Raw genomic sequence first — 60,948 nt, forward strand, 5'->3', positions numbered from 1 at the left:
AAATTTTGTGGGTCTTACACATCTGAAAAAAAGAAAGAACAATGTGGCACATCGTGGGAGGTTTAACGACACTTTATGGATCAAAGATGGCATGCAGGTATGTTAACGACAATTCAAGTTTTGTTTATGACAAATGTTTTGTTGTTAAACCTTGAAAACTGCTAAGGCCATAACTGTTGATCATGGTGTCAAATTGACTTGATTTTTGATACTTTGGAAAGCTAATCACAAATTGGAAAAATGAACCTCTTCAACTTATCTTTTGGCCGAAAACCTTGAAAAAGAGGTTTTGAAGATCCAAAAATCAGATTGAAATAAGTATTGATAGAAGAATGAAGATTTTTTGGTAATCTCGATCCAAAATTGGGTGTATATACTTGCATACTGATAATACACAATTATGTATTATGTACCATATTTCTATATCTACGTATCACCTAACTATTGAAGGTATCATGCCCATGCCAAACATAACATTAATAGCATCATAACACACCAAACATGCACACAATATCAAAAACAATTGTTCAAGTAACCAGTGGCTTCCCACAACGTAACGTGTGTAGCCCACGGTCAAACAGAAAGCAGACTTAAATAGAATATTGACACACCCGAGTGATAGGCTGACTGATGATAATGATGACGTAACGGTTAGACACAAAGCCTTTGTAGATCTCGAACATGAACCACTTTTCGACAATAGATGTCATGACTTCAACCATGATATCTCACATCATTTCCTGTGTGATGACCATGAAAAAATGTGAGAGCTTGTTCTAAATATAATCATTGTGCAATATATTGTAACAAGTTCATTAAGGGTATGCTTGAATCAAGCATACCTCGCCCCAAATGGAAAGAAATGAATGTGGGGACGGTGATTTTGACAAACGTTGGATGCTGTGGACGCTTGAAACGGCGTCCGCCCCATCCTTAAAAATGTATTCTTTTTGCAGCACCTCTCCCCTTATTACAAAAAGATTAGGACGCGGGGGACACGTTAAAAAAAATGGTGGTAGGGGTCTCTCTCTCTCTCTCTCTCTCTCTCTCTCTCTCTCTCTCTCTCTCTCTCTCTCTCTTGGCAGCCAGGGTTCCGAGCCACCGGCCGACGGGATGTGGCATCCATTGGTCCAAGTAGTACTGGAATGCCCTGGAGAAGTCGCTCCCCTACTTTACGATGAGTGCATGTACTGCGGTGTCGAACAGAGAGGTTTATTTTACTTATGCACGTGTAAATACTGTGTTTTTGTCAAAAAAGCATACCACATGTTTTTTCACTAACCCATGTGCATGGGTGTAGTGGGATTTGAACTTGCGTCAAACCCCTAAGAGGCAACAAACCTCTCTACAACACCACTTTACTTTTTCATTGCAAATTTGCCTAATGTAATTTAAATATACTCTTATTCGGTTATTTCCCCCAACGGGAATCAAGTTTTTGGATTTTTTAGTTTCCGAATATTACACATCTATGAAATCCGTTAATTAGTTTTCGGATCTCGATTGGGTTATACAATATTTGGATGCCAGTATGATCCAAATTGAATTTTAATTGGGTTTCGCATCCATCTGGGATCTGAATCCATTTATTGTACCCGAATCCAAATCCTGGATCCATATGATCTTGTTCGGTTCTAAAATCCATTTGGACCAAATCCATTCAATTATCATAGTTATTTTGGAGGAATTTCACTTTTATTTCTTTCGATAATTTTCATAAATTTTTCAGGTTTTACATATACTAAATGAAAAAAAACCTAAAATATCAAGCATGTGATCAAGTTTAATGTTGATTGAAATAAAAAAATACAAAAATACCTAAATGCTAATTAAAAAAAATATAAAAAACCTTATAACCTAATGAAAGATTCATGGCTAGTGTTATTTAAAAAATAAAAAATAAATCAAACCCCTAAATCCTAAACAAACATCATTCACATATGTGTGTTAATTAGAAAAAAATAACCTAAAATTTTAAGTTTCTAACTAAAATCAAGTGTGAAAAAAGTCTTGTTAAGATGATAGCATTATATGTGACATCATAAACAAACTCATGCATTCCTCATATGTTAATCATAAAATATATTATCTTGATGAATCACATGCACATGATGCCGACCAGGTATAAATATATAGCATTCGTGTTGTGCACCCAGCATAATAAAAATGCAACACAACATTCACGTTATCTTGTTCACACCGTAGATCACGGGACTTAGTGGTATGTGCCTAAGGGTACCTGCAGCACGCACACTTCTTATCTCTACTCCTACCTCCCTCAGGTTCAGCTTGGCTACACTATATATATATATATATATATATATATATATATATATATATATATATATATATATATATATATATATATATATATATATATATATATATATATACTTCATATTCACAAACAATCTATCCTTCACTCCTAGGATCTCCTTACTCCTTTCAAAATTTGGTACTTACCCAGGGTCTTTTGCCTATTTTTATTAACATTGCATTTTTGTAATGCACTTAAGTTTTTGCCTCATTATTTGGATACTTAGTGTTAAGCATTGTATTTGCTTAACATGCATAGTAAAACACATTTAAACTCATAGGCAAGCACACAACACCCTTAGATAACCACCACTAAGTGGTGTATGCATATTTTTCAATTCAATCAATATAGGCAATCATAAAAGCTCTAGATATTCAAAACTAAGTGGTGTGTGCACATTTTTTGATTCAATCAATATAAACAACCATAGAAGCCGTAGATATCCACAACTAAATTATGTGTGCATATAAATGAGTTTAAATATAATTATAATTAAGTGGTGTGTACACACAAAATCATTAAAAAAATCTTAAAATATGATTATTTTTAAAAAAACCTATTTTGCATTAGGTCAACCATAGTGAAATGTCTCAATGAAAAGAAGCAAAAAAATGAATAAACACACAAAATCTCTAAAAAACTCTTAAAATCTGATTATTTTTAAAGATCTTCAAATTGATTAGGGTCAGCCACAATGAAATATCTCACAATCATGAGCATTTATATGGAGAGCAAATAGCATGAACAAACACACAAAATCCCTTAAAAAACCCTAATGGGATCGACATAACTGAACCCAGCCAATTGAACCCAAAGTTGGGTTCGAGTGGGCCAAACCCAGCCGAGGCTAGGTTCCACAGTGGTGGAAACGAGGCTGAATCCAACCTTCGATAGAGGCAAAAATGAAGGAAGAAGAACAAGAAGAAGAAAAAGAAAGAGAAGAAAGAGAGATCTTCGAGAAGGGGGTCAGGGTCTGGCGACGTCAGCCGAGCAGGGAGTAGGGATGGCAGTGGATCGGGGGACAACAGGGCCCCGCCCTGCCTCACCCCGTTTGGACCAAGGATGAAGGGCATGAAACAGGAATGGAGGCAGGGATGAAGGTTAAAATCTATCCCTGTGCGGGGATGCACTTACGCTTTCCCCCACCCCGCCCCGTCGTTGTCACAATCCCCGCCTTGCCCCACCCCTGCCCCATCTCCAATCCTTCAAGGGATGACTATAGACAGAGGGAAAATGGGGCCCCGCCCCCGTTTCCCCATTTTGGACCGGGGATGAAGGACTTGCAACGGGGATAGAGGCGGGGTGGAGGTTAAAATCCATCCCTGTGCGGGGATGGAGGTTCAGATTTTGAGACGGGGTGGGGGTGGAGACCTTGTCCCCCGCCCCGGTCCACTGCCATCCCTAGCAGGGAGGAGAGAGGCTGAGGTCCGACAGCGTCAGCCAAACAAGGAGTAGGAAGGCCGAAGAGAGAGAGAGAGAGAGAGAACGAAAAAAATTAAGGGTCCATTGAACCTTAATTATAGAGTCAATAATAGCGACATTTGTATCACCATGATAGAGTAATTTATAGCAGCAACATAAATATCGTCTTTAAAGCATCGCCACTATTGACCCTAATCCTTGTATATATATTTAAAGGTTGCATATGTCATCGTTAAATATTGCCATCAAAAGTGTTTTAACGGCAAGATTTAATGGCCACATATGTCGTTGTTAAAGATAATCTATAACAACGACATTTATTAATCATCGTTAGAGGTATATCTTTAACTATGATATATAAAGTCACCACTATTATGGCGATTTAACTCCAACAGTAACAACGACTTTTTGTGTCACCGTTAATGAGTCGTCGCTATTGACCCTCATCCTTATAGTGTTAACCAAACCCACATTGTAATTATTCTCAAGGAAGAAGGTGCTTATACTCTTTTCAAATTTAGGCTCATTAAATTGTGTAATTTTTTTTTTAACAAAATAATGGTAAGCCACATGACCCTCATTCTCCAACGTATTATCTCCCAAAACCAATGTGCCTTATATATGTGTTATAAGGCAGTCAAAAAGCTTTCATAGTGATGGAATCATGTTTATATGTGTTCTAATGTTGTCAAAACACTTTTATAGTGATTCAATCATGCATATATGTGTTATAAGACAGTCAAAAACTTTCATAGTGATGAAATCATGCTTATATGTATTCTAATGTTGTAAAAAACTCTCATAGTGCTTCAATCAAGTGTATATGTGTTCTAAGGTGGTCAAAAAACTCTCATAGTGATTCAAGTATGAATATATGTGTTATAAGGCAGTCAAAAAACTTTCATAGTGATGAAATCATGCTTGTATGTATTCTAATGTTGTCAAAAAACTCTCATAGTGATTTAATCATGCATATATGTGTTCTAAAGCTTTTATAGTGATTCAAGCATGCATATATGTGTTCTAAGGCAGTCAAAAAACTTTCATAATGATGAAATCATGTCAATATGTGTTCTAAGGTTGTCAAAAAACTTTCATAGTGATTCTATCATGCATATATATGTTATAAGGCAGTCAAAAAACTTTCATAATGATGAAATCATGTTCATATGTGATAAAATCATGCTCATATACTAGCTTAAAGTCTAATGACATGAAACAAATGACATAAAACTTTCATACCTGACGGGCATCTGCAGACGAAGTTTCCCTATCCCAGAAAAAGTTGCACAACTCATTATGGATAACGTCAGAAATGGCTTAATGTAAATAGTTACGCATTGTGTCCTTAACAAGCTGGCAGACACCATCCCAAGAATTAGCAGGGTTAATCGAACGTTGGGAGTTGATGCAGGTAGGAGAACTCTGAGAGCCCTGGCTGGAGGAGGCAATGACTGGTGTGGTGTTCATATTACTCCCAAACCCGAAAACATGACCCTTTTTTGGTTTACTGGTTGCAGTCACCCAAGTTGCAGGATCAAAAGGCGGATGATGAGTGGAGTCATCGCCATATCGCTCTACCATCTACTGCTCGTATGACTCCTACAAAGTAATTATTACAGTATGGATTAATAATTAAGAATTACAATATTTATGGTAACTTGTCTATTACAATGTTTATTAATATAATAAATATATACCATTATCGCTCTCGCCTTCTCTGATACGAACTATCATGTGTTCTTACGTTTATGTGTTTCAACAAACACATCCTTGTAAGGCACAATGCCTCCTTTTCTGCTTTCTACAAGGTTAAATGATAAAAAAATCAATTACAAAGTATGCAATAAATTTGACAATATATATATATATATTGATATTGATGAGTTACCATTTTCTTCAGGTGGCTTCTAAAAGTCTTAGATCCATATGTGTGTAGATGGGCATCGGGCATCTTCGCTCAGTGTTGTACAACCTTTACTGAGCAGTTTTGAAGTTCATGGCCCGTCCACTTGTCGCACATGGCATCCCAAAAATCTGACTTGATAGTAGGAAGGTCATGGCCCTTCCACTGCAGTGGATTATCTATCCCAGCAGATGCCTATATTGTTGCAGTCTTCATATTGTGCAGCATGTCTGCAAATCGACTGACAGTCACCTTCTGCCACACCCGCCTCGCGTCTTGCTCCTTATTCACAGTCGCGAAATGATTCGAAGCCTACAAATAATTTCAGAAAGTTAGTACACATGACTATAATAAAAAATTAAATATAAAACACATTAGCTATGATAAACGATTGTATACCATGAATGAGGACCACAATCTGTCCAACACATCCTTTGGGTACTCTTTCTATTAAACGATCGATCCTGAAAGATGTTGAACTAGTGACTGCTTAATTTCTCGTATTACTTATTGTGGCTCAAACCTCGCGTTGCACATGAATTAGTACACATTAACTATAGATATACACTATTTATAAGATAAGTATTGGATAAGTGAAAATGTAATACTTACAGTCGACTATCGATATACACTATTTGAATCAATCATCGTGTGTCAAACTGAGAAGACCCTGCATCCGGCGTTGTCTCGTGAAGTGTATGAATAGCTGGTTTAGGTGGGTCATGTGCAGGAGAAACATCATCTATAAAAAAATGAGTTAGAAATTCACAAAGTACATATTTAAACTTATCAAGTATACAATTAGTAAAATGATATACTTATCAAAGCAACCCGTGAAGATGAAGGCTGAGACTGGCTACCAATGGGTGCTTGACCACTGTGACCTCCACGAACCATATTCTAACAAATACAAATTTTATTTGGATCAGTTACACAACTCTATATCTTTATGGATACATAATCAAATTGAAAATAACTTCATGCAATACATTCAAACATTGTAATACATTCAAATCATTGCAATACATTCAAATCATTCACATCAAACATTGCAATACATTCAAAGGATTGCAATACATTTCAATACATTCAAATCATTCACATCAAACATTACAATACATTCAAACATAAGGTATATATTATAAGATGTATGTCATCGTCCTTACCAACTCTTTCACGACTATGGTGGACCTACAAGCATAAACAATGACTGTGATCACGACCAATTAAGTAACTTATTATTGTTTACACGAAAAGAATGTATGTCATCATCCTTACCAACTCTTTCAACCATGCCACAAACTTATTTTCATGTTCTTTTTGTACTTCTGAATCAGTGAGATGTGGAAGTTTTTTCGCAACTCCAGATCAAATTGTTTGCACTTAACAAATATTTATGTTACCAAACCATGTACGCACGTATAGAACTTAGTATTACATATTGAGTATACTTACTTGATGTAGAGGTTGATCGCTGAGCAATTAGAAAGGATATAGATTTGTGTTGCGTCTTGCTCTCGATCTTTTAAGAGTCTTGACCGGCAACTACCAAAGGCATGCCCAAGTGGTTGAAATATCAACATTTTGTCAGCTATAATAAATTGTTCTCCATCATCATTATGAGGTGGGCAAGTGTAATGTGTTGGAATGTGAGGTTCAAAGTACATAGATGAAAAATTTGAAATCTCTTCTAAAGTGTACGCCTCACAAATAGAACCTTTCACTTTTGCTTTATTTTGAACCTTTTTTTTAGGTCAAACATGCATTTGTCAACAATATACATCTCGTAATACAATAAATTCCTAATAGCATTGAAGAGAAAAATATGAAAAAAAAATATGTCTTTCAAATGGGTACATCCACCGATATTGCACAGGACTACCAACCCTAAGTTCATATGGCAAATGTATGATCACATGTTCCATGACATCGAAAAATGCGGGAAGAAATATCTTCTCTAGCTGACAAATAGTAGTGACGATAGAATCCTCAAGATTCTTTACCTCAGTTACTATAACTTCTGATGTGCACAATGTTCTAAAAATCTACTCAATTCGGATAATACCCTTCATATAGGTTTGTCTAACATATCATGGAATGCAAGGAGAATCAATCATTGCATAATGACATGACAATCATGGCTCTTCAACCCATATAATTGTCCATTGTATATCTTCACAGACCGAGCAATGTTAGAGATGTATCCATCTAGAAATCTCAACTGTCTCAACCATTGACATACCTGCTTTACTTGATCTGGTCCAAGCACGTACATTGTCTTTGGTTTCAGTACTTTACCATTATACTCTTTGAGTTCCAATTCTGGTCTTTTACATACTACTTTTAAATCCATACGGGCCTTCGAATTATCTTTCATTTTTCTTTTGATATTCATTACCGTATTGAACACATTATTAAACACATTTTTCTCTACATGCATCACATCCAAATTATGTCATATCAATAAGTTTGGCTAATATGGTAATTCTCAAAATATAGATTTCTTTGTCCAATTGGGATCTTTATCAAATCCAAGGAAGAGCGTCAGACTATGGGCATCTGTCAGTTCATATAAAAAGTATCACAATCGTCCTAAAATCTCTATGCCAGACAACCTTGTAGGTGGACCTTCCATTTCAGTTGTGCCTACTTGAAACACATTCTTTTGTCACCAGAACGAATGGTCGTTGGGTAGAAATTGATGGTGATAATCAAACCAACACGGCTTCCTTCCATGCATTAATCTAAAAGATTTTGTATCTTCTATGCAATACGGACATGCCAACCTCCCATGTGTGCTCCAACCAGATAATATACCATATGCAGGGAAGTCACTTATTGTCTATAGAACAACAACCTTCATATTGAAGTTTTATTTTTTGTGGGCATCGTACGTGAGAACACCGTCATCCCACAGTATTTTTAGTTCATCAATTAATGGCCTTAAATATACATCAAGATTTTAGCCCAAAGAGGTCGGACTAGGGATCAATAGAAACAAGAAAAGATTTAGATGCTTCATACACAAGCTTGGAGGAAGGTTGTATGGGGTGACAAATACTGGCCAACACGAGTATGCAGTTGATCTACCCCAAATGTATTAAATCCATCTGTACATAAATCAAGCCTAACATTTCTCACTTCCATTACGAAGGTTTGATAAGTATGATCAAAGTGCTTCCAAGCTTCCGCGTCAACAGGATGTGTGATCTTGTCTTCATCATGTCAAACTTTATTTGCATGTCATCTTATGTGTTTAGCTGTTCTCGAAGACATATACAATCGTTGCAATCTAGGGGTGAGAAGGAAGTAGCAGAGCAACTTGTATGACACTTCTTTTGACCTCATGCTACCATTGCCTCTTGTCATTGGCTTGAACCAAGGATGCTCACATGACGAGCATGATCTCTATTTTCTTGATTTTTGAAATACAACATGCAATGATTTGGACAAGCATCTATCTTTTGATACCTCATACCTAAAGCGTTGACCATAACCTTCGCACGATAGAAATTTTATGGTAATTTCTCATCTTTGGGCAACATACTCTTCATAATACAGCACAAACAATCAAAATATGATTGACTCAAATTATACTCGGACTTCAAATTCAGTAGTTGAAGAACTGCAGACAAGATAGTGTAACCCTCGCAACCATTCCAAAGTGGCTCGTCAGCATCTCTAAGTAAATCATAAAATCTACTAGCTGCATCGTGTGTTGCTTCTTCCTTTACCCCAGTTGGTACATCACTAGAACCTATAGCAGAACCTAGTTCTGGTCCTGCGGCATCAAATATGAAATCCACATATGGATTATTGTGTACCACATCTACCCGTGCATCAAAATTATTCTAAAATTCTTCACTATGAAGCATCCAATTCTGATAATCACTCACAAAACCCTTTCTGTATAAGTGATGTCTAACGCCATGAGGTTCTACAAATCCATTGTTCTTATACATCGTGCAGGGGTATCTGATCCAACCTGTTGAATCCGTTGTACTGACACTTGCCATTACAAATTCAATAAAACTGTCAACACCATCCATATATTCAAGCGATACCTCATTGTCAACTATCCTACGATACATCCATTCACGTTTTTGCAGCCATTTTGTTCTATGATGTTACGAATATTATCCTAAACAATTAAAAGAGAATCATAAGAATGCTATAATGAAGAAAATATCTAATTTATCATGCATTTGTGGTGGATCTAATGATTTGATATGTATATCACACACACATATATATATATATATATATGATGTTATTCAATCACAAGAACTATGATGCATGCATTGATAACTTAATATTTTCATGTGCAAAACCATTCATTTAAAGCATGTTTGAAGCATTGATAACTTATCATTCATTTTCATGTGTCAACTCATTCATAACACGATATATTCATTTGAAGCATATTTTCATGATACAATTTCACATGGAAAGCATAATCAAATTGAAAATAACTGCATGCAAGCATGGATAAAATTATTCATATCAAAACAATGTCAAACATGTACCTGCAGCAAACACACTTCAATATCCCACTAACTACTACCATGACTAGCATGGCATCCGAACTCCAAAAATAAGAGCACTTCTGTTTTCATACATTAAAATCATCCTCAGCATAATCGTCGAACTCCGTCAAAGTAGTCTTAGATATCCACAACTACCTGAGTGTGTGAACAAAAAAAATTGCATCAAAAAAATTAAATAACCGGTGATACGCTTGCATCACTTACTCACCATGGGTATTTACCCGATTTGCATGCTATTGCTTTTGCATTTTTTTCTTATTTCTTTTTGCATTGTATTTTTAGTTGCATGCTATGCTTAGCACTAAGCATCGCGCAATTAGCTCAGCTACGCACCTGCAATACACATTTATATATGATAGTGGTAGCAACTCATCAAGAGGCGGCAGGGGCTCCACCACCTCCTGGTAGAGAGAGAGAGAGAGAGAGGCGGTATACCTGCAGACTCACCCGTGAAGGAGATCTTGTCGCGGGTCGGCTGCGGAGCGAGGCAGAGGCTGGGGTTACATCGAACGAGCAACGTGAGAAAGGGCGAGAGAAAGGGCAGAGGCGAGAGAGGGGCAGGGGTATCGGCCCCTACCAAAAATAAAAGAGGGGCATCAGCCCCTGCCGGAAATAAAAAGAGGGGCAATGGCCAATGGCCCCTATCGGACCAAGAACAAAAAAAAAAGGGAGGGGGGGGGGGGAGGGGGTCCTGACCCCTTCCACCGGCCCGCTGGGTGACAGAGGGCAGAACAAGAGAGAGAGAGAGAGAGAAAGAGAGAGAGAGAGAGAGAGAGAGAGAGAGAGAGAGAGAGAGAGATGATGGAAAAGAAGAAGGGAAGGGAGGAGACATACCTGGGGGAAGAGGTCATCGACGTTGGCAGATGAGCAAGAGGCATGGGTAGAAGCGTGCTGAGTGCGGTAGGGTTGCACGGGGCACTGAGGGAAGCTCGCGTGAGAGCAAGAAGGAGTTGGCATGGTAGTACACGCGGAGAGCGCATAATATGGAGATGCCCGCGCGTTGAGGTGTGTGGTGAAGGTTGTGCAGCACGCGTGGAGGCACGAGATTACAGCACTTACAGGGATGGTCGTGCGTGAAGCACATGGTATCACAGCGGGCATGGCGGGCGACGGGCGACATGCGCGGGGTGAGCGGTATGGTAGCAGGATGGCTGTGCGTTGAGATGCGCAGCGTTGGAATGGAGGGAGCGCAGGGGCGTGCGGACAAGGGACACACAGGCTCGGTGGTGAGGCGTAGCTATGCAGAGGATATGGTGGGCGGTGAGGCAAGTGATGCAGAGTGAGCAATGCCTTAAGGCATGTAGGATGATGCAGACGGTGGGAGAAGTGAGGGCGAGCAATGGGGTGAGAGAAAGGGTGGGGGTGTATGATGAATAAAACAGAAAGGGAAAAGAAATGAGGCTCGCATTAGGGTTTTGTGGGAAATGTAACGATGGAAAAATTTCATCGCAAATGCCATCGGCAATTTACGATGGAGTAACAATGGAAAAATGGTGTTGCACATCCATTGCAAAGTTGTGACAGAGTGTGAGGCAGAATTTTTTCGTCGCTACTCCATTGTAAATTTGTGACGGCGTTTGGGATAAAAAAATTTCGACGCTAATTTCGTAACTAATTCCAAATTTAGGGATGGATAGTTTTTTCTCGCTAATCCATCACATCTTTATGATGGATCATTTCCATCATAAATTTTTGTTGCTAAATAACATTTTTCTTGTAGTGAGCTTACAAATCGATATTAACAAACAAAACAATATCTTGTAAATCGATAGTATGTTACTATAACGCGATTTGTGCTATACTATTCTAATATTTTCTATACAAAGGCAAATTGTTGTGGCCGATATAGACGTCATTGTATAAATTGCATAAATCGTCAACCGAAATCCAAGTCTCACAAAGCATATCGATTTTTGACAACGAGCGGGATGTGCAACGATATTTCTTTTATAAATGAATGACACATATTTTTGTAACAAAGGCAAATTATTATGGTGATTTATGATTTATGATTTATATATTTAAAGCAGCAACGATTTATGTATTTAATGCAGTAGCGATTTATGATTTATAAAGTTACCAAGATTTGTACTCAAGTTTGCTAAATCGTACAACGATGTTTACTGTTGAAGCCCAAATATTACAACGATATGTACTTATGAAGGGTGTAATTTCTACATCGGTTTGTACGTTTGAAGCAGCGATTTGTACGTTTAAAGTAGGAATGATTTATACATTTGATGCAATAGCGATTTATACTTATTGACAATAGCGATTCATGTGATAGCTATTTAATTTTTATGGAAATCGCTTTGAAGCGATTTCCATAGAAATCGCTAAATGTGCAACAATTTGAACACGCAAATGGCCACCTTATGTCGCTACAATGTAAATTCCTCACGCACATGTTTCAATTACATACTACAAATATCTAACAAATCGATACTAGAAAGCACTTAATATTTTATAAATTGGTACACATATCGCATAATATATTACTGTACCTAACCCTATACCCTAAACCCTAAACCCTTAATATCTTACTAAACCCTAAACCCTAAACCCTAAACCCTTAACCTTGAACCCTAAACCCTAACCCCTAAATCCTAACCATAAACCCTTTAACTCTAAACCTTAACCCATAAACCTAAACCTAAACCCTAACCATAAACCATAAACCTAAACCCTAACCCTAACCCTAAACCCTAAACTCTGAAACCCTAACCCTAAGCCCTAAACCTCAACTGTAAACCCTAAACCCTAAACCTAAGACCTAAGACCTAAAACCTAAAACCTAAACCTAAACCTAAACCCTAAAACCTTAAAACCCTAAAACCATAAAACGTAAATAGGAATTTCTATATTGATTTGTATGTTGATTCTGTATATAAATTTATAAGCTACTAAACATGTTTTATTATCCTATATTATTGATGATTGCATTTCTATATTGGTCTGACTTTCAGGGTTTTTTGTAGGATGATATACCTGAATTCCGCACAAAACTATACAAAAAATTGATGGATTTTCTAATTGCGGAATATAAAAAAACTGAGACTGCAAGATTACCTATAAAGCAACAAAGGAAGCGAGGCCCCAAGGAGTAAGAGGAAGTCGTTTTAAACGTCTAACTGTTCTCAAGGATAACGTGAAGAGGGTTATGTTCTACTATTGAGAGAGAGAGAGAGATAGTCATTTTTTGTTCAACATTCAATTTGTCGAATATGACAAATTTTTTTGTGTACAGACATTTATAATAGATTTTATAGACTGTGTATACAAATTTTGTAAGGCTGTATACAAAATTCACATTGATCCAAAAACCAAAATTACGCACCTAGCATGCGTGTGTTGAATATGCAAATCGCCACCTAAAGCGCACAAATTGCAACAATGTAAATTCTGCAGGCACACGTTTCAAAATCATAATACAAATATCTTACAAATCGACACTAGTAAACACATAACATCTTACAAATCGATATAATATTGCATAATATATTACAAATCAATTCTTAATATCGATTTGTATGCTTATTCTTAATATCGATTTTTAAGCTATTAATAGGAATTTTCCTCTCGATTTTTATGATATTTTATCATTGATTTGCAGATATTGCTTCCAAACATGATGTCTACTATAAATTTATAGGATATTATATTGATTTAAGATACTGCTTTAATTCTTAATATTGATTTGTATGTTGATTCTTAATATCAATTTCTAAGCTATCAATAAGAATTTTCATATCGATTTGTAAGATAAGTTATTGATTTACAGATTTATAAGATATTAAACAGATTTAAGATATTGCTATCAATAAACATCATGTCGATTTGTTGCTTCTTTCTCTTTTTTGCCTTTTATCAGTCATTGTGTAAATCACGATAGGATAAATCATTTCTATAGATTTTTTATGAAATATTATTTTGTTTATTAATATCGATTTGTAAGCTATTATGTTGAATTGTCGTATCAATTTATAATATATTATGCTCAATTGATGTATATCGATTTGTAAGATGTTATGTGTTTTCTAGTATCATTTTTTATGATATTTGTAGTATATTTTCTATTGTAGAATTACAACAAAGAATTATAACAGTACAATAAAGAATTATCGATTTATAACAAAGAATTCTAGAATTATAATAAAGAATTATCGATTTACAACAAAGAATTATAAAATTACAACAAAGAATTATAGAATGCTAAACATTACAATGATTTACACTAATGAAAGTTAAATGCTATAACTATTTTGTAGCTGAAGAATCCACACGTGATTCCTGTGTTGCGTTGCTCACTTTTGAATTGAACTGAGCCTGTCATGAAACAGAATAATATCAGATACTATATTAAGTTAAGCAAGAAATGCAAACATCCTCCCAAAATTGTTACATACCAAAAGACTTGTCAAACTCATGTCATCGTTCTACTCAAACAGGTCGGGAGGATTGTAGGTTCCAACGTTGTAGTGCACGTCTGTAGGGTATTGTTGCATGTTGAAAATTACACAAGTTAGATATTAATAAGTTTCACGTAATACAATTTATATGAGAATCAATATACTGTATTACATAATTGTTCATGCGAAGGGCATGGTTGCTTAAGGGTTGGTTGTTTCTTAGACATTTTCTTGCCAACTAATTCTAGTGCACCATTTGTCCTCCGATGACTGCGATCAGAGACAGGTTTTCTTTTGATACCCTTTGCTAAGTGAATATTTTCATCATAATCTACAATGTTTACTCCTGACTTGTCGAAGATGATGTTTACGCTTCGGCGTAACATCTCATAAGGGTCAGGGGAAGCATGATTTTCACTTATGTTGTTTGATCTCATTTTTTTAGATTGGTCTTCATGAGCTGCAATAGACTCATGGTGAATTAACTGTATTTTTTAAAGTAATTTCCTTGACACTTTTCTCATACATACATAGGCTTCTTCGCTTTTCGATGTCAAATCTGCAACAAGCATAAGTGACCTACATAGTTGTTGGTAACAGGAGACTATGTGGCACTTCTTATCAACACCAGATAGACTGACATTATCTATATCCAGCAGCACAATCTTTGCTTGTCTCGTCCATCTTCGCATTAAATATGACTCAGGTATTTCTTGTATCTTCTCTTGATTAAGTGTCTATAATGCATGATGACATAAAATACCTTTGAATTCGAGCATTTTGCACGTACATTCAACTGTTTTGTTATCAACATTATACATAACATAAGATTCTTGCTTTTTTGGATGCTCTTCGCCCTCCCATACAACATGGTATTTGTGCATATTCTCAGTTTTCATACGTCCTTCTATATTTCAATTCATGACCTGTATAACCTCCTTCTTAGTCCATTCAAATACAGTTAGTGTATACAGATCTGCAGGGCACGTCAATATTTTTATTCCCAAAGTTACAAGGGGACTACAGTTAGTATTGAAGCATTTCACACCTTGTTCAAGCTCATTCTGTCTAAGACCGTTTATAAATAATTAATATTGTTCCATGAACCGAAACATTGTTAAACATGAATATAAGGTTTTTTTCAGTGTGTTATGCATGGATTCAGCTCTTTGTGTATTTATCATACGTACATAAAAGTATTGTCTTCCATATGTCAATGCCCACTTCACTTTGTCTGCATATAAATGTTATAACCACACACAGTCTTCAAGGTTGTACATCTGAATCATTTGCTTTCAATCAAACATAAAGGTGACATCGTCTATGCTCTCAAGTACACATTTTCTAAACTTTTTATCAAACCCTGTCTTCTGATTAAAAATGTGTCCTATGTTCTTTGTTGCATTTTGAAATATATGCCACAAACATAGGCGATGATGTACATATGGTCATACATGAGACACTGCAACCGTAATTGCTTGATCACCATCTGTAAGTACAACTCCAGGGGTGCTTCTCATTCATTGCCTGTGTAAATACTCTGAACAACCACTCAAATGTTTCTTTGGTCTGGTCATATAAAAAAGCGCCGCCTAATATGCAACTCCGTGAGTGATGGTTCACTCCGACAAACTGCGCAAATGACCATTGTTTGGTATTAATCTTCACTGTCATATAAAAAACAAGCACATTATTGAAGCATTCATAATCTACTCTTGACTTTGAATCTGCCCAAAACATATTCACAGCATACCTATCTTCATTCAGTTGCATTGCACTAAAGAAACCAGGGTCATTGCTTGAATTCTTCTGTAGGTAATCAACCAAAGAATATATTCTTTCATTCTTCATGTTGTCTAACCTCTTCCTTCTCAAGTGGTTTCATAGATCCATAGGTGTGAATGGTACATTCTCGCGACCACCATCTATGTGCACACATAAATTGTATGTCTTCCTTGGTGCAATGTCGGTGCTATCAGCTATTTCAGCAATTATAGCATGCACTTCAGTTACTTTACGATGTGACCTTAACATAGGAGTCATAAATGAAGCGGTTAATTCGTGGTTATAATCATTGATTAAAGTATGAACTACATATTTCTCATTCGAAAGTCTTCTTAACACCATTATCGCTGGACAACCACATCTTGAATCTGGCTTGCTCCTTATTGGATTTTCACTTGACTTCTTCCAACCTTCCTTAAAACAAACATTTGCCTTTCTCACCGTGACACCCTATGCATTTTTTGCCAAGAATACCTTCTAACACTGAAGTCAAGTTTTAAGGCATAATCATTGTAAAATTTTTATGCAACTTCCTTATTGTTAAACTGCATTCCCTCTACGGGAACAGAGTTAAGTGTACTATCATGTAGACTTGAGGTGCATGCACCTTTGTCAAGTGCACTGTCATGATCATCCACCTCATTATCGAATTGCATTTCGTCTGCTAGAATATTCAAGTCAAGAGTGAATCCAATGCATGCACCCTTCTTATCATGTGCATCATTAGTGCACATATTTACTTCTTTAAGTGCGTCAATAGTACGGATGTTCATTGCTCTATGACTTCCCAATGATTGAGATACATCATCTTCACTACAACTAGTTGATAAGCTCAACACTGTCATGAGCAAAATATCAATTTGGTTTAGCCAGCGCATACGTTTACTATGATTTATTCAAGATGCATATAACAACGGCTATCGATTAGTTAAGCAAGTCAAAGAAATGATTGAATGAATCACAGTATCAAAGCAACAACATAATAGCTTACAAATCGATAATAACAAACAAAACCATATCTCACAATTCGACACTAGAAAACACATAATATCTTATAAATTGATATACGATAATTCAGCATAATATATTTCAAATCGGTATACGGTAATTCAGAATAATATCTTATAAATCGTTATACGGTAATTTCGCATAATATATTACAAATCGATATTAACAACCAAAACAATATCTCACAAATCGACACTAGAAAATGCATAATATCCTACAAATTGATAGACGGCAATTCAGCATAATATATTACAAATCGATATTAATAAATAAAGCAATACCTCACAAATCGACACTAGAAAATACATAATATCTTATAAATTGATATACGATAATTCAGCATAATATATTATAAATCTATATTAAAAAACAAAACAGTATCTCACAAATCGACACTAGAAAATACATAATATCTTACAAATCGATATACAGCAATTCAACATAATATATTATAAATCGATATAAACCAACAAAACAATATGCCATAAATCGACACTAGAAAACATATAATATCTTACAAATCGATATACGGCAATTGAGCATAATATATTACAAATCGATATTAACAAACAAAACAATATCTCACAAATCGATATACATGTTACTACAACCGTGATTTGCGTTACATTACATATACTGAGTGAATGGACGATACCAGATGGGGTAGAGACCCTTGCTCGCATATGTAACCAAGCATTCTTGTCAACAGATCTCACCGCCTTACAAATATCTTCAAGTTTTTAACCGTCAAAATGATAAAATCTACCTGCAATAACAAAACAATGCCTTAATGACGCTCACGATGATATATGTTCTTCAACAATAGCATGATGACATGGAAAGGTACTCACGATGCTTTAACGGCACTTGTTGGAATGTTTGTGCATTATTGCTTTTTTTCATACTACCTAACGAAAATGAAGAAGAAGAGAAGATTGTAAAAAAAGATGGCCGATAAATCCCCCTATGACGCCCACCAATGATCGAACCAGTCGTTTGATTTATAGTTATCTTCATGAGGTAGGAACGAACTCGGGAATGTTTTCTATCTTACACAATACAGGAACGAGAAGACCGCCATGTATTGTAACACAAGCTAAAAACAAAGGTGGAACGTGCAAATCTATTTATGGGGAGTGAGAGGACATTTTCGTCCAATGCATATCTATCTTAGGAAAAGATATTTCCATCAAAAGCATATCTAACTTTTTTATATGTTATTTTATTATAAAGTCATCGTAGGCAACATTGACATATGAATTATTGTGGGTCTCAAGATATTTCTCCATACGCACTGCACCGAAACACACAAATTTGTGTTTCGGGAAGAACACACAACACCCTCTCATTTCCTTGGGACACGTAACTGCTTGGGGACTGAATCCAGTGGCAGAGCCAGGGGTGGGCATGGGTGGGCAGTCGCCCACCCCAAAATTTGAAACCGAAAAAAAAAATACTGTGCCTCCAGCTATATTTCGTAAAGAAACAAAGAATCTGATTTTAACTTTTGTATGCTAATGCCTACCGCTATGTGTGTTTTAATTTGTCTGGTGTGTGACAAACATAAAATAAGTGTATGTTTACTTTTAATCCAGCAATAACGCATGCTTGGAATTGAAAAATTGTTAGTGTTGGACCTGACCTATTCTGGATATTATCGTTTGTGGTGTGTTGTCATTTAGATGTAATTTGTTTAAGGTGGCGAGCACTCGCCCAGGACAGCGATCAGCAAGTGGTGCTGACACGTTTATGTCTTCCCGTGGCAGCGGTATCACATACACCCTAAGCTTCCACCTAATCTGGACCAGCGTCTGTCACTCCCCGAGTTTGAATCTGCATTCAACCGGGTTCTGGATTCTGCGTTTTAAGCTTTAGAAACTGTTTTTGGAAAGCAACTGTTTATTTGAGCTGAATGTATGCAAGACTGCTCTCAAATGATTTGAGTATATTGTGATAAATATTGTTGATTTTTTTTACATTGATAATCAATCGATTTCAATATAATTCAAAGGCTTATTTAAGTTTTATCTCTTCACGAACCACTGTGCCTCCAACGAAATTTTTTTGGCTCCGCCATTGATCCGAATAAATGGATCGTCCTTCAAGACCATAGTATTGTCCCCGAGACCCGAAGTATGCCCACCCAACGAAAAACTCCTAGCTCCGCCACTGACTGAATCAAGACAAGGTATCCGGCGTTGATATGGAAGAAAAAGGAGGTGAAGGAAAGAGAGAGACAGTGTCACCGATGCTGCCACCATTCAACTCCTTACGTATGGCCTCTCGTCTCTTTCCCGTGGCTCCCCATTCAAGACAGAGGGTGGGAGGAGAGAGAAAGGCTGTCACTGTGTTGAACTTATCCTCAAATGTGCGTGGCCTTCATAAATGGAAGCGTGAGAGTGGTCCGCTTCTCTTTCAATATGGGAAAAGGGTTTCTTAGAGAGAGAAAGTGACACATTATGTATGATTTTTTATTCCTTATTTAGTAAATTTCTGTTTTGGTGGCTGAATAATCTTCCTTACACCTTTGTACTTTTTTACATATAAGAGAGGAAGGAGGGTGCTAGAGACATCACTCGTCTTGGAGCAACTTTTCTTCTCGTATGATATGTTTCTTCTGAAAAATTGTGGGTCCTAAGTTCTTTCAGTGTTTCACCATCGTAGGGGAAGAGATTTAAAGCAGAAAATAGTGGGACTTGCACTTCTTAGTTTTCAATATGATAGTAGGTATAGCACTTGGTTGGTCTTCTTCTCATGTTTCATGACCACAAAAGGAAGAAGAATGGAAGAAATTTTGTGTGGATTCTGTTCTTTAAGGTATCTTAATCTTTTGGAAGAAGTGAGGCAAGCTGGGTCAGAGTTTTTCTTTCTTTTCTTTGCACTTTTTTTATGATAAATCTTGAAGAACAGACATTCTCTTGGATAGTGGTCTGTTCTAGGGTTTGAGGGACCACGGGATCTTTTTTCTTTTCCTTATTTCTTATTTCATTTTGTTTTTCATTTTTTACTGGTTGATGGTGCATGGTTGAAGAAGGTGAAAAGGCTTCACACAGTGTCTGGCTTTCTACATCTCTAGAGTGAAAAGTGAAACAAGTCGTTTCTTTGCTGTTCTTTTCTTCTTAAAGGTAGGAGGGAGGGCAAAGAGGGTCATATTCTTGGAGGGGTAGCGCTTTCAGGGAGGGGAGGAGAAGATTTTTAATGGCAGCGTGATATTAGGGTTTCTTTTATACTTGGAGCGAGTCAGCATCCGTTTGGACCGGCATTAACAAAAAGGATGGCCGATCCACAGAAAGTGGAGGGAGATAATAGTAATAACAATGATAGCAACAGTCAAGTGGAGATGGATCACAAAGGGGAGGACAAGAGTGTCAACGCCCCAAAAGAAGAAATGGTGAGTGAATGGGAGGATTGTGACCCCATAGACACAGATCAATTGCTTGGTGTTGATGCTTCAGCACTATTCCATGATGTCCTCCCTTGTCTTGCCGAATTCTCCCCCATGCAGTCATCATCCTCACAATCATCATCAGCATCTTCATCTGCCTGTAGTTCCTCCTGTTCATCTTCTTCATGGGTTGTCAAAGGAGAGAAAGAAGAGAATGATGCCACTAGATCAAATTCCTACCCCGACGATTCGTTGACGCAGTCGCCAGCGGCCACCGGCAGTGCGGCCGCTGCATGTTCATCATCAATCGTGGTCCAGCCGCAGGAAGAAGGGATGGATGTTTTTGATGGATTTGGAGAGATGGACATATTGGACACTGTTGATCTTTGGGACCCTTCCATGTTCCCACCTGATGCCCAGGCCAACAGCCGGCAGGAAGAGGAGAATTGCTTTGTGGGGAGCCCAACCATTCAAGACAGTCAGCAAGAGGGACAGGAGAATAGCATCTGTCCATCTGAGGAATTAGCCCAAGTGTTTTTTGAGTGGTTGAAATCAAACCGAGAGTCCATCTCTCCTCAAGATTTGAGGAGCATCAAGTTGAAGAAGTCCACCATAGAGAGTGCTGTTAGGCGATTAGGGGGAGGGAAGAAGGGGATGTTACAATTGCTAAAATTGATTCTGACATGGGTGCAAAACCACCATCTTCAAAAGAAACACAAACCATCTTTTCCTTCTTGTGATGACATCTCTAACTTGCCTTATTATCATCATCAACAACAAGGATCTCCTTTTCCTAACAACAATTCATGGTTTGTGCCTCCTCCCTACCATCCATCACCTGTTTATGATCCTTCAGTGGCCTCCTTCCATTCAGTTATGGGGTACCCTGGGTTGGAGATGGGTTATGGGTTGCCCAATGAATGCCTCCAACCATACCCACTTTCATCTATACCACCTCCTTGTGATAATCTTGTTGAGGCAGCATCATTTCCTCACTCCAATCAATTCTATCCTCATGATTCCATGATGAACTTCCCTCCTGGATCTAACAACAGCAATTACAATTCAATGGTTCAACAACCAGATTGCATGTTGAAATCGGCAACGAAGGAAGCGAGGAAGAAGCGAATGGCGCGCCAGCGGCGCTTCTTGTTCCACCATAGACATAACAATGACGCAGAGAAGGCAGGAGTGATGGACAGTGATGGCAGCAATGGCATCGGCAATAACCAATCCGATTGGATGGTCTGGACACCGTCTTCCGCAAATCCTTTATCTGAAGGTCCAGCATTGCACCGGCAGGCAACTTTGGATAGGCGTCAGGTGAAATATGATCTCCAGGTTCCCTTGCGCTAGGTTTTTAGTTTAAGGGGTTGATTAAGGCTTTAATATATCTGATCATGATGTATATTACAATCATAATTAAAGCATCCCATTGTTAATTCTATGCCATGGTTATGCTTCTGTTGCTATGATGAACCTCCATATTATAGGGAAGTTTTAATACTTATGATCTACCTTTGATTCGTGTACCGTTTTTGGTTTTTCCCCTACGAAATGGGCTTCATTATTTACAATTAAACCGATAGAAGTACTTAAACGGTTAACCTTGTTTCAAAGCACCCTGCTATAATTTCTACCCATCGTTGTTGTTTCTGGGGCAAAGCATTGTATGAGTTCATTTGATAAACTGTATACCCTCACATTTTTAAGAGAAAAATAGATAACCATGATGGTGAGTTTGTAAGAAATGACTAGGAACGTACTGTTTGTAGCTTAATACCTTGGTGGGGATGTCTCAAACCCTAGCTTCCCCTGCCAAATGAACAATGTGAGTCACTAGCCCAGATCTTAATGGTTGCAGGGATGGAAGACAGAGAAGAACTTGAGGTTTCTTCTTCAAAAGGTGTTGAAGCAAAGTGATGTGAGCAGCTTGGGAAGGATTGTACTCCCCAAAGTAGGCAACTCTCTCCTTATCTTTCTTCTCTTATACACGCATCTTATTATCTCGAAAAAAATAGTATTCGAGAATTGATGCAATGTTTGACCAGAAGGAGGCCGAGACGCATCTTCCTGAGCTTGAATTTAGGGATGGGATTTCCATAGCCATGGAGGATATCGGGACTTCACGTGTGTGGAATATGCGTTACAGGTATAAACATGATTATTGGTTACATAGGATCATGGGTTTAGTTTTTCCTAATCTTGGTTTAAGTTATAACCACCATGATCATTGGTTATGATCAAGGTTCAGATTGTTATTACTTTTTGTTATAATCTTTCTTTGTTTGATTGATGGGGATGAGCATGACCGTGTAGGTTTTGGCCCAACAACAAGAGTAGGATGTATCTCCTCGAGAATACAGGTATAGTGATGCGTGACGTGACACGTGCATGCTCTACGCGTGTCATCAGGCTTCTGATATTTTATCAGATTCCTGTTGAATGTTAGTGTTTATGGATTTGTTTAATCTGTTCTCCCTTTTTCTTTTTTGGGGTTCAGGTGATTTCGTGAGGTCCAACGGGTTGCAGGAGGGTGATTTCATTGTCATTTATTCTGATGTTAAATGCGGCAAATACGTAATTTCTCTCTCTCATATGTGGTGTGCACGCATCACGAGGCATTACATTTATGCATAGGATGTATTTTGTATGATGACATACTCTCTCTCTCTGCATAGAATGTCTTGCATGTTGACATGCTTTCTCTCTCTCATGCAGGCATTCATGCTTTGAGTGACATTTATTTATGCATGGCATAGGATGTGTATTGCATGTTGAGACTCTCTCTCTCTCTCTTTCTGAGTTGGTGGGTTAACTATGTGTGTTGGTGATACATGAGCAGTTGATAAGAGGAGTGAAGGTGTCACGCCAAGGTGGGAACAAGGTGCAGACCAAGGTTCAGAAAGCTCAGCCACATAAGCATCTTAAGTCCACTGCAGAAGTCTCCTCTATTTCAAACATGGACTGTTTGTCGTAGATATACATAACGATGGTTTTGGGGATTTTTTTTTATGGTTTTGTAGCTTTAGGTGTGTAGAAAGGGAATTCTTTTTTCTTTTCCTTTTTAGAGATTTTCTTCAAGGTTTTTGTGTTTTCCTCTTGCTTCTCTTTTGGGGTTGTTGTAGGTATTATTAGGGGATGGATGTGAGATAATGGGTTTTGTAGGTCTCTTTAACCTATTTGTTGTGCATGAAGACACTGTCTAAAAATGGCTGCCTTCATATTTGAAGTGGATGCATGCAGATATTGGTGGTCATTCTTTTTTATATATGATATAGTAATTCAATTGTTGGTGTTTGTCTAAAATGTCTAAATACCATTTTTTTGGAGTGTTTTCAAAACTTTTGTTTTCTTGTGCTCTCTCTCTCTCTCTCTCTCTCTCTCTCTCTCTCTCTCTCTCTCTCTCTCTCTATATATATATATATATATATATATATATATATATATATATATGTGTGTGTGTGTGTGTGTGTGTGGGTGTGTGTGTGCTCAAATCTTTGACATTTTTGTGTTTCATTGTAAAGTTATGCAGATTGGGAGCTAAGTCTTGTTTTCAATATTGCAATTCAAGAAGTCATGCCGTTTATGTTCATTAAAGAACCCCACTAGTTAGCCACTTGAAAAAGTGTTTAATGCAACAGAGGATTGTATAATGAAGTGGTTTGTCTTTCAACAATCTCTTAAAAATTAAAATGTATTTTATGTGGCCAGGCGATTGATCGACTAGGATTTGGTTCTTTGAAGTCGTGCTCTTTCATCATTCTGCCCTTGGGATCTCAATTATTGAATGTTGTTTAGTCTGACTCCTATATGGATCAGGTGCAATCACATTGCACAATTTGAGTGTGCCGCTGCACCTGACTTACCTCTCATCTCAGGGGAATAGCTGGTCAGTGTGCGGCCCAACAAAAGGTAGAGGGCAGATCAGGTGCAGCGGCACACTATTGCACCTTATACTCTGTCATGGTAGAGTGTGTGGGAATTGACCTTTGGAGCATTGCTTTGATTAAAAACATGCTTTTAAAAAGCATAAAATTTTGGTGTTTTTTTAAAAGCCAATTATCTTTGCCAGAAAATCTTGTGAGAAAGGCCCCGAAAGCAAGGTGACCGTTAAGCTCGTATAGGCTCATTAACTATAGTTCATATATTTTACATATATTTTGTCATAGAATATGGATGGTTGAAGGTTCAAATCCTCCTGCTTAAAATTTTAATGAGTCACTTTGAGCTTACCTCATTGGGTTTTAGACTCTGAATTTCAGTGGGTTTTAGAGTGTAAATTTTAGTATTTTAAATTTATCAAAATGTATTTTTTGTTCATAGAACGAGCTTGTTTAACTCAAGTCTCACCATGAGCTCAAGCTCGGCTCAATTCGCCACAAGAAAGACTTGAGCTTGAATACCTTCTATTCGGTTCATTTACCAATTGTTTACTCTTCTATTTGGGTTACAGTATTTCTTTACTCGTTCAAACTCATACCTGAAAAAACTCTTAATTCAAAGCATACATAATTTAATTTTTGTTGTCTAATTATTTATCTTTTGAACTTTATTCTTTTCAGGTATCCAAATAATGCCTTCACTCTGTTAGGATGACAGGGGACAAAACTTGGTTGGACAAAAACCAACCCATGTTAGGCTGTTTGGGTCACCAAAATCCTGATTTTTTAGGTTTTTGGTCGCAAAGTTGGTTGGTCGGAAAATGGCTGGTCAGCCAAAAATGGCCGGTCATGTCAAAAAATAAAAAACATTAAAAAATGAATAGTTGGCCAGCCACCAACTGAGAAATGGCTGGCCTGGGGTTGCCCGCCATTCACTTTATTTTTTCTAATTATCCGAATAAATGCCTTTTGTACTTGTTTTAGTTTTCATTTTAGTTATCCAAATACTTATCTTCTTGATTTTTGTTACTCTAATCATGCTTAACTTGTTCAATTTCCTTTAAGGTTCTAATAATGATTGGTAACATAATCATGCAGTGTAACTGATCAAGGTTAGCTAGAACAAAACAAAATACTTAATGAAAAATGGATGGCTAAGAGAGAGAGAGAGAGACTTAAATAAGGTGAATTGGGTATATTTTCATTCTAATTATTAAGAATGATTAAACTTGACTATCTGGAAAATTGTTATTAATATATTTAATAACAGATGTGGTGGTCATGTATTTGGATATTTGAAAACGGAGTTAGGTATATATTCAAATTCTGGGATTCATTGTGTATGCATTTTAATTACAAAAGATATGTGGGTATGTTTTTCAAAATAATGTTTTTCTTGTTCCAAACAAAGCTGGAGTTTGGCAAACACCTACTATTCTATGTACTCAAGGCATTACCACTTAGGCACTAGGGAGAGATGTTTCTATTGTGCTAAAAGATGTACTCATCGTCCCGTGAACGGTTTCATGTGACGACATTCTTCAGAAAAACTAATAATAATAAAAATAATACCATGAAAACTAGTGCTTGTACATGAAAGAATTTTGAAAATTTTGTCATGATGGTCATGGATCAGATCATTGGATATAATCCCTTGAGTGAAGTGTGAGTGGGGATGTAAACATGTTAGGTTAGGTTCGGTTTGGATGTAGTTAGTGAATTCAACTGAATGGGATCCTGGCTAATCGGATTCAAATTTGGATGAAAAAGAGTAGGATCAGATTTGGATTCGATATAAAGTGACTGATCACAAACCTATGATATCCATTCGATTTCGATTTGATTTGGACTCGAATGCTTGATGTTGAACCCAAATTGAATGTGGATCTGATTGTTAATTAGATACTTTTTGCTTTATGAAATCTGGTTAAACATATTCGCGATTGGTTAAGGCCATGTGGTTGATTCAAACTTGATTGTGTAAAGAGTGGATCAGGTAATTAAATTGGTGAGTTACATTATTAATAATAGACCACCGACAACCACCATGGTGGTTACCAATGTGATCAGTGGGGTCTTGTGTCAAGATGAAGCCCCAAGATCGAATCTCGTTGGTACATGTCCGTTGTCAGTGCTTTATCACTATTGGCGAGACAAAACATGGTGCATTTTCTAGTGGGCAAGGGAGACCTAAGGCCTCGTTTCTTTCATCCCATGTAAAGGAAAGGCTTTACATGGGAATGATTCCATGTGAAAACTTTCATGAAGGAAGGTATGAATGGATATACAGATGAAAAGTGGTAGGCGGTGGAAAAAACTGTGGCCTACTTGTTCTAGCATGACACTTTTTTACCATGATGATTTGATGTTTGTTTGATTCATGACGGAAAAGGATTACATCAGGTTTCCAGCTTAGCACTTTTCATGTAAGTTGCAAGATACAAACCAATACATTGAGTAAGCAAGGTGGTTTTTCTAAGAAATTGAAAATAAGGATTAGCTATAGAGATGAAGTGTGATACTATAGAACTTATCCAAGTCAAACATGAGAAGCATATAAAATATAGGGAAGATCTCATTTTGGGGTCAATCTTTTGCCTCTAATTTAAAAAATGGGGCTCACTTTTCTGAATTTTCATATATGACCTTTGTTTAAAATATTTTCCCTTTTCCTTTTTATGAGTATTTTTAAATGTTAAAGTTCAATACAGAAAATAAAAACAAAATTGTGTCCTTCAAGATGATGGATGTTGAACTTGGAGTCTTTATTTGACAGGTTTTAAGAAACTTGTATCCTATTTTTGAAATTTCAGAAAATTATAACTCATTTTTTTAATTAGGAGCAAAAAGTTGGCCTCTAAATGGGAATTTTCCTAAAAGTTATCCTTGCCCTCTTTATATGGGATGTGATTTCAAGTTGAATTTAGTTTATCTCATATCCCTTGATGTGGCTCTACAAACTCAGTATCATGTCGACAGTGTGGAGCTTGGGTTGGAGAAGAAAAAGTACCCTGAACTCGATGTTTCATGTTGAAATGTACATTTTGATATTTGATGGATATATAAAAAACTTGAAGACCACGTTGGGAGGTGGGGGGCTTCAACCTTGTTAATATGTTCGTTGGGATTATATAGAACGATATTCACTAAAAGAGATGGAAGCAACCATAACACACAAAATTGAAGGAGGAGGTTTCAGTGGATTATGCTCATAGAGAGCTAGATCTTTTGAAGAGCAATTGCGATCGTATCATATAGGACAATGTAGCCTATCACGATCATGTAACTCTCTCTCTCTCTCTCTCTCTCTCTCTCTCTCTCTCTCTCTCTCTCTCTCTCTCTGAGTTGGTCGGCTAACTATATCTGTCGGTCATACATGAGCATTTGATAAGATGGTGAAGGTGCCACACCAAGGTGGGAACAAAGTGCAGGCCAAGGTTCAGAAAGCTCAGCCACATAAGCATCTCCAACTTTTTAAACATGATCGGCTCACTGTAGATATACATGCTGAACGTTTTGGGGGTTTTCTTTTCTGGTTTTGTAACTTTAGGTGTAGAAGTTGTTGGATCGTTTTTCGGATCACACAATTTCACAATCATAATCATGATATAAAACATTATAGAAATCATAATATGTAGCCGAATACAAATCATGATTTTCAGCAGATCGAAACATAAACAGGGAGCAGGCATGTTGGGTTCCGCATAACACCAAAATCCAGATAGCAGCATATGAACAAGCAGATACACAGAATACAATAAAAACAACAAAAGCATGTTAATATTGTGTAAAAGGTTAAGGCGTACGAAAGTACTCCCCTTAGAGAAGATTCGTCCCCACGTACAGTGCAAACAGGATCCGGCGTCCTTCCCCCAGGATACAATAGCCTCGACGATCAGAACCGGTGCACTCCGACGGATCGTCCTTCGAAAACAACATCTACGAACCGAAGTTGCAGAACAACCCCTTTCGAGATAACTCAGGAGAGAGAGAGAGAGCAACAGGGAAATGAAAAATCGCAGAGCTCTTCTTGTGTCTCAGATCTGTTGTAACCCCAGCCCTAACCACGCTTTTATAACCCACGAACGGTTACAAAGCGTGGAAGGAACCCATTATGGAATCCGAGGAGACGTGACCCGTTAACGGAAATCGAAGAGTCGAGATCCGTTAAAAGAATTCGAAGAGTCATAACAGGCACGGACTACGAGGAGTTGTGACCCGTTATCATTTCCCATAACCCGTTGAACAATCCAAATATTCACAGAAGCTTTGGGCAAAAAGATACTTTGGTCTTGATTGGATATGGCCCTAAAGGGCCAATTACCCGAACCCAATTACCAGCCCGGCTTGACACGGTGCGGCACGACGGGCGTGCACACGTGTGTGTGGTAGTCATCTCACCATCTTGTTCTCAAGAACAAGTGTAAGAGTTTACATGTTGCTTATAAAGCTCACAACAAACTCAAACATAATCAATATGGGACTATTTCACGTCATCAAAACCACTTTTTCCAAAACAGCCTAGTTTCATATTTGAATTCTCTCTCCCCTCACTTCTTACACCTAACAGAAGCAGGTTCCTTTCCTCTTCTTTTTGAGAATTTTTCGTTCGTGGTTTTCACTTTTTTTTCTTTGCTTCTCTTTTAGGGTTGTTGTGGGTGTTATTTTGGGCTGGATGATGGATAATGAGTTTTGTGGGTCGTGCAGGACGTTCTTAAATCTATTTGTTGTACATGAAGAAACTGTCTAGAAATTGCCGCCTTCATACTTGAAGTGGGTGCATGCATGTGTTGGTGGCCATCCGTTTTACATATGATATAGTGCCCATTATTCAATTGTTGGTGTTTGTCAAAAGGTCTAAATACCATTTTTTGGTGTGTTCAAAACCTTTGCCAAAGACCAACCCATGTTAGGTTGTTTGGGTCACCAAAAACCTAGGTTTTTAGGTTTTTGGTCACAAAGTTGGCTGGCCAGAAAATGGCTGGTCAGCAATTTCTCGGCCGATGGCTGGCCTAAAAATGGCTGGTCCGGTCAAAAAATAAAAAAAAACATAAAAAACAAGAAAAGAATAGCTGGTCGATCTTTTTTTAGCTAGCCAGTGGTTGGGATATGGCTGACCTGGGGTTGCCCGCCATTTACTTTCATATTTTTTCTTGTTATCCAAATGAATATCTTTTGGACTTGTTTTAGTTTTCCTTTTAGTTATCCAAATACTTATTTTCTAGATTTTTTTTACTCTAATCATACTTTACATATTTGGTTTCCTTTAAGGCTCTAATAATGGTAAGTGACCGGGGTTTGCCTAACCCTAGTTAGATCGTTTATCAGAACAAAACAAAAACGATTCTTAGTTCTTATTTATACAAAATGATGGTTGTGTGTGTGTGTGTGTGTGTGTGTGTGTGTGTGTGTGTGTGTGAGAGAGAGAGAGAGAGAGCCTTAAATAAGGTGAATTGGGTATATTTTTATTTTAGTTTTTAAGAATTATTAAACTTGACTATAAGGAAAAACCGTGAATAATCTATTTAATAACATATGTGGTGGACATGCATTCGAATAATTGAAAAAAGAGTTATGTATACATTCAAAATTTGAGATTCATTGTGTATGCATTTGAATTATAAAAGATGTGTGGGTATGCTTTCCAAAATAATGTTTTCCTTGTTTCAAATGTAGCTGGAGTTTGGCAGAAACCTATTGTTCAATCAACTATACGATGTAATCATGGCATTCCCACTTAAGAACTACGGAGATGTTTTTATTATGCAAAAAGATGTACTCACTAACTGTAAATGATTTTATGCAATATCACTCTTCATAAATAGTAATAATACTACTAATACTAATCATAATAATTAATACCATGAAAGTTGGCACTTGCACTTGAAAGAATTTTGAAAATTTTGTCATAATGACCATCTACCAAATGTCTGGTCTATTGCTTTCATTGGATAGAAGCCCATGAGTGAAGTGTCAGTCATGTTGCAGAATAGATATGAGTAAGTGGGTGGAGACCTAAACAGGTTAGGTTCAGTTTGGATGTAGTTACTAAATCAAACCGAATGGGATCCTAGCTAATTTGGTTCTAATTTAGATGGAAAAAAAAGTAGGATAGAATTTGGATCCAACAAAAAGTACCTTTGATATCCATTTGATTTCGATTTTGATTTGATTAAGCCTCAGATTCCTGATGTCGAACCCAAACAGATTGAAATGTACATTTTGATATTTGATGGATAAATAAAAAACTTGAAGAAAACGTTAGAAGGTGGGTGACTTCAATCTTGTTAATATGTTCTGATTATATTGAATGATATTAGCTAAAAGAGATGGGTGCCACCATATCACACAAAATCGAAGAATGAGGTTTGAGTGGATTATGCTCACGGAGAGCTAGATCTTTAGAAGAGCAATTATGGTCGTATCATATACGACATTATAATCTATCACGATCACACATCCCACTTCATGGAGGTGTGTGTGGGCCCACTCCCACATATCATGCAACTCCCAAGTGAGATGTTGATGCAAATCCGTTGTTGGATTGGTAAAGAACTCTATGATCAATAAAACTACTTTTACACTATGCTAAGGGACGCTATGGATCTAATTAAAAGTACACAAAAATTAAAGAAAACACTCACTCATTCATTCATGTATTTGCAAATAAAACCTTCTACACTCAATAATTATATGCAAAGGCAAAACCCTAATCTAATTTGGATCTCAAATGGATCCAATGCCTAACTATAAAACAAAAGTAAATCCAATATTCAATTGAAATATAATAAAAATCCTAAAAGAAATAAAGGGACCCAAAGAGATCCTTAACCTGGCTGACCATGCTCCGCTCTTGCATCATTCTCCCTGGGTTGGAGAAGACTCAGCCTTGAGTTTGGTCTTGCTTTTTCTTCTTTCAATCATGTTCAAATTTTAATCAGTAATAAACGAAAGTGACTCCTTGAAGATGTAGATCTGTCACATGTTGATCAGGTGGGGCTGGTAGTGGCAAGATCCACTTCTGACAATAACCCAATAGAAGAAGCACATGAATGTGGATCTGTCACATATAGATCAGGTGGGGCTGGTAGTGACAAGATCCACTTCTGATAAGAACTAAATTGGAGAAGTACATGGACCTTGTTGTTTCTTGGTGGATATAGAAATTCTCAAATAGATCCACATGATATTTGGGTCAAACAAGCAAAATCTATTTGTAAATACTTTTTGAATCGAATTATATTTAAGTGGATCCAAATATTTTATTACTAGGTCCAAGTTTTTAATGCTTTTTAGAGTAGGACCAAGGTCAAATAGAAAGGTGAGGCTTTGAATGTGGGTTAGTTTTAGAGATAGTTTGGATTTATGGTAACAGATCCAATAGGCTTTAACCACTCCTTTCTCCATTAAAGTTGGTTCGCAGTGCAGTCTTGATTGTGAGTTGTGAGGGTCGATCACTGTGTTGAGATTGTAGGTTCATATAACACTGTTAGTTTTGTCATGTCACCAGCAAGCCACGTCCAATGGAATGTGTTCAGTTCTATTTTCATAAAGCTCAATTGAAACAGTTATCTGCTCTGGTGCTCGCATATTGAATCGGTAATGTTTAGTCAATATTTAGTGAAGTTTGTTGATGGTTCTCATTCTTCTCCTGCTCAATTTATAAAAGATGGAGATCAATCTAAGTTGAATTTAGATTATATGATCTAAAAAAGAACTTACAATCTTGAATTAAGCTAGATTATATGATCTGACCACCTATTACTCGTGATGCTTGGATTTCTCTAGAGAAATCATATGCCTCTCATTCGAGCTTTAGAATCCTCCAATTAAAAATGATTTACAAGACATCAAGAAGGATGATAAATCTATAGCAGATTATTTAAAGAATGCAAAGTTTTTAGTTGATTCTCTTGTCATTGTGGGTGAACCAATAGAAGACATTGATTTGGCTAAGCATGTGTTGAATGGATTATCCAATTATATTACTAGAGTTTTGTTACAATTGTAACAACTCTTAAGAAACTTTATGCATTTGATGAGATTCATGACATGCTCTTAAACTAAGAGAAACAACTACATATGATGAACCTCAAAACTGCTTCTCAAGAGGAAGCTTCTTATACCACCTTCTTCATTCAAAGAAGAAGGGTACGTGAAGGATATAAGGCAAGAGGCATGGTCAAAATAATGCTTTTCAAAATAATCAGAATAGTGGTAGTTGGAATTTTAGACTAAATCAAAAAGATCAAGTTCAAGGGTTGAATTGACAATCAAGTCACTTGTAAGGAAAAATCACAATATGAGGTAGTGTTATGACATCACTAGAGCATTTTTCTACCATGATTGTGAACTTCAGACAATATCCCAAGTGATACCCTGATACATGAGCCACCCACCATATAACAGTTGAAGGACAGGGCATGAACAACAAGAATGAGTACTAGGGATCCAAAACTATCATGGTTGGTAATGGTTCAAATCTCCCTATCACCCATACAAGTAATATGCTCTTACCCGGTTTTGAAAAAGTTTTTTCTTTGAAAGAGATTTTAGAAGTTCCAGCTGTAAAGAAAAATCTGTTATTTGTTGCAAATTTTGCAAGAAATAATTGTTGCTATTTTGAGCTTCACTCTCATGAGTTTTATGTTTAGGATATGCAGACCAAAGCGGTGCTACAAAAAGGTTTGATTAAAAATGGATTGTATTTATGGATGTTAATCAAAGGAGGAAGTTGATGGTGATGAATCGTGCATACAAACATGATTCAACTAGTGGAGAGACGTGGAATTGCAAACGTGATCACCCAAGTTAAAAAGTTTTTGATTTTTTGAAAGGGACTAAGTTAAAGTTGTTTGGAGACAAAGTTTTATTTGATTTTTGCTCACGTTGTGTTTTAAGTAAGATGCACTGGTTACCTTTTGATGCTTCAAATTTAGTTAGTAATTTTCCTCTTGAAATTGTGCATGCTGAATTAAGAGGCCCAGACCCAACAATTTCTAAAGAAGGATATAGGTATTATTTTCTTCTTATTGATTTTTTTATAGTTTTCTATGAAAGATTTGGGGCTTTGTATGATTTTTTGGGTGATGAAGTTGTGTCTACAGAAGAAGGAATAATCTTATTGCAAAAAAAGTATATATATATATATATATGATTTCCTTATTAAAACAAGAATGGAGGAATCAAAGTCTTGTGTGACTCCTGCAGCTCCTAATGTAACGCTTTTAAAATTTATTGGCGATATTCTTGAAGATGCAACTTTTAACATAAGTATTGTTGGTGCTCTATAGTATGTGACATTCACTCGCTAGATGTTGCTTATGTTGTTAACAAGGCATGCTATTTCATGCATCAACCAACTTCAAAACATTAGACACATGTTAAAAGACATTTGTGATATTAAAAAAGCACTATAAATCTTGGTTTTAATATCATAAAATCATATTTCGTGTTATCTTCATTATTTGATACAAATTGGGTTGGCTATCCTAGTGACAAAAGATCAACTGGAGGTTATCTCACATTTTTAGGCCCGAACATTTTATCATGGAGTTCTACCTGAATACATGGCTCTTTCTAGAGTTGTGTATGAGTTGTTTTAGATTAACCAATTGCTGAAGGAGTTCGGAATTGTTCATGTTCAAACTCCTCTTTTGTGATGCAATAATATCAAAGCAACATATTTAGCACCAAATCTTGTTTTTCATGCAAGAACCAAGCACATTGAAATAGATTATCATTTTGTTCGTGAAAATATAAAAAATCATGTAATTGAAATGAGGTTTAGTACATTAGATGGGCAAGAGGTGATATTTTGGCAAAACCTCTTCCAAGATCAAGGTTTAGAAGACTTCAAAACAAGCTCAATCTCAAAGTTGTGGAGATTGGCTTGCAATAGCTTATTAAGATATCTAATTTTGTGTATCATTCAGGATTTGTTTTTATGATTGAGAAAAGTTCAGAATCAAATGACAATTTGACGGTATTCTGAAGAGAGTTCTAACAACCATCAGTAATCAATGAACTTTTGGATGTTTGTAAAGGAACTTTTAATGAATGGTATAGGGTTTGAAGTACTTGCTAATGGTGTTTGTCCCCGACTATGACAAACATCGAACGGTGACACTTCTTCGTGCAGTTTTTTATTGGGGTTCAAACCCGCTCGTCCACCTTCTTCCTCATCTTTTTGTTGCTTGAGAATGACGGGGAGATGCAATCCTCGTTCGAATCAAGGTGTAAGCTTATGCTTCAGCTTCACTTTGAGTGAAAGAGAGAAAGGGCAAAGTATCTCAGAGAAGACAATGATTTGTAACTCCCGCCCGCTTGTTTCTCTCCATTAGCTTATGTACGTGGTGGGGTTTCTGATTGATAAAGGTATAACCCAAACTCCAAACGTACAAGTGTGTTGGTGTTCTGACCCGAATCTATGTGAGCCAGACTCAGTTCATGGATATGATTACGGCTGGTGAACAGGCCAGGCAGGGGCGAATTCAGGGGGAGAGAGGAGGAGGCCCTTTGAAAGTTTTGAAAATAAATAAAAAATAATAATATAAAAATATATAAAAAAAAGACAAGGTTTTGATTTTTTTTTGCGCCTTTTTAAGCTTTTAAAAATGTTTTGCCTGCCCTTTAAGCAAATTTTTGAAAAAAATTTGCCCACCCCTTTAAGCTTTTAAAAAAAAATTGGCCCCTTTAAGTAAAATTGTGAACATTTTTTGCCTAAAAATTTGTTGCTCCCGATCAAGCTTTGGAAAAATGCATGGCCCCCTTTAAGCAAAATCCAGAATCTACCATTGATGCCATGCGACCTGTGGCCCAACTTGAATAGGTCGGGTTTGACCCTAGTTTTTAGAAGAAGGCTCAACCCAAACCTGTCTTAAACCCGACCTGGAAAAAAAATACGGGCCAAGTCGGGTCACCCTGCGGGCTACCTAGGGACTTAATACATATATATATAGAAAGAGAGAGAACTAAACATGTTAGGCTCCATTTTCTCGTTCTACTCTACAGTTTGAAGTGTTTTGTGAAAGATTTGAACAGTTAGATGTGTTCACCATGCTCAATTTAGTGGGAATAGACTCTTTTATCATATTTTTTTGATGAATAATGTATTTTTATGAGCCAAGAAAATTTGATGTCTGCATAGCTATTGATTTTGGAGCATGAAAAAAATTTATATACAGGTCAAATTCCAGTGATCCAAAAGTCAGTTCCCCCAAAACAAAGCCTTTATAGATCACATCTATGGTGTTAGTTGTGAGAAAAAATATTAAAAAACCATGATTTTGAAGGGGCAAAACGAGAAAGTGGCCAGAACCAATGCATTCTCACATATATATATATATATATATATATATATATATATATATATATATATATATATATATATATATATATATATATATATATATAGAGAGAGAGAGAGAGAGAGAGAGAGAGAGTGATGTATTGCTGTAACGCCCCGGGGTTTTAAAACCTTTAAAAATTGTAGATTTTTTTTTTTTTTTTTTAAACAGCGGAAATAATTTTTGATTTTCGGTTTCCTAAACCTCAGGCACGCCACATTCCAATTAACAACAAAAACAACAATAATTTATATCAACATTATATACATAGTCTTTTCACAAGGTTCAAAAATGAAAAACATTTAGGATTAAATTTAAAATAAATCCTAAATTAATCTCAGGATCTTGGGAATCTGGATTCTTCGATGCCACACTTGTCCAACATCCATTGTAAGATTTCCTATTCCATATTTGAACCTGAAATCCCCATAAAACAGGGTTAGACTTATGATAGCCAAGTAAGTCATTAATCAAAACCATACAATTCAAATATTAAGCATGATTTCAATAATTTACAAATCAAAATGCATTTATTCAAGAACAATTATGCAAAATAAGGCAATTAAAAACAATTTAAAATAATACATAATCTCAGATCAAATTCTGTGAAAGAAAGAGGTCATTGTTTCGATATTAACACCCTCCTGGTACGGTGGAGAGTACTCCGATCTCAAACTAAGTATTCCGGGGGTATATTATTCTATTGTGGATTACTCGGATACCTGAGTGAAACGGGCTCCCATGCGAGCGGTCAACGACCGGGAAGATTCTCAGCAATGGCGAGCAAACAAGGAGAGTTGGATGCATCCACTGGCATGCGGCAGCCTTGAGACCCGTTGTCTCGACCTCCTCAATCCGAGTGACAGGAGGTCCAGGGAATCTATCGCTCCCAACAATTATCATCTTCACAATGTCACTCCTGGTTGTACCACTACCCCTTCCAGGGTAGGCTAAACCTAGATGGGCTTGAAGGATTCTTTTATAGGACTTTTCATCTTTTCAAAAACTAGGCTCAATAGCCAAATCATTCCTTTCAAATAAACACGGTTCATATGTATCCAGCCCATCCAGAATTTTGCTCTATCATAACGAGCATTCGCCTGTGAAGGCGAGAATTAAGTTTGTGTAGACATGACTCATGCAGCAATAAAATCTTTCAAAAATCAATATGCTATACAAAATTCTTCTATTTATCAATATCATCAATGTCTTAACCATAGTATTCGATTTAAAATCATAAGATTTGAAATTGAAATATGCAGATATTGAAATATGCATTTGATCATAAATCAAATTTAGATAATCATGCATGAATCAAAAACATGAATCAAAAGCATGTCTAATATAAAATTATAAGATTTTGATAGAATAACTTACTTGGATTTCGATAGGATAAAGCACCCGTGCTTTGATTTAATCTGATAGAATTCATTATATTAGTTAATATTTTTATATCAAATTTTGAGTAGTATTTGCCCTATGATTTAAAGAAGTATCTTTTGAAGAAATTATTAAAAATCTAAAAAAATTTATTTGTAATTGACTTTAAAACTTTTATAAGAATTTTCACAGAGTTTCCTCTGTAATAACTCAAATGTTCGAAAAAAGGTTTGAACTTGAATTCGACTTGTAAGAATTCGAACATGACTTTGCGTCACAAATATTTTTATAAAGGTTTTTCAAAAATTTTGATTTAAATATTTAAAAGGATTTTTGAAAAATTTTAACAAAATTTCTTTTATAAAAATCAATTTTTTTCTGAAATAATTATAAAAATTTTGATATATCTTCTACTAAAAATTTCTAAACTATCTGAAAAGCTTTTGCCAAAATTCTGATTAAAATAATTAATCTTTAGAAATTATTTAAAAATTTGGTCAGAATTACTGCTATACTAATTCTACTTTTTTCAAAAATCTTTAAATCATTTTGACAGAACTCCTGCTATAAAAACTTAATTTTTCAAAAGTCTTTTATAAAATTTTGCCAAAACTACTGCTAAAGTAGTTTGGAATACTTAAAAATATTTAGAAAAATTTGAACAGAACTTCCCTTGCGTAGAGGCTGGGTTGGATTAAATTTTGACAAAATTGTCAAAATTTAAATCCACACAAAGTAGAATTGGGGTTTAGAAGGAGAATTTGAATTCAGAAGATGGTTCTTGAATACTAACCTTGTTTAGTTGATTTGAGCAGCGCTTCCGCTATCCAAATCTGACTTTTCTGCTAAGTTTAGCAGAACTCCTGCAGGTAGTGCTTCTGAGGCTGTTTCTGATCTGACGGAGCTTCTTGCAGAAGAACGGACTTTGCTAAAAGAAAGAGGAAAAGGGCTAGAAGAGGTTTCTCAGAAAAAATCTGAGATTCTACGGAGGTTTTGGTTTAAAAGTTAGAGAGAGAAAATCAAAGGTAGAGAGAGAAAGTAGGAGAGAGAGAGCTTAGAGAGAGAAGGGAGGGTTTTGAACTTGAGTAGAGAGAGAGGGGGTGAGGGGTATTTATAGGAGAGAGAAGGGAGGTCGCCCCCCCTTGTGGGGCCCACTTTGGTGACATTTGTCACCAAAGTAAATAAAAAAATTAATTTTTGAATGACACTTGTCATTCTTCTGACAAGTGTCAAAGAGAGAGAGAGGCTTAGTGTCACCTCCTCACTGAGGAGTGACACTTGTCCTCCCATGGTTTTGGAAAACCATGGCCTGTCCATGGTTTTGGGCCAGTGGTTTTTCTAAAACCATGGTCTGAGATTAAAATATTATAAATTAATATATTTTATTCAATTTGCTACTTTTTAATACCCAAGTTAACCTTGGCTCAATTCCATCTTTCAGAAATGCCATAGGAGATTTAGAATTACTTGAGTGTCCTTCTGTAGTTCAATAAATTACATAGCCTGCCATTGAAAATGGTAAATTACCATTTTCGTCCCTGACAATTTTATTAATTCCCTGAAAATATCCTAAAAGAAAGATTACTATTTTGACCTTATATAGTTGGGTATTTTACCGAAAAATGCCACTGAATTGGCAAATTACTAAGCTACCCTTTTACAATTTGATTAATGACTAGAATGTCCCTGAATTCTGATTTTTGAACAAGCCTCAACAAAATTTTATCAGGATTTTAAATATATATTCAGATCTTTACTTTGAACAATACTAACCATAAAAATAAGGGTTTTAACACTATAATTCACATTCAGAATAAATAAAAATTAAAACTTGAATTTTCTTCAGAATTTATAAATCATTAAAAATTTTGGGTATTACATTCTACCCCCCTAAAAGAAAAAATTTCGTCCTCGAAATTTATGTACAATTTAAACAAACAATTTTGGATACTTCTCTCTGATGCTGTTTTCAGGTTCCCAAGTACATTCTTCAATTCCGTGATGCTGCCATCTGACTTTAACCAGAGGAATAATCTTTGTTCTCAAAATTTGATCTCTTCTATCCATAATTTCTATAGGCTTTTCCTCAACAGTCATGTCTTCTCGAATTGCTATATCTTGATGCTGGATAATATGAGATGGATCATAAACATATTTTCGCAGCATTGAAACATGAAATACATTATGAATCTGTGCATACTGAGGAGGCAATTCGATTCTATAAGCAGTTTCACCGATTCGTTCTAGAATCTTAAAAGGTCCTACAAATCTAGGACTTAACTTTCCCTTCTTTCCAAATCTGAACACACTTTTGGTTGGAGATACTTTGACGAAGACCATATCATCAACTTCAAAAGCGAGTTCTTTCCGTCTTTGATCAGCATATCCTTTTTGTCGGCTCTGGGCAGCGCGTAGTCTGTCTCGGATCAAATTTACTTGCTGAGTATAATGTTGTAGTATCATTGGTGACTCTAACTTTCGTTCACCAATTTCATTCCAATAGAGTGGCGATCGACAAGGTCTTCCATATAAAGCTTCGTATGGCGCCATTCCAATACTGGTATGATAACTATTATTATAAGCGAATTCAGCTAGCATAATATGAATATCCCAATCTCCTTTCCATTCTAGCATACAGGCGCGTAACATATCTTACAGAGTTTGAATAGTACGCTCTGATTGTCCATCAGTTTGGGGATGAAATGCAGAACTGAACTTTAACTTTGTTCCCAAAGCCTGCTGAAGTTGGTTCCAGAATCGAGAAGTAAACCTGGTATCACAATCAGAGATAATTGAAAATGGTATTCCATGTAGTCTTACAATCTCTTGAATGTATAAATCTGCCAAACTTTCCAAAGATTGACTTATACGAATAGGTAGAAAGTGAGCTGATTTAGTTAATCGGTCAATGATAACCCAAATTGCATCGTGCTGTTTTCGAGTTTTTGGTAAACCCACTATGAAATCCATAGTAATTTCTTCCCATTTCCATTGTGGAATTTCAATTTGTTGCATCATTCCACCTGGCTTCTGATGTTTTGCCTTAACTTGTTGGCAAATCAAACACTTTGAAACATAATTTGCCACATCTCTCTTCATACCAGCCCACCAGTACTTTCTTTGCAAATCTTTGAACATCTTTGTACTTCCTGGGTGGATAGTATACTTGCTTTTATGGGCTTCTTCAAGGATTTCATTTCTCAATTCAGGGTTATTTGGTACCCATATTCGATCATTCATCAAAATACTCCCATCTTCTTTAAGTCGAAAAGAAACATCATCTTCCTGTTGGGCTCGAGCTAAAAATTCTTCATGTTGAGAATCCTTACTTTGTTCAGAAATAATTCGGATGAGGATTTCTGGTCGAACAATTAAGTTTGATAATAAAATCCTTCCTGTATTAGTTGCAAAGGGTTTCCAATTAATGAAATCTTCAATAAGTTTCCATTCTTTGTCTATGAGACTTGCCAAAGTGTCTCTAGTTTTGCGACTAAGAGCATCAGCTATAATATTCGCCTTTCCAGGATGATAAGAAAGTGTGAACTCATAGTCTTTAATAAATTCTAGCCAACGTCGCTGTCTCATATTCAATTCTTTCTGCGAGAACAAATATTTGAGGCTCTTGTGATCACTGAATACTTCAAATTGTTCTCCATATAAATAATGTCTCCAGATCTTTAGTGCAAAAACAACTGCCGCAAGTTCTAAGTCATGGGTTGGATAATTCTTCTCATGATTTTTCAACTGTCTTGATGCATAAGCAATAACTTTTCCGTGTTGCATCAATACACAACCTAGACCAGTACCAAAAGCATCTGCATATACCTCAAATCCACCATGTCCCGAGGGTAAAGTAAGCACTGGAGATGTAGTGAGCTTTTCTTTCAAAATTTGGAAACTTTCTTCACATTTAATGTCCCAATCAAATTTAACACCCTTCTTCAGAAGTCTAGTCAGTGGTGATGCTATACGGGAAAAATCTTGAATAAATCTTCGGTAGTATCCAGCAAGTCCAAGAAAACTTCGAATATCTGTAATATTCTTAGGTTGTTTCCATTCTAATACTGCTTCCACTTTAGCAGGATCTACTGAGATTCCATCTTTTGAAATTACATGACCCAAAAACATAACTTTTTCCAGCCAAAATTCGCACTTAGAAAATTTGGCATATAACTGATTTTTCCTCAAAGTATCCAAAATAATCCTTAAATGTTCCTGGTGTTGTTCCTTATTTTCAGAATAAATTAAAATATCATCAATAAAAATAATCACAAATGTATCTACAAACGGTCTGAACACACGGTTCATAAGATCCATAAAGGCTGCTGGTGCATTTGTAAGTCCAAAAGGCATGACAGTGAATTCATAATGTCCATACCTTGTCCGAAAGGCTGTCTTAGAAATGTCTTCTTCCTTGATTCTAAGTTGATGATATCCAGATCTAAGATCAATCTTTGAAAATACCTTAGCCTTCTATAATTGATCAAATAAATCTTCAATTCGTGGCAACGGATATTTATTCTTTATGGTAACTTGATTAAGAAGTCTGTAATCTATACATAATCTTAATGACCCATCTTTCTTCTTTACAAATAATACTGGTGCACCCCAGGGAGACATACTTGGTCTAATAAATCCCAGCTCCATTAATTCCAATAATTGTTTTTTTAATTCTGTGAGTTCTGCTGGAGCCATCCTATAAGGAGCTTTAGAAATTGGTGTAGTTCCTGGCATTAACTCAATACCGAATTCTATCTCTCTATGTGGAGGAAGTCCTGGTAATTCATCAGGAAAAAACATCTGAAAATTCATAAACAATATCCAGACTTTCAAGAGAAATTTCTGCTGGTCTGGCAAGAGTAATGCTGACTAGAAAGGCTGTACATCCATTCCTCAAATATTTCTGGGCCTTTAAAGAAGAAATAACTCAATTTTTAGGAGTAGAATTGGATAATCTAAATTCTACCTTAGGAATACCTGGTTGAGAAAAAGTAACTTTTCCTTCCTGACAAAATATTCTTGCATGATGTTGATGTAGCCAATCCATACCCAATATAATATCAAAATCTGACATGTCTAATAGAATTGGGTCAGCAGGTAAATTCTGTCCTTCAATATATAATTCTAGATTCGGCAAGTATAACCCACAAAAAGATTTACATCCTACTGGGTTGACCACTTCCAGAGCACAGTTTAAAGACTTGATAGGCATATTAAGTAAAGTAGTAAACTTCTTGGAAATAAAAGAATGAGTTGAACCGCAATCAAATAGAGTAAAAGCAGCATGTCCAGCTATAGATAAAGTACCTTGAATCAGGTCACCCTTAGGTAGTTGATCAACATTGGCGGTATAAACGCGACCTGGTACTTTTTTATTCTGCGGTCGTTGTTGTTGTTGTTGTTGTTGCTGCTGTTGTTGTTGTTGCTGGTACGGATACTGGGGTTGTTGCTGAGGGCGAGGTCTAATAAGGCCTCGAGCATGTTCATCCATTTCCTTTTTATAGCAGTCTTTAATGAAATGGCCAGACTTACCACAATATAAACAACCACCAGTTGTTCGGGGGCAGGGTTGTCCTGGATGGGATCGATAGCAATTCTGACACGATCTAGCTGGTAGTTGTGTAGCTGGTAATTGTGGTTGATTGACTTGAAACTGCTGTCGTGGCCTCTTTGCTGAAGGGATGAACCTTCTTCCTTCAAAATTTCTTTTAGGCCAACTCCTTTGGCCTCTGAATTGAGAAACTGTTCTGCCAGATTGATTCTTCTGTATTTCTTCCCAATCTTCTTGTATCAATGTAGCTATTTCCACCGCCTTGTCTAAAGTTTCTGGCCTACTAGTGAGGACTTTGGTTCGTAGAACTGGTTTCAATCCTCTAGTAAATTTCATTGCCCTCTCGTCTTCCGTATTATAGACATTTGGGCAATACTTCTCTAAATTTCTGAATTTAGTAATGTATTCAGATAAAGAGAGTCCTCCTTGTAGTAATTCAAGGAATTCCCTCATTTTACGGCTTTTTTCATGCTTGGGGAAATATGCAGCATAGAAAACTTCAACAAATTGCTCCCAAGTAACGGATCCATTGCTAAATTTAATTTCTAAGGTGGATGCCCACCATCTTTCTGCATCTCCTTTTAATCTGTATGCTGCATAGTTCACCTTACGATCTTCAGGTACAGTCAGAACACGAAAAATCTTTTCTATTTCTTGGATCCAAACCTCAGCAGCTTCTGGATCCATCTTTCCTGAAAATGTAGGTGGATCTAATTTGAGAAACTTCTCATAAGATACTTCATTATGGTTTTGATAGGATTTTGAAGATGTAGCTGAGTCTTGCCTATTCTGATTCTGATCTCTTATAACAGCTGCCAAATTATTTAATGTTTCCATAATGAATTCTTGTTGACCATTCTGCTCCTTGGGTTGCTTCTTTGATGTTTGACGAGGCATCCTTGATAAATAATGATCAGACTTAGATTAAAGTAGAAAGAACATTTATTCTTATGAACATATATATACATCAAAACCCATATTTACAAGAATTTACATATTTAACAAAAGTAAACAAAAGATATCCTATGGAAGCTTGAGGAATTTTCCCAAATAATTCCTCTTGTTTCAAATCCGCTCTGGTGGATGAGAAGGCCCTGCAATATTTGGATCTATATTATAAACTTGTTTATCTGGATTTCCTAAATATAAGCTAAGGTCATCCGTAGGTTCCCTTGGGGTATATATAGGATCAGAAGGTTGGAGTGAAAATACAAAGTCCAAAGGAGTTAAAGTGGGTGCAGGAGCAGGTATTATGGTTGAGTCGGATGAAATGACAATAGGTTCCATTGGAGGAGGAGGAGCAAGAATATCCACACGGGATTGTTGATCTGGTAGGTTTTCAGCGGCTTGCTGTCTTTTAATGCAACCCGTCTTCACTTGGCATTCTTTTTCTATATGCCCAACTTCTCCACAAAATAAACATTCTTCCAATTCCAGTGGGCAAGGTTGTGATAAATGGGTCTGTAAACACCTATGACATTTTTCTAAGTTTTCTTTTTCTTTTGTAAGACTTAGAACTTGATTTTCTAAATTATCCACCAGCCGTTTTTGTACTGTCTGTGATTCTTCTAGCTTTTGAACATCCTTGACAAGTTCTTTAATGATATTGACCAGATCTTGAGGAGTCATCTATAAGAAGAATAATGATTTAACAATAATAATAAAATAAAAATCTAAAGTACATACTTACAGTGTAATGTATGAACAAGGTGGATCTCGAACCAGATTTCCCAGAACTCTGCTCTGATACCAACTGTAACGCCCCGGGGTTTTAAAACCTTTAAAAATTGCAGATTTTTTTTTTTTTTTTTTTTAAACAGCGGAAATAATTTTTGATTTTCGGTTTCCTAAACCTCAGGCACGCCACATTCCAATTAACAACAAAAACAACAATAATTTATATCAACATTATATACATAGTCTTTTCACAAGGTTCAAAAATGAAAAACATTTAGGATTAAATTTAAAATAAATCCTAAATTAATCTCAGGATCTTGGGAATCTGGATTCTTCGATGCCACACTTGTCCAACATCCATTGTAAGATTTCCTATTCCATATTTGAACCTGAAATCCCCATAAAACAGGGTTAGACTTATGATAGCCAAGTAAGTCATTAATCAAAACCATACAATTCAAATATTAAGCATGATTTCAATAATTTACAAATCAAAATGCATTTATTCAAGAACAATTATGCAAAATAAGGCAATTAAAAACAATTTAAAATAATACATAATCTCAGATCAAATTCTGTGAAAGAAAGAGGTCATTGTTTCGATATTAACGCCCTCCTGGTACGGTGGAGAGTACTCCGATCTCAAACTAAGTATTCCGGGGGTATATTATTCTATTGTGGATTACCCGGATACCTGAGTGAAACGGGCTCCCATGCGAGCGGTCAACGACCGGGAAGATTCTCAGCAATGGCGAGCAAACAAGGAGAGTTGGATGCATCCACTGGCATGCGGCAGCCTTGAGACCCGTTGTCTCGACCTCCTCAACCCGAGTGACAGGAGGTCCAGGGAATCTATCGCTCCCAACAATTATCATCTTCACAATGTCACTCCTGGTTGTACCACTACCCCTTCCAGGGTAGGCTAAACCTAGATGGGCTTGAAGGATTCTTTTATAGGACTTTTCATCTTTTCAAAAACTAGGCTCAATAGCCAAATCATTCCTTTCAAATAAACACGGTTCATATGTATCCAGCCCATCCAGAATTTTGCTCTATCATAACGAGCATTCGCCTGTGAAGGCGAGAATTAAGTTTGTGTAGACATGACTCATGCAGCAATAAAATCTTTCAAAAATCAACATGCTATACAAAATTCTTCTATTTATCAATATCATCAATGTCTTAACCATAGTATTCGATTTAAAATCATAAGATTTGAAATTGAAATATGCAGATATTGAAATATGCATTTGATCATAAATCAAATTTAGATAATCATGCATGAATCAAAAACATGAATCAAAAGCATGTCTAATATAAAATTATAAGATTTTGATAGAATAACTTACTTGGATTTCGATAGGATAAAGCGCCCGTGCTTTGATTTAATCTGATAGAATTCATTATATTAGTTAATATTTTTATATCAAATTTTGAGTAGTATTTGCCCTATGATTTAAAGAAGTATCTTTTGAAGAAATTATTAAAAATCTAAAAAAATTTATTTGTAATTGACTTTAAAACTTTTATAAGAATTTTCACAGAGTTTCCTCTGTAATAACTCAAATGTTCGAAAAAAGGTTTGAACTTGAATTCGACTTGTAAGAATTCGAACATGACTTTGCGTCACAAATATTTTTATAAAGGTTTTTCAAAAATTTTGATTTAAATATTTAAAAGGATTTTTGAAAAATTTTAACAAAATTTCTTTTATAAAAATCAATTTTTTTCTGAAATAATTATAAAAATTTTGATATATCTTCTACTAAAAATTTCTAAACTATCTGAAAAGCTTTTGCCAAAATTCTGATTAAAATAATTAATCTTTAGAAATTATTTAAAAATTTGGTCAGAATTACTGCTATACTAATTCTACTTTTTTCAAAAATCTTTAAATCATTTTGACAGAACTCCTGCTATAAAAACTTAATTTTTCAAAAGTCTTTTATAAAATTTTGCCAAAACTACTGCTAAAGTAGTTTGGAATACTTAAAAATATTTAGAAAAATTTGAACAGAACTTCCCTTGCGTAGAGGCTGGGTTGGATTAAATTTTGACAAAATTGTCAAAATTTAAATCCACACAAAGTAGAATTGGGGTTTAGAAGGAGAATTTGAATTCAGAAGATGGTTCTTGAATACTAACCTTGTTTAGTTGATTTGAGCAGCGCTTCCGCTATCCAAATCTGACTTTTCTGCTAAGTTTAGCAGAACTCCTGCAGGTAGTGCTTCTGAGGCTGTTTCTGATCTGACGGAGCTTCTTGCAGAAGAACGGACTTTGCTAAAAGAAAGAGGAAAAGGGCTAGAAGAGGTTTCTCAGAAAAAATCTGAGATTCTACGGAGGTTTTGGTTTAAAAGTTAGAGAGAGAAAATCAAAGGTAGAGAGAGAAAGTAGGAGAGAGAGAGCTTAGAGAGAGAAGGGAGGGTTTTGAACTTGAGTAGAGAGAGAGGGGGTGAGGGGTATTTATAGGAGAGAGAAGGGAGGTCGCCCCCCCTTGTGGGGCCCACTTTGGTGACATTTGTCACCAAAGTAAATAAAAAAATTAATTTTTGAATGACACTTGTCATTCTTCTGACAAGTGTCAAAGAGAGAGAGAGGCTTAGTGTCACCTCCTCACTGAGGAGTGACACTTGTCCTCCCATGGTTTTGGAAAACCATGGCCTGTCCATGGTTTTGGGCCAGTGGTTTTTCTAAAACCATGGTCTGAGATTAAAATATTATAAATTAATATATTTTATTCAATTTGCTACTTTTTAATACCCAAGTTAACCTTGGCTCAATTCCATCTTTCAGAAATGCCATAGGAGATTTAGAATTACTTGAGTGTCCTTCTGTAGTTCAATAAATTACATAGCCTGCCATTGAAAATGGTAAATTACCATTTTCGTCCCTGACAATTTTATTAATTCCCTGAAAATATCCTAAAAGAAAGATTACTATTTTGACCTTATATAGTTGGGTATTTTACCGAAAAATGCCACTGAATTGGCAAATTACTAAGCTACCCTTTTACAATTTGATTAATGACTAGAATGTCCCTGAATTCTGATTTTTGAACAAGCCTCAACAAAATTTTATCAGGATTTTAAATATATATTCAGATCTTTACTTTGAACAATACTAACCATAAAAATAAGGGTTTTAACACTATAATTCACATTCAGAATAAATAAAAATTAAAACTTGAATTTTCTTCAGAATTTATAAATCATTAAAAATTTTGGGTATTACAATTGCAGCTCACTCTTTAGGTGCTCAAACGAAGGTCACTCACATTCAGTGGTTTTCGATTTTGGAATGCAACAACCAGAATCTTAGAGGGGTGTTCGGTTTTGACTCGAAACAGAAAAAGTTAGAAGCATGTCAGCTTTCCAACGACTGTAAAATGTAAGTTTTCAATGTTGGATCAGAGAGATACATATCTGATAATAGACAGATTGTTCTACAAAAACTAGCCACATATTTGACAGAAAAATAGCATATATTTAAGAATCTGCATGTGCCAAGGGTGAAAAAGTATTTGCAAAAATAGATATTTGTGATTTTGCACATAAAGAGAATAGCAAAAATTGTAGAGCGCTTCAGAGAACATGTCATATTTGTCGTCCAGTACGGTATTTTTTTATATTTTTTTGTTAAAAAAATCCATGTTCTGTCCTATTTTTCAAAAACTTTTGAACTTGCTAGTCAAACTCGCAATTATCTTTGAGGTATGGGCTCTATCACATCATTACCTCTCAACGCACCTTCCCCAACTTGTTGCGTCTGGTTGACACCCAAGAAGCAACCATATGGTGTCGAAGCTCTAACCAGAAGACAACAGCTTTTCTGTGATTCATGTGCACGTATGTTGTGATAACCGTGGCATTATAGGTGAGGGGAAGGGAATGATGGCTGGTCTTAGCTGAAGCATCTTGGCCAAGGCGCTTTGTGTTTGGAAAGACTGGGTCGGTCCATCCCCCAAGCCTGGCTTTTATGTCTGTATGGATGAATGGAGGGCAGTAGGAAACATGTAAGTGACAAAACCATGCATCGCATTCGTACCATGCTGTCATCTACAAGTGCAAGGCAGTGTGGATACAGCTGGTTTGTCTTAGTTGGCTGCCAACTTGGGTAAGAAAGGTTTCCAAGCATTTATCATCCCGCAAGAACAAGAAGCCAGTAATGCAAGTTGAAACAACACAAACATTAGTTACATCCCACATTTTTCGTTTGAAGTAAATTTTAAGCCTTTTTGTCAAGAATATTCATTATATTTTATAAGTGGAACTCCTTTACCACCGAAAAAACATTCTTCAATATCAAGTTCGTTTTCATAATGGAAAGATGCAAGCTTTCCATTTTCTCAAAGCAAACTTCTCATAAAACATCAAAACCATGACAGAAACGTATAGTTCCATGCTTCAAAAGCAACCTTCCGAGGTATTGAGAAGCTTCACATGAATGTTATTTTCTATAATAATCAGATCAAGATTATGCACATGAGGTCTAATAGGTCCCATCTCCATACGCAGAAAGGGTGGTTAAGCATCAGGTAAGAAAGAAGCCATGAAAAACCTGTCAAATCTCATTATGTAACCAAATCAGAGTTACCAGAAGCTTCTTAGGTAGGTGGGAACCTCGCATCCCGAAAACTCGTTTCGAAAGCACGATACTCCTCACTTCCAAAACTTCATGGGAAGTTCAATTCCCCCATGCTTCTGGTACACATGGTTTATGCATACTATATACTTTTCTCATGTTTCTTTTAATCTTTTTCATGTTTTTTTTTCTCACGCTTTCACTCACTTTCCATGTACTTTCTTTAAATGAGTAACCATCATTGCTAGATTTTAACAAAAAATTTAATTCTTACAAAAAAATCCTGAAATATAAGAACGATCAATTTTATTGTAGTTTTTTTTTCTTATTTGATTTCATATTGCTTCATTTTTTATTCATATTTGGCTTTTAAATTGAAACTTTGCTTCCCGTTCATTTTTCCTGCTTCTGCTTCCTAGTTTGGCAACCTTGAACCAAATACAAGCCATTTGCAAAAAGTAGAATCAAATAGTAGCTACTCGTTACACAGATTCTCGTATGATAATCTTTTGACTAGCAAACAATGGAAGGCAGTAATCTCAAGAAAGCGATAATCTTTTGACTAGCAAACAATGGAAGGCAAAGTCATCTCAAGAAAGCTACTAAATACAAAATATGGCATTTACAGCACAGACTCAACAATCATTTAATTGGACCCTCAGCTACATATGATAGTTTGACATAATTATCAAAATCTAAAATTGAATTACTCAAAACTTCAATTGGCAGCAGCTAGTCGTTTTACTCAACAAGCCTCAATAAACAAGTGTGCTACAAGCACTAACACCATTTGCAATATTGCTTGACCACAAAGTAGGCCTCTCAGCTTCAGGCGTGCTGCTGCTATGCCCAGAAGATCCAAAACCAAGACTGGAAGCTCATCAAACAAAATTTCTTGGAATGAAAACCAAAGACAACCGAGAAGCTTCACACTTTTCTCTTTTTGGGATTAAATTTGCTTGTGTCATTTTTCCTCTTTTTGTTCATCTTTCCCTTAATTTTCCCATTCTCCTCCTTGTTTCTACTGAATTTGACACTCAGAATGCCACTAGAAGAGATCTTTTTGTGTCCCTTTAGCAGTGCCTCCTCAATCTCATTATCTCGATCAACAATCGCATACTGTTTTAGCATATCAGGATTCAGTACATAATCCCTAAAACATGAAGCAAAACTTACGCAAAATTGATCTCATATTTTACGCGAACGCACGTGCCAGGCTGGATTCAAATGGATCCAACTATGGATCCCAACGTTAACGTATAGTTTTGGTTTATTTTATAATATTATTATTATTATTGTTTCTTTTTATAATATATATATATATATATATGATATTATATATATATGGACCCTAATTGATATGGATCCTGGGTTCAATTTATTTATAAATCCCTGCAAAAGATCCGAATTTAATAATCCAAGGTTTTCTTTATACTATGAATTAGAACTATGGATCCAAATTAATATTTATGGATCCAAAAGACTATCGTAGATTCCAACAAATTATTATGGATCCAAACATAAAAATTTCACTTGAGTCCTTGTCAAAAATCTAATCTTCGATGTCCGGGATCCAAAAAAATTAGTGTGGATCCAAACGTTGCATAGACTATTACGATTCCACATAAGGTATTATAAGTCCGATATAGAAATTTTCTTATTTAAACTTTGTGGATCTACTTCATTCATCCTGGATCCAATATCAAATTTGATCATGATCTTGATGATCCAATACCAGAGATCGGGTCTATTGAACCACAATCTATTATTAAGTATCAAATTTAGTGATCCGCTATCTAAGATCCAAATAGAATATCGAAGATCCGAACATAATATTATAGATCCGATATTGAAGATCCAAACAAAATATTCGATGTTTGAATACGAATAACACATAAAATAATAAAAATATCCTTTTATTAGTTCAAGGACATAAATTTCAAGTTTATTTAGCTGATAAAATTCACAGGTATTACAATGACCGCCATATAAGATTTCCGCCCTTTCAAAGGACTATTAAGAAAAAATAAATTATTACTGGTAGTCTTTTTTCATCATTCTTAATTAATTAATGATTCATTATATAAGAACAATTATTCAAATCAACATTGATTAATACTTTTGGGTCTTTGCCCTATCAATCTCAACGGTATACTTAATTCAAGAGCATTACAGCTTTGGGGAGCAACAAACAATAAGCAACAAGCAACAGGCGAAGGTATTAATAGTTTTGCAATGCATTTAAAATTTTCTATTTCAAGAGAAAATGGCCCCCAAAGACCTATCAGTGGTTCACACATAACCACTATGCAATTTAATGAAATTTAAATGACATTGCATATTTCGGTGAACAACAATCACACATGGATATTCAAATTTGTGTGCTTCATAGTACATGAATGAATGCATATTGAAACAAACAAATTAGATTTTTTTATATCAACTACAAAAACCAAATGTTTTTAACCGACTATAATTAGCATTTATTAACTTTAGAGTTGACTAAATGTTCAAAACATATCAGTTTTCATCATTTCTAATGGAAATGAGATTTTTTAGTCATCTTAAGAAAAAAACAGGTTTCAAATCAATTTCCAAACCAGTTTTTTAGCATAAAATTTGGAGCTTAATTGCTTAAGTTCAAGCAAAATAAAAAATTGATCTCTTCATGAAAGTTCAGATTTTTATTTCTTTAAGAATCCCCGATTTCAATACACATTAACGAATTGGACTTGTGAATGAATATGTTGTATGATCCATACAAAAACTCTAGGATTACATCAACCTGTTCAGAATTAGCATGATGAAACAAAAATCAGATTTGTCTAATCGTGTAGAAAAAATATGATTTGATTAGCCATATAGGAGCCAAACCTTATTTAGTTAAAAAAAATCAAACTTTTAAATTAACAGAAACCTAGTCTTAATTTAGAAAAGTCCTTATTTAAGACCATACTTAACAAAGGTTCTAATTAATAATCAGATTTATCAAAATAAGAGAAGCTAAATTTTTATTTAAGTTGTCAGTTAATCCAAAGAACTGTCAACATGCCTGATTCTTACACTACACCTAGCCCTTATGCATAGAGAGTGTGGTGTGTGTTCTCCCTCGAAGATTGTCGTTAGCCACAGTGCGTGTTCGGGGGTCCCAATGAGCACCACGTATAAGAGCCCATGGAACTCGTATCCCCGTGTGTGTCGGCATCACTTACCATCGGAATCTAGTGCGGTTGCAAAGACTTAAATACCCTTTCTTGCTATTCTCGCCATGAAATGACAGTTCAAGAAAATGACAAAAATCTCTTTCATTCAAAAAAAAGGAATCGACGGTTCGAGAAAAGGACAAAAAATATCCTCCATCCAGAAAGTATGATGTTAACTCTTCAAAGTCCAAACGTTCTGTTTTCACCGTAAGCAGTAAACTTTTACACCATCTGCTGTAACAGAAGCTCCCTTTGACAACACAAACTTTGTCGTCGTATGCTGCCACCAGAGTAGCAGCCTTTGTCATCGTCTCGAGTTGAGGTTCCCGCCTTGGTTGTTAGCCTATTTTGCAACACATTGTCACCTTCTCGTTCTCGCCTTGTGTTGCAAAATATTCTCGTGTTCGTGATTGACTGGTTCGATCATTGGTGGGCGTCATAGGAGCATTTGTCGGCCATCTCTTTTTACAGTCTTCTCTTCTTTTTCGTTGTCGTTAGGCATTATGAAAGAAAGCAATGATGCACAAACATTCCAACCAGTACCATTAAGGCGTCGTGAGTACATTTCCATGTCATCATGCTATCGTTAAAGAATGTATGTCAACGTGAGTTCCATTAAAGCATTATTTTGTTATTGCAGGTGGATCTTATCCTTTCGATGGTTGGAAACTTAACGATATTTGTAAGACGTTGGGACATGTTGACAAGAATGCTTGTTTACAGATGCGAGGAAGGGCCCCTACCCCATCTGGTATTCTTCATTCACTCAGTATATGCAATGTATTGCAAATCGCGGTTGTAGTAACATACTACCAATTTGTGAGATATTATTTTGTTTGTTAATATCGATTTGTAAGCTATTATGTTGAATTTCTGTATCGATTTGTAATATATTTTGTGATATATTTATTGATTTGTAAGATATTATGTGTTTTGTAGTGTCAATTTGTAAAGTATTATGCTGAATTGTCATATCGATTTGTAATATATTATGCGATATGTATATCGATTTGTAAGATATTATATGTTTTCTAGTATCGATTTGTAAGATATTTGTAGAAAGACTTTTAAAACGTGTGCGTGCAGAAATACATTATTATGCGCTTGCAGTAACAATTTTCATATTCAAATCGCTGCTCATTTAGCAATTTCTATTAAACTCGCTTCACAGCATCATAGATATAATTAAAGTGCTATCGTCAAAACACATGTATGACATGTTGTTTCTTTAATTGACATGGTAAGTAACAACTCGATGCATACTATAAGCAGATAAGAAATCACAGTTGCTTTTATACTGCAATTCATTAAATCATTTTTTTAACTTGCTTAACCTTATCGGTATCCGTTGTTATATGCATCTTGAATAAATCGTGGTAAACATATGTGCTTGCTGACACAAATTGATATCTTGCTTATAACAGCGGTGAGTTTATCATCTAGTTGTAATAAAGATGAATTATCTCAATCATTTAAAAGATATGGAGAAGTAAACATATGTACTAATGACGCACCTGAAGAAGTGAACATGTGCACTAATGATGCACATGATAACAATGGTGCAGGCATTGGATTCACTCTTGACTTAAATGTTACAGCAGAAGAAATGTAATTCAATAATGAGGTAGATGATCCTGACAGTATACTTGATAAAAGTGCAGGCACTGGGAATGTACATGATAGTACACCTAACTTTGTTCTCGTAGAAAGAATGCAGTTTAATAATGAGGATGTTGCATATAATTGTTACAATGATTATGCCTTAAAATTTAGCTTGAGTGTTAGAAGGTATTCTTGGTCAAAAAATGCACACGGTGTCGTGGTGAGAAAGACATGTTTGTTCTAAGGAAGGTTGGAAGAAATCAATTGGAAATCAAACAAGGAGCATGCCAGAATCAAGAGGTGGATGTCCAGCGAGAATGGTGTTAAGAAGACTTCTGAATGGGAAATATGTAGTTCGTACTTTAATAAGTGATCATAATCATGAGTTATCTGTTTTATTTATGACTCTTATGTTAAGGTCGCATCATAAAGTAACTGAAGCGCATGCTGCAATAGCTGAAATAGCTTATAGCATCGGCATTGCACCAAGGAAGACATACAATTTATTCTCGCATATAGATGGTGATCGCGAGAATGTGTCATTCACACCTATGAATCTAAGAAACCACTTGAGAAGGAAGATGACAGACAACATGAAAGATGGAGAAACATGTTCTTTGGTTTATTACTTATAGAATAAATCAAGCACTAACCCTAGTTTCTTTAGTGCAATGCAACTGGATGTAGATGAATATGTTGTAAATATGTTTTGGGGGGATTCAAAGTCAAGAGTAGATTATGAATGCTTCAATAATTTGCTTGTTTTGATACGACAGTGAAGATTAATACTGAATAGTGGTCATTTGCGCAGTTTGTCGGAGTGAACCATCACTCACAGAATTGTATATTAGGCATCGTTTTTTTGTATGACCAGACCAATAAAAGCTTTGAGTGGTTGTTTCAAGTATTTACACAAGCAATAAATGGGAAGCAACCTGAAGTTGTACTTACAGATGGTGATCACACGATTGTGGCTATAGTGTCTAATGTGTAGCCAGATGCACATCATCGCCTATGTTTGTGGCATATCTTTCAAAATACAGCAAAGAACATAGGACATATATTTAATCAGAAGACAGGGTTTGACAAAAAGTTTACGAGATGTGTACTTGAGAGCGTAGACGATATCACCTTTATGTTAGATTGGGAGGAAATTATTCAGATATACGACCTTGAAGACTGTCTGTGGTTACAAAATTTATATGCAGAAAAAGAGAAGTGGGCATTGACATATGGAAGACAATACTTTTGTGGAGGTATGATAATCACACAAAGAGTTGAATCTATGCATGTCACACTAAAGAAAACCCTGTATTCATGTTTAACAGTGTTTCGCTGAATTATTTATAGATGGTCTAAGACAAAATGAGCTTGAACAAGATGTAAAATGCTTCAATACACGCCCTATAACTTTGGGCATAAAAATATTAATGTGATCTGCATATTTGTATACACTAACCGTATTTGAATGGATTAAGAAAGAGGTTATATATGTCATGAATTGAAAAATAGAAGGACGCGTTTAAACCGAGAATATGCATAAATACCATATTTTGTGGGAGGGCGAAGAGCATCATAAAAGGCAAGAAGCACATGTTACGTACAATGTTGACAACATAAAAGTTGAATGTACGTGCAAAATGTATGAATTCAAAGGTATTTTATGTCATCATGCATTAAAGGCACTTAATCAAGAGAAGATATAAGAAATATCTAAGTCATATTTAATGCAAAGATGGATGAGACAAGCAAAGATTGAATTGTTGAATACGAAAAATGTTAGTCAAATAGGTGTTGATGAGAAGTGTCACATAGCCTCCCATTACCAACAACTGTGTAGGTCATTTATGCGTGTTACAGATTTGACATCGAAAAGTGAAGAAGCCTATATATGCATGAGAAAAGTGTCAAGGGAGTTACTTGAAAACGTGCAGTTAATTCACCATCAGTTAGTTGCAGCTCATTAATACCAGTCCAAGAAAATGGAGTGAACAACGTAGGTGAACTCAGTGCTTCCCTTGACACTTTTGAGAAGTTACGCCGAAAAGTAAACATCATCTTCAACAAGTCAGGAGTGAACATTGTTGATTATGATGAAAATATTCAGCAAGTGAAAGGTATCAAAAGAAAACTTGCCTCTGATCGTAGTCGCCGAAGGGCAAAGGGTACACTAGAATTGGTTGGCAAGAAAAAGTCAAAGAAACAATCAACCTTTAATCAAAAGCAACCAAGCCCTTCACATGAACAGGTATGTAAGACATTATATTGCTTCCTATGTAAATTACATTATATGAAGCTTATCAATATCTAACTTGTATAATTTTCAACATGCAATAATACCCTACAGACGTAACTTCTAACGTTGAAACCTTCGATCCTCCTGACCAGATTTTCTAGAACGATGGCTTCAATTTTACAAGTCTTTTGGTATGTAATCAATGTTGGGAGGATATTTGCATTTCTTGTGAAACCTAACGTAGTGTCTTATATTGTTCTGTTTCATGACAGGCTCAAATCAATTCGAAAGCGAGCTATGGAACACAGAAATAGCGTGTGGGCTCTTTTAAAGTATTACCATCAAATTAGTTGTCATGCCTCTTTACATGACCCAATTTTCACATTCTCGGATTTGTTAAGAGTTTAACAAAACAACAGGTGAATATGCATATACACTGGATGGTCTTATTAAGAAAGAGTTTTTGGAGGAAGCCATTTTCATGAATCGTGGGCCAAAAAAACAGAATTGTTAATATTATTGTGGATCATCGTTCATGAAAATGGCTTCATCCAAAAAGTTGTGGAACAAAGGAATTGCATGTGAACTCTGTTTAACAATGTATCTTTCACATGTACAAATCCATGTAATATGTATCATTCACTTGTATAAATCATTGTTAGTGTAAATTGTAAAAATCGGGTATTGTATGTGAACTCAATGCTTACACAATTAGTGAAAATCATTGTCTTGTGAACTCAGTGCCTTCATATATCGAGAATAATTCATATATACAATGCAATGCCTTCACATATACAAATCGTTACATATAAACGGTATGGTCCATAATTTATGGGAGGGCCTCTACAACTTCTGGTAATGTCCGATAATAATTCGTTCACAAACAAAGCCACATGATGTACAGACTTAGCAAAGAACAAATCGAGAATAATTCAACTATACAAATCGATATAACTTTATCAATGCAAATCGATTTTGTTCACAAAGACTAACAAAGACATATCGTTATCGCGGTAACTTCATAAATACAAATCGATTTCGTTCACAAAAACTAACAAAGACATATCGTTGTCACGATAACTTTAAAACTACAAATCAATGTGATTTACAACCGCAATCATTTACAAAAAAACCTAAATCAATGTGCCTTTTTTTTACCTGACCATAATGGTTTGGATAAAATACATGACCATCATCATCATCCAAAAACCATATATCGTCACCAGTAGGTAATTATTGGGACGTTTAATTGTATCAAAAAAACAAACATGTCTTTGTTTGTCTATGTAAATGATATCGATATGTAATATAGTGATTTACTCATAACATTTTGCAACTGTTACTTAATTAGATTTGTACTTTACCAAGTCTAAACATCTTGTTGATTGTTGTAGACGGGCGTAAAACCCTGCAAAATGTAAAACCCTAATATAGATCTATATATAAAACCCTACCCTACCTTACCTGACCCGTTGTTCAGGTCTAAAACCCTAATGTATTTAACCTCTCTTCCTCTTTCTTTTTTGTGGCAACGCAGCTTCTTCTTTCTTCTATTCCACCTTCTTCTTCTTTTTCTTCTCTTTCTTCTTCTTTTTCTTCTCTTTCTTCTTCTTCCTTGTATTTTTCTTTCTTCTTTATTCTTGTGTTCCTTCTACCTGTGCTTGATAGATGGGTTTTGATGCAGATAACGTAGTTGTTTCACACCGTGAGGAAAGATTTGTATGATCTTCGATGATGATTATGGTAGTTATCTGCATGATAGACAGGGGGTGTGATGCCGATGTCCATCTATTTGATTTATTCCTACTGTCGGACCCTCCATTGTTCAGAAATCATACTTCACAGATGGAAGAATATCTGCCTAATATTTGATATACTTCATGACAAATACTTTAAGGTGATTTATCATGTAGAGCTTTGACTCCTTCATGAGGACGGTGCCTGAACTGAAGTTGGTGAAGCATATTGTGAAGAGCGCACCAATTCTAGTCTCTGATAATCAGCCTCAGCCCGAGAAAGATGGTACAGTGGGCAGTCATTACTACTGAGCTCGTTTACTTGGAGAGGATAATCAGCTGCACATAGATATTGTAACCAACTACTAATATTTTTTTTATACGAATATGGTTGTAAATCATATAGATTTGTAGTTACGAAGTTACGGCGACAACGATATGTCTTTGTTTGTATTTGCAAATAAAATCGTTTGTATTCAAGAATCTAACTTGTTTTTTATCGTTGAAGTAAAACCTGAAATCCTTAAACCCTCTTTCCCAATCGTCCGTAAAAGCGATTAGGAAAAATCGATGCCATAGACATTGCCCGTAATAGCAAATCGCGACACCACGTAGCCTTCATAGGTCACTGTGTAAATCGCGATGATATAACAATTTACGCATTGACGTCTATGTCGGTCACAACTGGATGGCAATCGCTCTGATCATGAGTATAAATCGTGGTAAAGGTGCACTGTCATTGCTTGTGCAAATCAATTTCACCATTTTTTAATATTTGTGCAAATAACGTTTTTGTACACCACTTATATAAAGTCACGTTCAAGAAAACAACTCTTTTCCATTTTACACAATGTTAATCGCTTGAACGATTTTCAATTACGAAGGGTGAACATAACGACGATTTGCTTTTACTATATAACAGTTCTATTTATTGGCGTGTTTAGTGAAATTGAAATTTTATTTACTTCAACCTAGAGATATTTACATAATTTGTATACATAGTCTACAAAAATTGTTTATACAAATTTTTTTTTTACAGTCTATAAAATCTGCTAAAAGTCGATGCACATCACATTACTCTTGTGCGGGTCTCGTCGTTCGTTGCCTTTTAGGTATTCTTGTCGACTGAGTTTTTTCTCTTCCGCAATTAGAAACTCCATCAATTTTTTGCATACTTCTGTGCGAAATCCAGGCATATCAACCTGCAACAAAAATGTAATGTGGCACCAATATATACATTGAGTCCCCAATAACAAAGGGTAATAAAGAGCATACAACGTCGAAATAAGGTTCTTGACCATTGTATATTGCTTCAATATACTTCATTATAAATACGCCACAATCGATGTCATTATTTTATAAAGAAGCATTGTGTGCTAAGCGAAAGATCCACTCACCAACGTCGACTCCCAAAACGTCTTTGACGAATTCGGCCTGTGATTAATGTAGAAGATAGTAAATTCTTGACCACTGTACATGATATGATACCCTTATAAATGGAATCTTACGAAATGCAAAATGTCAAGCTATAAACCACTGTGTAAGTCCAATGAATCGTAACACCATATTTGTTTTTCATGTAAATCCATCACGTATAAGACCCAATGCTTTTCAGATTGCTAGAGTGTAGGAATCAATATTTGTATATCGATCATACAAATGGTGTTAGGACTGTTATGATGTAACCTTGCACAAGAGGTTTGCTCACTTGACCAAAAGTCTTCGCAATGATCATTGTTAACCCAGTATGGTAGTCCATCTTGAAATCCAATGGAGTATGGCAATCAATGGATGATACTCTGTTGAATGAAACAGTGATAATAGAAATGTTAAAACACAAAGCAACAAGAGTAAATCAAAAAACAAAATAAACATAAAAGGGAACCGATATACCATGAAATAAGGGTTGACGATGCATCTAGTTTTGCTTGTTGCATTGCTTTTAATATACTTAACGAAATCGGATATAGTCTATTTGCAAGAAATATGAACTTGTTAACGTACATACCCATGCCATACGTAAATATATAACTGATAGTGGTTTCATACGAACAAAATTACTAATAGTGTTTCCTTTAGCGAATTCGTTTTGTAGTCGATTGATGTTCTCTTGGAGTGATTTGCTAAGTTTTCGCCCACCTTTTTGGTGGATGTTCCACTGACATTAGCAGAATATTCAATAAACGATATTGAAATTTCATTATATAGTACACAACACAAATCGCATAAATGGCATAAAAGAGACAAATTTTGAAGAAAATCGACACGATGTTTAGACATTATACAATTGATTTGCCATTGTTGGTCGTGTAGCTATCGTCTTCTCCTTTCTCGTCTCCTTCATCGATATCGATACCCCATTTACGATAAAGCAGGTTATATGTTCGATTCACGAATATGTCATTTATAAAGGAACTGTCGGTTTGTTTGTTCCTTGTTCATGAAGCAGATGATAATCACACCATCCAGTACTTATGCGACGTGTGATTCATATATGAAGGAAACTTCCTTTCGCAGACCGCCAGTTTTCAAACAAATAACACCAGTTACCAAAAAATGAGAACCAACTAATTACATTGCGCAGTAATAAACTTAAAAAATGTCATTTCATCTTCCTTATATAAAAACTGATCAAAGCGATAGGATGAATCAGTCAAATCATAATAGCACGTCTCATGTGGATTTATTTTTCAACATCTTCTGTGTCTTTTATATGTGATTGTGTAAATTGCGATAGAAAAATCGTTAACTAAACAAAGCTCGTCAACATAAATCATGATCAGACAAATCATAGCAGCGAAATTGCTTTGCAACTATGACTTAAATCGCCATGAAATTTTAAATTGTGATAGGCTATATCGTTCACATAGACAAAGCTCATCACCCTAAACCCTAAATCCAATTCTCTACACCAAAAATACATAAACCTAAAACCCTAAACAAAATTAAGACAACTAAGAATGAAATTAAA

General features: G+C 35.8%; 1 protein-coding gene across 1 annotated transcript; it reads left to right on the top strand.

Annotated features, from left to right (window-relative positions):
* The first annotated feature begins 20,668 nt into the window (after positions 1 to 20,668).
* LOC149829781 (B3 domain-containing transcription factor ABI3-like) lies at positions 20,669 to 58,289 on the top strand. The gene is made up of 7 exons (XM_090015291.1): positions 20,669 to 22,120; positions 22,644 to 22,736; positions 22,831 to 22,931; positions 23,099 to 23,145; positions 23,283 to 23,359; positions 23,625 to 23,723; positions 58,155 to 58,289. Exons 1-7 carry the CDS (start codon positions 20,669 to 20,671, stop codon positions 58,287 to 58,289), a joined length of 2,004 nt encoding a protein of 667 aa, XP_089871417.1.
* The last annotated feature ends 2,659 nt before the right edge of the window (positions 58,290 to 60,948 follow it).

Source organism: Nuphar pumila, chromosome 8 (assembly GCF_984573655.1).
Source record: "Nuphar pumila chromosome 8, dmNupPumi1.hap1.1, whole genome shotgun sequence".
Classification (NCBI taxonomy): Eukaryota; Viridiplantae; Streptophyta; class Magnoliopsida; order Nymphaeales; family Nymphaeaceae; genus Nuphar; species Nuphar pumila.

What these genes read in the sequence shown, in the direction of transcription:
- LOC149829781 (XM_090015291.1), top strand. Translation starts at nt 20,669, where the DNA reads ATGGCCGATCCACAGAAAGTGGAGGGAGATAATAGTAATAACAATGAT. An exon ending in GTGTGGAATATGCGTTACAG is followed by an intron (nt 22,932 to 23,098) that starts GTATAAACATGA and finishes ATGACCGTGTAG; the next exon opens with GTTTTGGCCCAACAACAAGA. An exon ending in ATGTTAAATGCGGCAAATAC is followed by an intron (nt 23,360 to 23,624) that starts GTAATTTCTCTC and finishes ATACATGAGCAG; the next exon opens with TTGATAAGAGGAGTGAAGGT.